General features: G+C 40.2%; 1 long non-coding RNA gene and 1 pseudogene across 1 annotated transcript; one reads left to right on the forward strand and one right to left on the reverse strand.

Annotated features, from left to right (window-relative positions):
- Nucleotides 1-9,137: 9,137 nt before the first annotated feature.
- LOC115943597 (uncharacterized) lies at nucleotides 9,138-35,302 on the reverse strand. Its single transcript, XR_004078195.2, has 3 exons — nucleotides 35,025-35,302; nucleotides 13,170-13,274; nucleotides 9,138-12,443 (listed from the first exon to the last, which is right to left on the reverse strand). It is a non-coding gene; the product is annotated as an uncharacterized LOC115943597 (long non-coding RNA).
- Nucleotides 35,303-48,945: 13,643 nt separating this feature from the next.
- LOC102743843 (programmed cell death protein 6 pseudogene) lies at nucleotides 48,946-49,303 on the forward strand (annotated as a pseudogene).
- The last annotated feature ends 4,485 nt before the right edge of the window (nucleotides 49,304-53,788 follow it).

The following is a 53,788-nucleotide window of genomic DNA, read 5'->3' on the forward strand; positions in this document are numbered from 1 at the left end:
AAAAAAAAAAAAAGAAGAGAAAAAAATCTAAATATTAATTTTATAAACACTGAATATTAATTTAAAATGGGAGCATTCTAAATAAAATAAATAATTCTAAATAATCTTTATATGTACAAAAATATACACCCTTCTCGTGGATGTTAAAAAATGCACATTGATATGAGGAAACAGCATACAAAAGTAGAAAGAGAAATAGAAAAAGGACAGAAACCTAATAATTTTTTCCACAGGAAAAACTCTGGAGTTAGAGCAGCAGGGAAAGATCAGTTTTCTGCCACATACAAGAGGTCATTTGCAGCTTCTAAGAAATACAATAAATGGCTCACACTGATTTCTTCCAGGAAGATGATGACCCCATTCTAATACTGAACAAACATATCTGTTAGTAATTCCACACTGTATAAAACCAGAGTACTTTAGGGCACCTGGGTGGCTAGGTTGGTTGGGCAACTGCCTTCGGCTCAGGTCATGATCCTGGAGTCCCAGGATCGAGTCCCGCATCGGGATCCCTGCTCAGCGGGGAGTCTGCTTCTCCCTCTGACCCTCCCCCCTCTCATGTGCTCTCTCTCTCTCTCTCAAATAAATAAATAAAATCTTTAAAAAAAAAAAAAGCCAGAGTACTTTAGGCTGCAGTTTGGGGCAACTTCCTCTTATTTATTTATGAGTACAAACTAAAAACATCTGGTTATCTGCCTTTTCTCAATATAAAAATATTTGAGCCATTATTTATTCATTTGTTTAGGGAAACCACATACTCTGTATCTAACACAAATATAATATTGGATATGTATGTTCCAGTGTTATGTAAATAAGGATGGAGGAGTAAGAGATTTTAAAAGAGGTTCTGAGAATAGTTCTAACCAGAATTCTAAGAATTATTCCAAATTCAGATGAATTTCTTGAGAGTGGAGACCAAAATGTGAGGCACAATGGATTAAACAAAACTTTATCCTGTATTTTACTATTTTTTGATGACATGATCTCACCTCCTATACTCTTTCAGTATCATTCTTATTTCCTCACCCCATAATCATTTTTACATTTTTCTGGATTAAAAAAAAAAGTTCTCCAAATTCATCTTAAGTTGTGGAACCCCAGACTGAACACTACGGAGCAATCACCAAAGTTTTGAACTTCCACATAAAAGTTAAATTAGGAAAACTTCCGGGTAGTAAAGGAAGAGACAGAACAAAGTGACATGCAAACAAACTCCATTCTGAAATTAGAACCAGTTACAAAACAAAATGTTCAGTGAGGGGGAAGAATTAGAAAGCTTAAGGTGATAGCAAAATTGTAAATAGAATTTTAAGATACGATTACTCTTTTCTAAAAGATTAACCTAATGCTGGAAAGTATAACAGAGAAAAATGTCCCCCAATGCCCAGAGATGAACAGATAGCATGTGAACAACTTTGTCTAAGCTCACTGTGGACACCCGCAGCCTGGAGTTGGGTGTTACCTAGATGTGTGCCTCCCCCTCACTGCGGCTTACTCAACCTCCCCTTCTCAAGGCCATTGGAGTGCAGACGTCAGTCCTGTCCAGGCTGTCCACAGAAACGTAATCTCAGGCAGCATTTCATTTTCATTTCTTTGGACTAAAAGAGGATGGTTGGTGTATAAGAAGGGATCATATCTCACACCATCCAGCACGTGACCTCTGTCCAAGCCCAAATTCCCATGACATTTTCCCACCCCATTTTTTTCCCATCCTTTCCTCACAATGTGCCCTGTTTTTACTGCCACCCATTCTCTTGCATATCCAGCCCTCACAACTCCACTGTGAAGAGCAATCCAGCCCTGTGTTCGTGTCTACCTCCAAATTACTATTAGAAAGTAAGCTCCATGATGGGGGAGTTGGGGGTGTTTACTTCTTGTTGCATCTCTGGCACCCAGGAAGATACAAGGCATATAATAGACACTCAACAAATGATTGTTGAATGAATGAATGACTGAGGAAATGAATCAACGGCCATGTGCCCCCATACAAATGGCGATGTTTTTTTAATCAGCTACTTGGACATCCCCTCAACTCCCCCCCCACCACACACACAGACTCAGAAAGCAGTAAGATTAAGAAATAACACATTTCTCTCTGGTTCACCTGCCCTGAGATAAATACTTGTAATCCTTTCCTGTCTATTTTGCTGATTCCTTCCCTCTTGAGAAGACACAATTTTCTTCCGGGATTTATATTGACACTGGCAATACCCAAATCCACCTTATTGCCTGGCTATAGGGATAGATGCTCACTTTTTCTCTGGAAAACTTTTCTCAGAGCAGCCAAGTTAGCAGAATTCTTGAATGAAGTTAGTAGTGGGTGGGATGGGAGTTTCTGTCCAAGAAAATTTATAACTGGCATTGATCAGATGTGATAGTACATTGTTAGGATTTAACACCCCGCTCCCCAAAAGAATGGAGTTCCCAGGCTGCCTTCTCCCACAGGGTTTCTTCTGGGATGGGGGGGTTGGGGAAAACCATGAGGCAAGCCTTGACTGCTTGCCCCACCTTCTCCTTCCAAGAGGAGACAGGATTTGCATGCCTCTATACGTCTGTTTTTTCAAACTTAATTTTTGGAGGACCAGGATTGGACTCTCCTCATGGGCAAAGTCTATCACACAGTGTCCATCTTCTTCACAACAGTAACAACAAAATCTACAGGCATTTCTGCTCCACAGAGTCCTAGGCAGTATAATACTGGTTTGTTAGATTTTATCTGAATCTTGCCTAAATATACCAAGTTAGGTTCCAGAGGGTGCACTCTTGCAATAACTTACTTCAAATCAAATGTAGCAATTTTTTCTCCTTCTTATCAGTGGAAGTGCTCCATCAAAGAACATAAGCTAAAGCTTTGATATATATGGCAAATTAACTTCTAGAATAATGGTGTTGGTTTTAAATCTCACCTACATTATATAAGTAAACATTTTTTTCCACATCTTTGCCTTTGAAAAATAAACATGGAAAAGACAGAAATAATAGCCATCATGTTAGAATAACACATCAATAACACGTTGTTTTCAAAATTTTCTGGGCTGTTATATTATTTCAGTAAAAATTTTAAAATAAATATAGGTATGTGTTTTACTTCAAAGAGAACATGCTCCTAAGACACTGAGGTTACCTTCAGAAGAGCAGATGGATTAATTCAGAGGAGGAATAATGATGGTGGTGATGGAGGAGTGAGTTATGAGAAATGATTAAAGATAAAGATTATGTCTGGTGTTGCTAAGTAATGGCTGAGGGGGGACCAATAATTGACGACAAAAATCTGACAGGAGAAATACTGAACAGGCAGTAAGAATTATTCAATCAGGTTTAGGACAGTTTAGCTAGAAGTGTAAGGAAGGAAAGAAAAATTTACTCTGAATGGGAGAAAAAACTTTCTGACAGTAAAAATTATTATTTAAGAAAAATATTGCAAGAAAAGTGATGAAAGCCCATCCCTAGGGATATTTAAAATAAGGCTGGATGGAAACCAAGAGAATGTATACGACAGAGAACCACAGGGCTATGATCTGAGGCTAGCTTCCCTCTCTGATTTTATAAGAGCCTTGGGGAAAAAAAATTGGTCAGTCAGTCATGGTGGAGGATTATCACATGGCTGAGGCATGTTTCCACAACTCTGGGTAACATTGTGTTTACACAGTTTTGGGGTGTCCTGCTTCCATGCTTGCCACTAGACTAACCTGAGCCAATGTCTTTGTCTGTAACATGACCTGCTGTGTGTGACTGGGATCTCCCACTAGGGCATGGCTGCTACATATGTGATGGGGATAGGGTGTCAGCAGATTACCTGAGCCAAAATGTCATGCCAGTAACCAGTTCCTGGATCACAGAATACTACAGCTCATGGAGAATGGATCTAACCACTTCCTTTGAAAATAATGAAGAGCTCTACCTACCGGGTATGTGTCATGGACCAAACACCATGTTAGATGTTTTACCAATGTAATCTCATTGGATTCTCCCAACAACCTTGGAGCGTAACTGTTGAGAGCCACATTTAAAAAATGAGCTGAAATGAGGATTTCAATCCAGGGATATGTATTTCTCTACACGCTGCTATCTCAATAGACAAAGAGGGGAGTGACTCACACAAGACTGGACGGTCCAATTTAGAGCCCAGTCTAGATCTTACAATTCTTATTCTTGGTCTGTGTCCTTTACCAAAATTAGTTCTCATCTCCATTTTCTTGGGTGCCCCCTCCACCCTCTTACCCTCTCCTCATGATAAGGAGCAGAGCAAGAAAGAAAACTATATTTTTGATGTTTTAAACTGGAGATTGGTAGGGAAAATGTGCATATGTAAATTTAGTCTTTTGATTCTTTATTTTATATGATTCCAAAATTCATTGTATTATTCAACTGGTTAGTTTGATATTCTACCTTTTTAAATTGTCTGAATCAGATAAGTAATTTAGTCCTGTAATAACAAAGCAATACTCATTGTATATAGGGTTCAAATACATATTTTTCAGTCTAATAATCTAAAATAAGTTGAATAATTAAAATAGGAGTAATATATATCAGTGAGATGCTTCATTTTTTATTTCCTTATATTCATAATATTGCTTCATTATTGTTTGCAAGACAAAAGAAATCTATTAAGAATATAAAAGTTGTGACATAGTATATACACTATGAATTTATTAAGGCCATTATCTACTTTGTTTTAATATTTATCTTAATAGATTGCATTCTTTCTGGTGCATATTCCTCATTCTAATAAAGTTAGTTAATAGACAAACATTGTGAAATGAACGCATTAAGTAACTTTGAGCAATCAGGAGCTAACCAAATAGCAATAAGAATGAAAATCACCTAAGAAACGTTCGGGCTATCCTCAACTCACTAGAAATGACTCATCACATATATTCAAACTTTCCATTTTTGTACTGTCCTCCTATATATGAAGTTAATTATATCTGGAAAAGGAAAGCTGTATGCCTTACAGCCTTCAGACATCCATTCCTCCAACCCTGAGAAACATTTTGAATAAAGCAAAATCTAATGAAACAAGTTAGTTTCTAATAGTGCTTAACGTGTTGAAAGAGGAAATCGAGTGACATTGGGGAGGATGGAGATTGGAGAAAATAGTGTTTTGAATCCTCTTTATGCTGCTCTGTTGCTTGGTTCACCCCTGGAGACAAGGGGAAATGGACATCTGGGTGATGTGCCCACAAAAGGATGCTCTGCTGGGGAAAAAGCCTTTTATTATACAAAGAGGTATTTCTTCTCTGCCACACAGTGGCTGAGGTTCACAGGACTCAACCGTTCCCTCCTTCAAGGGCCACTGGAAGAAACTGTAGAAACAGTAGAACCCTACTCAGAAGAGCTGAATGTGACACATACCTGAATACTTTAAATAATTTAGGAGCACACTGTTGCTTTTCTGACAGCCTTTTACAAATTTTAATTGTGCGCCTAGAGATTGTGACATACGCCACAACCTACGTAGGAAAAGCATTTGGAGGCAAGGATACCTACATTCCCTTCCCTAAGGCTCTGGGTCTGCTGGGCACAGAAAGCCTAACTGAGAAATCCTTCCTGAAAATTGAGTCTGAAATGTTGAATTCTAGACCTGGTGGCTTCCTTTCCTATGTTTGTGTATATTCTCATTTTTCTCATTATTTGCAAAACAGACAAGAAGGCTACCTTTCCTTTGACAAGACAAAAATAAAAAGCAAATAGTTTCCTCAAGAAAGCCACAAATTTCATTATTCTGTTACTCAATAGTCCAATGTAAAACTCAGTTATCCACCGAAATATAAAACCAAAAATATGACATGTTCATATTCTTAAGCCCAATGTTACAGTTTTATGTTCATATTAAATAAAATTTTTAATAATTGACTCTATATCTAAGGTTTCCATAAACACCCTCCCTATATTTTCTACTTCCACAGCATATCTTCTGATAATGAAGTCTCCTAACAATTACGGAAAATATACCTTTTAATAAAATACTTATTGGGCACAGTTTTGTTTCAACATAGCAATCAGAATAAATAAAATTTAAGTTATATCTTGAAGCCCTTTGGTCATCTGTGAAACAGAGTCTGGATCAGTAATTTTTTTAAAAATTATCGTCAAATTTAAGAAATGGAAAGCAAAAACAAGTGTGAAATAATGTAAAATAGCCAAAATACAGGTCTCACTTTGTTCATCTAATTCAGCCCTTAACTGTTCCTGTACATTTTTCAGAGTTTCAAATCCTTTCTGTTTTTGACAGCATCTTACCGGTAATGGTTTACTTTAAACTTGGTTGTCAGAACAACATGTAATGTAAAATTGTGCCCCACCACCACCCACATGCAAATCCATTATTCCAGTAGTCTTGTGAGGGAGTAATTCCTTATGTTAAATAATTTCCCCGTCCTTTCCTGGTAAAAATAATCAATAAGCTAGCAATGAACTCAAACCTGCATTCCTGGGTGTTTGATCCTTAATTCGCTTGTAAGTTGGTAAGAGTTGCTGTAGAGCCAACACTTCCTATATTGTAGAACTGGCGATACTACTATTAACTGGGAAGGAAACCAAGGCCCCCAGAGAAATTACTTGGCCAGAGAATTAGCTAGGAAAGGTTCTGGAGGTGCATTTTCTTCATTTTTTTGTGTAGTGATTTTTTTTTTAGAGAGAGAAATGTGAAACAGAGTGTGTTGCGGGGAGGGAGAGACCCTTAAGCAGACTTCATGCCCAGCACTGAGCCCAGACTCACATCTCGATCTCACCACCCTGAGACCATAGACCTGAGCCAAAATCACGAGTCAGAAGCTTAACCGATTGAGCCATCCAGGCGCCCCTGTATCGTGACTTTTTTTTAATGACCCAATGCTGTTTCCAGGATTCGAATAGACCATAGAACCAAAACTTAGTTCATTTTAAGTATGTTTTCACCTTTTGCCCAAAGCCTGTTAATTAATTTGAACTAGTGTGAATTTTTCTAGCATTCCCTTGTTGCTAGCCAACTCGAGAGGAAATCACCAAACGCTAGGCAGTGGGAGAAAACAGAGAAGGAGCCCCCAGAAACCGACAGCAAAGGTCTCCAGACTCTAGATGTTCAGGGTTGGACTGCATTCACCATGCATGTAGTAGTAAACAAAGTGATTACCCTATAAGTGATTCAAAGGGTTGCTTCTAAGTTTTTGTTAAGAGAGAAAGAAAGAAAGAAAGAGAGAAAGAAATAAGAAAGAAAAGGAAAAAAAAAAGAAAAAGAAAAATACTATGACATAACCACATCTTATTGATTCAAATTTTCATCTTGGTAAAAACAAGACGATTTGATCACACACAGAGAGGTGAGCCTGTTTGGCCTGTTGGCCCAGATCTTGGCTGTGGGGGAGGGGAGGAGGGTCAAAGTGGACCCTCGCAAATGAACCCTTCCTTGGGAATAGCTTTTTGTGAGCGCAAGTTGTGTCTGCCTAATTTTGTGGAACAATGAATTCCCTCTAAATATTGTTCATGGGGAAGTGCTGAACTGTGAAAATATTGGATACTTCTGATATGGCCCAGTTTTCTTTAGCCAATGTTATGCTCGGCAAAAAGCATGAGAAATGCCCCACAAGCAGCTCAACAGAAGTGACCACTGTGAAGTGCTGCCTACATGGGAGTAACCTGTTCTGGAGAAAGCTTTGTCTTCATCCCCACGTTAGATCAAGTTGTCCTAAAGCCCATGTCAATGTGCTTCCGTTGAGCACTCTTCAACAAGTAACCCTATAACATATTCTTGCCCCCTCTGTATTCACACACCAGGAATTTGCCTGCTACATCTTTTATTCAGATCTTATAAAGTAATTAATTAATTATATATATATAATGTGCTTAACATTTGATATGAAAAAAATATACACATAACAACTACAAATTTTAATAGCTAAGCCTTTATTTAGACTTTACTATGTGCAGGCAGGCACTGTGCTAAGCGCTTTACATGCATCATTTCATTTAATCCTCACCAATCCCATGTGGTTGATAGATCCTGAAATTATCCCACATTTATATATAAAGAAGCGAAGCTTAAGCAGGTTAAGTAAATTACAGACGATCACACGGCTTGTAAGTAGCAAAGGCAGGAAAAGGTAGCCGCAGAAGTCAGGTACCAGATCACAGGAATGCAGTGTTCATGGAAAGGGCATTTGGATGTTGTTCATAATGTGATGGGAAGACCATGGCGGTTTCTGAGCAAAAGAACAGCATGATCTGATCCTTGTGTGTGTGTCTACGGCAAAATATACATAATACAAAATACACTGTTTTAATCCTTTTCAAGTGTACAATTCGGTGGCATTAAGAACATTCATACTGTTGTGCAACATCACCACCATCCATCCCCAGAATTTTTCTACTTCCCAAACTGAAACTCTGTACCCATTAAACACTAACTCCCTGTTTCTCCCTCCCCCAGTCTCTGGTAACCATGTTTCTACTTCCTGCCTTGATTTTGACAACACTAGATACCTCATATGGAATCATACAATTTGTATTTTTGCATCTGGCCAATTTCATTCAGGATAATGTTTTCTAGGTCCATCCATGTTACATCATGTATCAGAATTGCATTCCTTTTATGACTAAAAAATATTCTACTATAGGGATATACTACATTTTATTTATCCAATGGATTAAATAAAATCTATTATCAAAATTAATTTCATTTCCTTCTTTTTACTTTTTAAAAATATGGCTCTTTGAAAAGGAGCAGTTACATATGTGACCCACATGTGTAGATTGCCTCATATGTCTCTTGGACAGCTCTGCTTTAGAGTCTTTGTACAATTATGGAGAAAGCATGGAAAAACTACCTTAATAATTTTTTAAGTGTCATGGGGAAGAAAGGAAAGCAGGTTGTTGCTGACTATAAGAGCCCCCAAGAACAGAACTATGCCCTACAAAGGCACAAAATGCCCCAGAAATAGCAGTTTTGTATGAAGGACACATGATTTTATGGCCAAAGAAAGCATTTGTTATAGTGGATTGTTCACCAAAGAGAATTCATTGAAATCAAATCAACAGCTCATTCATTATGGAGGGTGGAGGAATCTAATGGGAAACAGGAACCATTTGCTCACTGCTAGCCTGACGAAGATTAAAATGAGTGTCAAGCAATCAGTAGAACGAAACATGAATGTGTTCTGTAAAATGTTTATTAACCTTTCTAAACAAGACATCATACTATAACAGAAATATTTTGCTGAGAGATTTTTTTTTTAAGTCACAAATCTGGTAGTAAAAAAAATCACAAAAGCTGAACCAAAACACACCAGCAGCTTGAGAAGCACTGGATGTACTGGGTGGCATCGTCATTCACCATCATTCTTGTTCAGAGATGCAGGGACAGAAAAAATGCAGACATTGAGGGTTCAAGTTGGAATCTGACCAAAGAATGCAGTAGCCTCCAAATACCCAATTTAGAGCTGATGTGAGCTCATATGATGACATCCTACACACACAAAACAGTATTCCATGTCTTTGTTCCAAAATCAATAGAGCTATGTTTACCAATAGTGAGTCATCCACTCCCTCTTTTAACATAAGACAGCACTGTCCTCTTGAGAAGTCCAAAGGGGTTGGTGCACAGAGAGCTTGGAAAATTAACATTCATTTATTAGTGTTATCACAAGGTCACTTCAGCCCAGGGGCATGCTTTGGAATGCTGAGTTTTTAGTAGATTGCCTATCTTTTTGCATGCATGTTTTAAAATTTCTGTGTAACCTCTCCTTTCAGCATTGTATCACTCTTCCAAAAAATAAAAATAAAAAGCACTCTTCTTGATTAAAAATTACTCAGTCCATGTTGGAGCTACTGTCCATATTATGACCACAAGCCATCCTCCCTCTGGGTTTCAGAGCTGTTGGGATACGGAGATCTGCACGTCCTCTTACCTGCCGCACCCATGGAGATACAGGGCAAGTGCATAAAGATAAAGCTCTGCTGACAGACCTACGTTTTCAAATTACCACAAGAAACTTTCTCTAAGCAGTCTATTATTTAGGAATGACAGGACACAAAAAGGAGTAATGATATATGGTTGCCCAATTTGCATATGATCAGGTGACACTCCACGCCAGAGAGGACTAGAACAGAATGATCTGAATTGAGGCCAAGCTCTGATGACTAAATTTCATGCTGGATGTACGTCTCCCAACACGCATGTTCCAGTGTAAGCTACTTTAACCTTCTGGCCCCTGCTCTATTTCCCCATACAATCTTTTTCCTTAAGGAAAGGGTTAGACCCATTTGCCTTCCTGACGCATTAGTCCGTGCCAGCAACCGGAGTCCGGGGGAAGACACTGCTACCAAAAGACAGAAATGACCCGTCCTGCCACCCCTCCTTGTGGCCGTGTGGATGAACATGTCAGTTACAGAACCTGTCATCCCCGAGAGCCCGAGGCCAGGATGGAGAATACACACGCGTCCCCTGGGACAGGGCAGTGCGCTCCCACCCGCTCACACCTCTGGGCCCTGCGCTCCACAAGAGCTGTTATTGATGAGAATGCAAAGCCTGCTCACCGAGGGGAGAAGGGGTAAGTAGAGCACAGTGCCCATAAAAGAGCTGTTTGCTACCTATTTTTCTTCTCAGCTCCTAGCACAGCCTCTACCTAGTAGGTGCTCGGTTCATGGTAGATATTTCTTGAATAAATTGAGTCCTCTGCTCCTGGGAGACCACGTATCACTGTGATACATAACAAGTCAGCTACCCTTATGTGAAAAGACAGTCCCTAGGCAAAGTTCTTGCTATTCCTGATTACTCAAAATGTGAGCCCTTTCTCGTAGTTTCTCTGGTTTTGTATACACAGATTCGGGACGAAGCCCTCTGGTTGTGTTTGTAAATCTCTAGAGCAGGACATTAGCATTCAGAAGCACTTATGAGAGGAATAAACCCCTTATGAGAATCCAGGACTCCACAATAAGATATTTCTCAGCTGTCAAACAAATAATTTACAACATGGGTGATGGAGTCAGGGGCAGGATTTGGATTTTAAATGAAGCAAGTATGCAGAACTAGAAGATTATAGTTTCGAGCAGGAAAATCAATGGGATGTTGGAAATTTGAGATCTCCTCACAGGCTTAATAATATAAAACACCAGGATCAGATAACAGATATTGGGTTCTTGGGAAACCACAAGGTTGGGTAAGTCGACTTTTGCTTGAAATGTACATTTCCTAGAGCTTGGGAGGAAGAACAACAGTGGAACTCTGCCAAGGGAGGAGGAGGGAGAGGGAGGGGGAGAGTCCTTTCATTCAGATCCATCATCTTTGACCCGAAATCAGTGCCCTTACCTCTCAAAAGACAGTATTGTATTTTTCTCCCACTACAGGTAAGTTTTACTCAGTCCCCCTCTAGTTTCATGAGCAGTTGGAGCTTTCAAAAATGTTTCCGTTGTGGAGGGGGGTCCAAAACGGAAATTTGTCTGGACTTGCTGACCCCTACAAATCCCATACAATTTGTTCAGGACAAAATAATATATCTGTATTTCATTGACCTTAGGTCCACGGCTTCAAGTTCACAGAAAACTATATTCGATAAACATGCAGAGAAAAGGAAACAGATACCAAACCATCATCAAGGCAGCCTGCTGTGAAAATACATGGTACCAATGACACCGAGACTTCTGAGACTTCGTTTCTTTCCTTCCTTCCTTCCTTCCTTCCTTCCTTCCTTCCTTCCTTCCTTCCTCCTCTTTTCAAGCATGTGTTTATTCAACACACATTTATTGGACACCTAATACCCTTTACATATCTGTTGCCAGCTGATCTTTTCAGGCCAGGCACACATTTGCATTTTATTTTCATATCCAAAAATCTGCCTGAAGTTGAGCAAACTTGGGCCGAAGACACAGGGACCCACTCTCAGCGCTTGGGTGTCCCAGCACCTGCCAGCCGCGCGTCCCCGGAATTGAGGACATCGTGTTTTCAATTTTCTTCAATAAAGCAATGAATCTGGCAATTTGCTGGCCTGCTTCAGCTAAACAGAAAGGACAATTTGAGAAAGATCATAGTTCAGGCCCAGTCAGACGGAAACGATTGAAAACAGAGAGCTGGCCGCTATGTTTCCCCAATGCAGCTTGCTGCCGCAGTTTGACTGACAAACTGACTTTTTTGAGGTGCTCATGCCCATTTCAGTCAGAGTTTATTGAAGGTGATTTTGATCTTCTCCATGAGGCCACAGCAGTGGCCATGCCATCTGTCACCTTGATTGCATCGTGGATTCTCTGGAGAGAGCGCCGTGGCTCCTGATCATTTACAGATTGCGCTGCTTTCCCCTCCATAAGGACCACATGCACAGAGCCAGATGGTGAACATGCACGCTTATTATAAGTCTTTATCTCCGTGCAGGAAGGAGAGGAACCATTAGGTCTCCCTCAGGAGCTCTGCTCCTCTCTACCATCATGCTGCTCCTCAGCAAATACAGTCTTCTTCAGCTGTCATCAGCCTACCTCTGAAAATTAAAAAAATAAACAATAATTCCATCAGCCAAGGCCAGAAAAACCAAGACCAGACCGCAAAGCAATCCCCCCTTGACTCGCCTTCCTTTCTTTTCTTTAACCTCCCACTGGCCTGACTGTCAGCACAAGGTAAAAACAAGTTTGTTTGCAAATGCATCATTCATGTGTTGATTTTTTTTTAAAGAGGTCAGGAGGGCCTGCCGCTTGGAAATCAAGCGACATGATCCTATTTTCTGTTATTGGGCTCATGGCTTCCACTGCATTGGCCTCATTTGGTTCCATTTAAGGAGTCGGGGTTCATTTGACAGATTTTAAAATTCTACGTGGTTTTTCTACAATAATCCCAGGAAGGGGACCACCTGTGAGCCAAACGTAAGGGATGTCGGTGCTGGTGACTGAGCGAGAATGGAAAACCCCAAGTACAGTGGAACTCTAGAAAAAGTCCTTTTAGTAACCTCTCCAACGGGGAAAGAGAGAACGTGGGAGGCTGGGGGTGCGTCTGGAGAGCGGAGCGAGCTCAGCTCAGAGATCCAAGTGACAGCTGGTCAAAATGTGTGTCTTCTCGCAAACCACCACTGTCACTGACTGTTAGGGATTCCGAGAGGGTCCAAAAGAAACCGAAGTGGAACTGAAACACGTGCAAAAATACTGACAAAGTAAGTACACATTAGTTGTAAACGAGATCCTCAACTTTTTTCATTTTTATAGGTGTAACTTACATATGGTAAAGCACAGACTTCTTAAAGGTAGATTTTGGTTTTTGCATATAAATACTCCACCAAGGTCCGGATGTAGGACATGTCCAGAACTCCAGCAGCAGCAGGCTTGTGATAAATAAATAAATAAAATAAATGTTTATAGGCAGATTTAGTAAGAAGCCCACGTCCTCTGTCTGCTCTGCTTTTTCCATAAAAAATACACTCAAGCTGTGAAGTCTCTTCTCGTGTGCTCGCTCTCTCCTGCTCAACCCCCACTCTCTCTTTTTCCCTCCCTTTCTCTCTCTCTCTCTCTCTCTCACACACACACACACAGAGAAGATCGAAGGAAAGAGAGTGGGGCTTGGCCTTTGCCACCGGGAGACCCCAGCTCTGTGGGAAAGCCTCCACCAGTGAGCAGCTGTATGCAGAAACCAGGGAAAGGTTTCCAGTGACCCATAAGCTTGAAGTCTCACCTACATGGGTCATTCATTTCAAATAGCTGCCATGTTAACCCAATGGTTGCAATTACTAAAATCCAATAGCTTTGCTCAGACACTAAATCTAAGCGATCTCGGAGCCCACTAAGACAGTCACATAATCTCTTTTGGTTTAGGTTAAAATGGCATAGGATTTCTCTCTTCATGAAATGCTAAGTCGAGACCATCTCCTACACAATATTTCTCAAGGACCTGGCTCTTCCAAAAGTATCAGCGTTTGGTGGGAATGCAGGATAAGCTACAACAGAGTAAGTGTAAAAAAAGAAAAAAATGACTGAGAAATCCCACTGGAGAGTGGAAGCGTGCACACACGCATACACACACACACACACACACCAAGCTGCTTACACATCCACGTCTCCTCAAAAAGTAATTGAATCCAAATCACTTCCTAAACCAAGTCCAAAAGTTATTTCACATGTTTAGGTGACATATCAGGGACCTTTCCAGTATATATTTGAATAGAAGATAATTATCAAACAGACAATTTCATTTTTGTAAGCCCATCATTTATAAACCCATCAACTTCCATGATGGTACAGCTTTATTTACATTTTCTGTGAAATAAAACAACTGCTCTTAACAGAATAAAGTCACTACAAAATATTTTTAGAGGAAGAAATTTAGTGTGGTTTTAATCCATTGCAAATGTTTTTTCAGAGGAGAGGTTTAAGGTACACTCCTATTCTTAAACCAGCTTTTTTTTTTTTCCACTTTGGGGCATGAGGAAATGTGTGCCCATAACACTCTGTGAGGATGCGGGTGTGTGCAGGAAATGTATGGATTTGATAGGCTTGTGTGCTCACTATACTTGAGATAGTTTGCAAATGGTAGTTAAAAACACGAACAAGAAAAAACTAGTCATGCCTATCTAAAATAATTCCTGGTCCCTGAACATAGCCTCAAATACTTAAGCACACAGATTTTTAAAAAATATCATCGTTCTCCCCAATGTTTATCAATTTTCTACCAAGGATAGATAGGAATAAGTGTGGAATTAGCTCTACCTAGTTAAACAGATGATCTTGATCTTCGTAACATCACACTGTTCTGTACTTTTGGCATAAAAACCATTTATAGAGATGCACATTGAAAACCAAATCACCAAGTACAGTTCACCCTCTCCAAAAGGAAGCAAGATAATCAGAAATAATATGGTGCCTTTGACTAAAAGTAAAAATGTGGTTTCATAAAGTGAAAAAAGATGACTAAGGCCCAGGAAAAGGAAAGGGAAACTGGGTTTGATTACTTAGTGTTAACGAAATGTGCTAAGAGAGAGGAAGACTCCCTGGCCCCCACGTGGGGAGAAGATACTCCTGCAAATCTGAACCATGGACTGTTTCTATTTTGCATTCTGGTTATATCACTTCTAGTAAGGCTAGGATCAGAAGCTCAGTGCACTGCTGCCCTGACTACGTCCTCGTGTTCAGGTGCAGGGAGAGGCCAAGAGGCCATGGAATCAGGCTGGGGTTGAATTGCAGCCTTTTTACTTGGCCTTGCACTTGGACAGGTTGCTCGCTTTCTCCCAGTTGCATATTCTCTCTCTGCCAATGAGCAACATAATTCCAATCTCCCAAGTGAGGATTCACTGAGATGAATGAGAAAACCTCTGACATGTTATCTGGCTTGTACTGAGCCCTGAAAGCACGCTACAACTGAAATGAAACTAGCACAAACGTCACCATTTCTCATAAAAGAGGGGCTGCAAACACATACCCCGTGCAATAATGAAGATTATTAGGTGTCAGCGTAGAAATCATATTTTGTAAAGCAGCCAGAACTGTAAATGCATATTTGATGGCAGGGAAGTGGGCAGGCTGATGAAGAATAGGAGTCCTACATCAAGCTCTAGGCTCCACCTGCCATTTGGTTACCCTGTGACCTTGTGCACCTCACTGGAGTTCTCCGTGTTCCGGTTTCTCCACCTGAAAAAGGGGGTGACAATGAAGAACCTACCGCAAGATTAGATGAGTTCATGGAGGTAACGTGCCTGGCAAATCAGAACCATTATAAAAGTTAGCCAGCGCTCCAAGGGCTCCGAAGGCTGTGAAATAATAGCTCATGATTTCATCCGTTGCTAACTTGGCTGTGGTGCAACCATAAAACCTTATTGCAGCTCAAAAGCCCAGGAAACTGACCAAAATTCATTGTTCAATTTTATTGGCTGCCTTTGGTTTCCAGTGTTCGCTAAGTTGGAACTCTTGTTTATTTTATTTCATTGCTACAAACCATACCTATAAACTTACTAAGCTGTGTCGCATCTCACACACACATGGACACACAGACACACACAGACAAACATATTCTTTGGACAGGGTGGGGGTAGCCCACAGCCAAAGTACAACAGAAGAGTGGCATTATTTTGGACTCACAAGACTTGGATCTTGGTCCTCATTCTATTACTTCACCTTGGATAAAGCACTTATTCTCTCTGTATCTATAAAATAGGTCTTGGAATGCCTTTTTACTTCATGGGGTTGCTGTAATCTGTGAAAGGACTTTGAAACATCTGACGCACCATACAAGCTTAAATATCAGGCATTGGTATTCTGTATGAAAGACAGCATCACCACCAAACATTAATGAGTAGTATATAGATTAATGAAGATTTGGTAATAATTGTATGACTGTCAGAAATAAGATTCTAGTTGAGAAGCAAAAGCATCAAAATCTACTGCCTTCTGAACCACAAGGCCAATATGGAGGTCTATCTAAATTCTGCTCCCAGGGGCCTCAGGGGTTCCCGGATCAAGTGATTTTGATTAATAGAGTGGACGAATAGGGCTCACATTTTAATTTTGCTTCTTCCTATCTTTGAGAATATTTCCAATATTACATTGTCTATCCCCCAAATAGCATAATACCCAAATGAAAGTAAATCCAACAAAATCTGCTTAACTCAGGCTGCTTTAAAATAAGAGTTCCTACAATGGGACAGTTGGTCCCAATCCTGGTTTAATATGTCTGCAGTACAAAGGGTCTTTGCTGCCTCCTGTTACTGCAGGAAAAGGAGCTTATTAAAATAAATGTAGAATAGAATTTAAGCGCCTAATAGGAATGGAAAAACAATAATTATTATTGTAGATTAGTATTAATAATAAACAATAGACCTGTTTTTCAGGATATTTCTTATTCTTGCACTGTAATTTAATTCAGTAATATTCAAATTTCAAGGGTTACTTCATATGAATAAAAAAAATGGAAATAATTATTTTTCCTTAAAAAGTTCCAAAGATTCTTTTAAAGAATGATATGACAATAAAAAGGCAGTTCTAAAAATAAATTCAAACAACCCATAATGAATAAAGTAATTCAAATCAAAATAGCGTTAGAAAACATACAAGCACATAACCTTTTCTTTTTTTCTTTCTGTCATTCTGTAAGCCTCAGAAGCTAATTGATTACGATCTAAAAAATAAGTATTTTTAAATAATAATATCATAATGTGTAAAATAAAAATCAGTGTGCGTATGTCTATGTGTTTGTGTGTACGTGAGTGTATGTGTGTGTGCATGAGTGTGTGTCTGCTCAAGCCAAGTTCAACTAGCAGGCAGTGATCACACGTCTCATCGTGTGAATGGCATTAGATATCTTGTTCAAAATTTCTGATTAATCTGATTAAGCTAGTGAGTGAATAATCCTTTAATCCTCTCAAGAATACAGTTTATGTCTGCTGAGTGTCAAATTTAAGACTAGTAAGCTGTAAATACTGAAATTTAAGTGAAAGAAAGGCAAGAAAGGCAGCCACCCAAAGTCAAACTGTGTCGCCTCTTTTCTGGATTCTGTCTTTTGTGGGTGACCTTCTCGGCTGAAATGAGAATGAGAAACATTAGGAAAAATAATAAATCATCCTGCAGCGGTGGTTCTGCAGCAGGGAGTATATCAGTCACCGAGGACCCATCTCCTAGCATGTGCTTCTCTTTTCCCAACCAGTTTAATTATAAATTAATGGATACTGCCTTTCGCTTCTCATTTCATTCTGAAGCAGAAATGCTTAAAACCAGATATTTATTTTATAGTTGGAAAACTATCTCAGAAGCTAATGGCTAAATATTTGCAGAATCACACAAGCAATTAAAAAAAAAAACAGGAAAAGGAACATCCTTTCATTAAAATCCCAGAGGATGACACTTTAGAAACTGTTACTGCATTTAGAATAACAGAGAGTTTTAGGTCAAATGAATTGAGGCGCCTTAATGCTGCTTTATCATCACGCACCAAATTTAAAAAAGAACAATAAGGTAAGATAGTGTGGTGAGGTGGTTAGAGGAGGATGGTGGTGATTCTTTTGCTGCCCAAGGAAAATAAAAAGTAAACAAAAAAAATTATTTTGAACCAATTGGCTTACTTGCTTCCTTTTTAAGGGCATTTGACCACCTACTTTTTTTTTTCTTAAATATGGTTGAATACTCTTCTCCATTTCTGGGGTTCCTGGGGGGCTCAGTCAGTTAAGTGTCTGCCTTCAGCTCAGGTCATGATCCCAGGACCCTGGAATGGAGCCCAGTGCTCAGCATGGAGTTTGCTTCTCCCTCTGCCCCTCCCACACCCTCCGCGCGTGCGTGTGTGTGTGTGTGTGTGTGTCTCAAATAAATAAATAAAATCTTTTTGAAAAATACTCTTCTCCATTTCTGTACAAAACAACACCAAGATTTTGCTGCTTAAGATCTCTCTGTAGAAGCTATAGAGAATGCACAGGGTACAGTTTCCGACCCGCACCCCACCCACTCTTATTTATGTGTTTGTATGTGTAAGTGTAATACGTTATCAGTAATATTGATACACACATCAATACATAATGCAATATATTGACTGCCTACTTTTAACTGGAATATAGACATATCATCCCAATCAGAAGTTTATTATGTCTGTAGACTGAAATGTGCTGTGAATTTGTTTCCCTGAAACATTTTTTGGGTCAGTTGTTTATGAAAATCATCCCCTGCCCCTAAAAACCTTAACTAATGTCTGCTAGAAGGGCAAAGGGCAAGACTGCTACACGCAATTAATTTGCCCTCAACTACTTTTTGCATTTACTAATTTGACAAGAGTCAAAGGGATCTGATCTAATTAAAGTATTGGCTCACCCTTAAAAGCAGAAAGTCCATATTATCCCTTTATTCCTCATGATGTGAGGGAATGAGGCAAAGGAAGACTCCCTCCCAGCCTCTGTAGCTCCAGAATCAGCGTCGCAGTCTGGGAAGTGAGGCTGAGCTGAGAGCAGCTCATTCTGCTCTTTGCTGTTTGGGCTCTGGTGTAGCCTCTACTTGTCAACTTTTCCAATGAAGACTGGAAAACCTGGAGAAGCTGGGTGCTGAGTAACCAGACAATGGAGGGAAGCAGGTGGAGAAACCTTCTCCTGACTTTCTCTATTTTTGCCTGAATGGAGGTGCTGTACGTCTAGGTTTGCCCCGAATACATGGGGGTAAGACAAGCGGTGAGAAGCATCTGGCCCAGCACAACTAGCCACACGCTTAGCCAACTGTTATCTCTTACCCCAGAATCTGCCAACCTCTGTGAGTAAAGCTTTCAGTGCTGCTAACTTCAGCATCTTTCTGTAATGTCAAACATCTGGCACCATCTAGTAGTTTGGGTCCTTTGTCTTTACAGAAAAATAAGCCCCCCAAAATGTCTATAGGTAAATGTCTCACATCTCTGGCCCATGTGTTTAGCTCTAACTTTCTTCCTGAATACTCAGTGGTAATGACTTCTGTAATTTGACTTGCTACATTATTTGTGATCCCCATGGATATTTAGACTCTTATTAGCTTTAACCAATCTACCTTTGACTGTGAAATTTTCCCCAGCACCCTAAGGTGGATATGAGCTAATGCCTGATTTTGAAGAGTACGACCAGTGCTCAGGCTTTGAGGACCATACACCCCATTACAGCTTCTAGACTGAGACAGACCCAAAGTCAGAAGGGTAGGTTTAGAATTTTCTGCAAACTCTCTTGTAAGGCGTTAAAGAATGGACTGGAAGACTGAGAATAGTTTTCAGCCACCTCTGTCAATGAATTGTGCAGTTGAAGAGTGAGTGCATGAAGATGAATCCCATACTGGTAACAAATTATAGAATGACCTTGTGCTTTTGTTCAGATAGTAAGGGCTTTCTTAAAACTCCAAAGAATAGGGGCGCCTGGGTGGCTCAGTTGGTTGAGTGACTGCCTTCGGCTCAGGTCATGATCCTGGAGTCCCGGGATCGAGTCCCGCATCGGACTCCCTGCTCGGCAGGGAGCCTGCTTCTCCCTCTGACCCTCCCCCTCTCATGTGCTCTCTCTCTCTCTCATTCTGTCTCAAATAAATAAATAAAATCTTTTAAAACTCCAAAGAATAGTGTTTACTAACTATGTAAAATCATTTCTGAAATTATTTTATAACAAACTTAATTATGCATAAATATCTAAGAGAATATGTGTATTAATTGTGCTATATGTATTTTTTTTTTCATTTTCTACAGATCCTCTACTGTCTTTAGATCCTGTTCTCACCTTCTCATAATCACTGTTACTCATATTACAGAATAATAGACATACCCTTTGGCCTTTACATGGCATGCAAATTAATATAGCCCTCTCTTTTGCTGTTCATTCACTCATTTATTCACTCAACAAATGTTTACTGAAAGTTTGTTAAGCGCATGGACATAAGGAAGCTATTTAAAATGATGAATGGGAAGTGGGATTGAAGATGGCAATGAGAAGATTCTGAACTCACTTCCTCCCATGGACACATCCAATCTACAGCTACATACTGATCATTTCCCTCTGAAAACTAGTTGAACTGCTTCTCCACAACAAAGGGTAAAAGGACTACATTGACATGAGTAGGACAGGTAGAGACAAAATCTCACCAAAAATCCCACCCCTCTGCCTCCATACAGAGTAAAGAGGGATCTCACAAGTCTGTCACTTATCCCAGAGAAATGAGGGTTTTCTCCCCCAAATCAGGCACCAGAACCCTAGGGATCGACACCAGAGAAATAAGGCCCCCAAAATGTCTGGCTTAGAAAATCAATGGGGCTGATGTCCAAGACACCCAAAGTGCTCTAAGAAACTGAGATTTTCTTATTAAAATGCTCAGTGGCAGTCTCACTAGCTCTAGGATCTGGTGAAAAAGCACTGACTTGAAAAATGCCTCAACTGTATGTAAAGGAGACTCATTTTGGGGTCTGGAGCAATCTGCTGCAGGGGCAGGGGACAGTTGGAGCACTCTCCAGAGATGGAAGCACAGGCAGATGCCATTTTGTGCTCTCCACCTACCCCACTAGTGCTGGTGGTGTATTCAGGCACAGCACCCTCCTGCAGCCTCGCTGAGTCAGGAAGGGTGAGTGGTCATGACATTGTCTTGCTGCCTTGCCAAGGCCAGAGAGCAGAGGCAGTTGCAGTGATGCCCTGCTCCCGGGCTAAGGCAAGTGAACACCAGTGATCATAGCATTCTCCCAGTGCCTTACCAAAGTCAGTGAGCATGGGCAGTTGCAACACTTACCCTGCATCCTGGCTGGGGCTGGCAAACAGGATCCATCATGGCATTCTTAAGGCTCTGTCCTGAGGCAAGCATACATCCACAGTCAAGGCACTCTACTGCAGCATTGCTGAAGCCCCCAGGCCAGACAGTCAAGACTTTTCCCATGGCCTTTTCTGAAGCTAGTGAGTGTGTCCCACCCCTGCACTTTTCAGCTGCCCTACTAAAGCCAGCAGGTCCACATAAACCACACAAGAGATGCTATTGTTTGCCTGGCCCAGGTGGCCAAGGGGGCTGGAGTTTCTGAGCTCCAAGAGATTTTAACAATCAGAAAGATAGTCTTGGCAGGCCACCACTCCCAGGGCACTGCATAAACAGCAGACTGAAACACAACCTCAATCTTCCTGTGAAAAGACCTATTTATTTATCCTGTACCTTCAGCCTAAGAGGCAGGATTCAGTTTTCCCACACATCTAGAAGCTATGGAGGCACTCCTAGGGAATGTGAATAAAGTGACACCATCTTGGCACACTCCCTTGGCCAATTCCTCCCAGAAAGGAGCTTACACACACATCTGGAGTCCCAGTTTTTGCAACTGTCATCCAGAGGTAACCTCCAGATCTCCTGGTCAGGAGGCCAACAGGGCTTACAATTTGATCCCACAGGACTGTATATATTTGCATATTTTAAATGCTGCTGCCTAAGGGTCTGGCTTCTCATCAGCCTGAAACTAGGTGCTAAATGGGATTCCTCCCCTTGGAACACTGACAGGTCTTGGCACACCCTCAGCAACAGGAACATACCAAGAACAAACCAGGCTGTTGATTAAGAGGTAAAATGTGACATCAAAAACAAAATATGAGGGGGGAGTAAAAATGTAGAGTTTTGGAATGTGTTCAAATTTAAGTTGCTATCAACCTAAATAGACTGTTATATACATACGATGTTATATGTGAACTTCACAGTCACCACAAATCAAAAACTCACAGTAAATACACAAAAGAAAATGAGAAAGAAATGTAAATATAACACTGGAGAAACTCATCATACCACAAGGGAAGAAAGAAAAAGAAGAAAGGAACAGAAAGGAACTACAAAAACAGCCAGAAAACAATTTCTAAAATGTCAGTAAGTACATACCTATCACTACTTTAAATGTAAATGGACTAAATTCTGCAGTCAAAGGCTATGGCTGAATGCATAAAAAAACAAGACTCACCTATAAACTGCCTACAAGAGACTCACTTCAGATGCAAAGACACACACAGGTGGAAAGTGAAAGGATGGAAAAATATATTCCATGCAAAGGAAATGAAAACTAATGTAACCTATACTTAGACAAAATAAACTTTAAAACAAAGACTATAATACAAGACAAAGAATGGCATTACTTAATGATAAAGGCATCAACCAAGCAAGAAGACACACTATTTATAAATATAGATGCACCCAACAAAGGAGCATCAAAATATATAAAGCAAATATTAACAGACCTAAATGGGGAAAGAAGAAAACTGGAAAAAACACAAAAACCTGAGGATTAGGGCGCCTGGGTGGCTCAGATGGTTAAGTGCCTGCCTTCGGCTCAGGTCATGATCCCAGGGTCCTGGGATCGAGTTCCGCATCGGGCTCCCTGCTCCTTGGGGAGCCTGCTTCTCCCTCTGCCTCTCTCTCTCTCTGTCTCTCATGAATAAATAAATAAAATCTTTAAAAAAAAAAACCTGAGGATTAAACAACATGCTATTGCGCAATCACCAGGTCATCAAAGAAATCAAAGGAGAAGTTTAAAAATATTGAGAAACTAGTGAAAATAGAAATATGACATACCAAAATCTATGGGATATAGCAAAAGTGGTTCTAAGAGGGAAGTTCACAGCAGTAAAAGCTTAGCTCAAGAAATAAGAGAAATCTAAAATAATCTAAATTTACACCTAAAGGAATTAGAAAAAGAAGAATAAGTGAAGCCCAAAGTTGGTAGAAGGAAGGAAATGATAAAAAACCAGAATGGAAATAAAGAGACTAAAAAGACAATAGAAAAGATCAGTGAAATGAAAAGCTGGTTCTTTGAAAAGGTAAACTAAATTGACAAACCTTTAGATAGACTCACCAAGAAAGAAAGACAGAAGGCTCAAATAAACAAAATCAAAATGAAAGAGGAGAAATTACAATTGATATCGCAAAAATACAAAGAATCACAAGCAAACAATTATATGCCAACAAATTGGACAATCTAGAAGAAATGGGCAAATTCCTAAAAACACAATTTCCTTACACCGAGTGAGGAAGAAATAAAAAAAAATTGAATAGGCTGATTACTAGTAAGAATATTGAACTGGTAATCAAAAGCCTCCTGACAAACAAAAGTCCAGGATCAGACTAGTGAATTCTACCAAACATTCAAAGATTTAACACCTACCCTTTTCAAAATCTGCCAAAAAAACTGAAGAGGAGGGAACACTTCCAAACTCATTTTATAAGGCCAGCATTACCCTGATACCAAAACCAGACAAAAACACCACAAAAATTACAGGCCAATATCCCTGATGAACCCAAATGCAAAAACCCTTAACAAAATATTAGCAAACTGAATTCAACAATACATTAAAATGATTATATGGCATGATCAAGTGGAACTTAATTCAGGGATCCAAGGATGGTTCAGCATTTGCAAATCAATCAGCATGATACACCACATTAACAAAAGGAAAGACTAAAATCATATGATCATCTCAATAAATGCAGGAAAAAAAACATTTGACAAAATTCAGTATCTATTTATGATTAAAAACTCTCGGGGCACCTGGGTGCCTCAGTCGATAAGCATCTGCCTTCAGCTCAGGTCATGATCCCAGGGTCCTGGGATTGAGCCCCGCATCATCGGGCTCCCTGCTCAGCGGGAAGCCTGCTTCTTCCTCTCCCACTCCCCCTGTTTGTGTTCCCTCTCTCGCTGTGCCTCTCTCTGTCAAATAAATAAATAAAATCTTTAAAAAAAAAAAAGAAATTACAGAAGTTGGTTATTTCATCGTTACGGAGACAGGCAGTTGGGGCTCATGGGTGTTTGAGGTGTACCTCACCATAATAAAGCCCATTTATGACAAACCCACAGCTAATATCATACTCAATGGTGAAAAGCTTAAAGCTTTTCCTCTAAGATCAGGAACAAAACAAGGATGTCCACTCTGCCCACTTTTATTCAACATAGTATTGGAAGTGACTTTATTGCCTCTAGTCCTGTAGCAACCAGCATGTAGTCAAACGTTTTCAAAAGGAATAGAAAACTAGATTTTATCACCTAGCTTTGAGTCCCAATTTTATGTTTTACCATACACTTCGACAAAATAGCATTAAAAAGCTCAAGAAATTCATTAGATTGATTAAAATTGCAAAACTGAATAATGCCATTGTTCCTGGGCATATGGATGTATCAAAACCTTCATACGCCTGCTGGCTTAAGCATAGACTGGTACAGACCTTCTGGAAACAAGTTGGTAGTAGTACTTAGGTAAATTAAATGTTCCCTATGGCAAATAGTACTCTTCTTTGGGTACAATTCTCAAAAATATTCACATACAGTGGAGGGCATCTTCCATGATATTTATCACAGTGTTGTCGGTAGTGGTGGGAGGCAATCATGGAGTTTATCACTGGTGGACAGGTAAAACATAGTAGATACCAATTATAAAGTATTCTGCAGCAATTAGAAACAAATAGCTGGATGTTTACACAGCTATATGGATAGGTCTTAGAAACAATAGGCCATAATGATAAAAAGAAAATAGAATGATCTGTCTAACAATGATATTTGTATAAACTAGAATGCAGGAACAGATGTCTTATAAAAATACATGAAAACAAAAGGATACCATCAAACACATTAATATGACTGCTTGTGATAGGAGGAAGAACAAGAGTGGCAGTGAGAAATCGAGAACTGGGAATTAAATGAGATAGATTGATAAAAAGATGGATGGATAGATGATAGAGAGATAGATGACATATAAGTGAATCAGCCAGTTGGTTGAGAGAAGCCTATGCAAACTAATGATACGGTGTCATGAACTAAGATATATAATTAACAACTTTTTGAACGTGAAATCCAGAAATAAACTAAAACAGTCCAAGAAAGCTGGTAAGTTTCTAGGGCAATAATATAATATTGATGTGGCACACTCCAGATAGAGATTAAGTCTAAACACTGAGTTGTGGTGTTACTCAACCTTCACCCTGCTTATAAGACTTACATTCACCGTGACCATCATGTCTGGCTCCTTGAGATGTCTGTCAGTTACCAGCCAACAGTGAGAGCCTAGAATGGGACCAGTCTACTGGCTTAGCATCTTCGGCAGAAGAGGCATAAGCAGCTGCTAGATAGCAAGCTGGAGTGAGACAGCCACTAGCAGAGAGTAAAGACATCTTAAAATAGTCCAGTCATCCAGGCAGAGCCATAGCACATTGCAAACTGCAGTGTCTGACAGAGTAGCCTTTGCATATAGGAACGGAAAGCAGACTTCCCTACTCTCACTCCTTCTAGCCATTCACCCATATATACTTACAGTTTCAAGTCTCAAGATCAGATAGAAATGACAACACTTTACAGCCTTTGAAATAATTCATCCTTCAAAAGAGTCCCTCTTAGAGAACTCATATGCGGATGGAGGATTCACAGCCCAGGGCTAAATTGTCCAATATGGCAGCCACTACCCACATGCGGCCATTGAACACTTGAACTATGGCTAATTCACATTGAGATGTGGAGACCTAGTCTGATAAAAGAATGTCAAATATCTCGTTAATAATTTTTATATTCATTAAATGTTAAGATGATATTCTGGAAATAATGGGTTAAATAAAATATGTTATTAAATTACTTTCACCTGCTTCCACTTTTTTTGAAGTAGCTAGTAGTAAGTTTTAAATTACATCTGTGGCTCACCTTCTATTTCTATTAGACAGGGTTGATCTGGGGACTTCTATGTTGATTTACAGCTTCTCTTTCAGTTTAGTAATGTGAAATTGAAGCCTAACTATTTTCCCACAAAGGTGTTAGATTCTCTCTTCCAGATGTTACTGTTCAAAATCATGTTTGGTCCCCTAACATTTCTTATCGGTGGTGATTCCCACTAGAAATTTCTGGCCTTTTCTATGTTTTTAATTCTACCTTTTAGTCTAAATAGAGCATGATCAAATCACAATAGAACAAGAGGTCCACGTAGGTTGGGGATAGCCTGCAAATACCCTGATGATCATCTAAATTACATTAGAGTTGCTCAGGTCTTTTGTGCCAAGATATCTTGTAGCATCCAGAAGGTCTCTTCTAGGCTTCTACTTGCAATCTTGGCATGAAATCTCACTGACAATCTAAGATGGAAAAGAAATGAAAACAATTCATACCCAAATATGTCACTTTCCACCATAAGGGAAAGTCGGGAAATGGAATCCATTCACCTCTTATTCCCAAGAGTCAATGTGATAAGAAATCCAAGATTTTTAAAAACAAGATACTTCTTTGAAATTAGGGGGTGGGGGAAGCTTTAGTAAAAATACACCTTGTGGAATTGAAATCTTGAAATGTCACGAAAGACCTTTTATTAACTTGGGAATAGAGCACATTTTCTAGTTTGATTATTACCACATAAATATATCACCACTCTTTTATTATTATTATTTTTTCCTTCATTTAAGCCTGATCCCTGGAGTCAACCCCTAGTTGTCAGGGGACTTGTTGTAAGTAATGGTCATTTGTGTTTCATAATTATCTTGAATCAACACAATTAGTTCCACATTCTGCTGTTTTCTTCCTAAGGCATCTGTAAACATTTTTTATACAATTCTAGCAAATAGCTTTTGGCAAAAATTAAATTTTTCTAATTAAAAAAAAGTAGAGTGATCCAGGATAGCTATTTTAAATGTGCTTTACAGACCCCTCCAAGAGTATTAGAAAATATTCTTCAAGATGCCAGGAGATTTGCTCTTTCAATTATCAACCACAGTTCCACAATTTAGAATGTCTTTGGTCACAGTTTTAACATGGTTAAATCAACCTAAAGCCTGAAAGACATTTAATTTTTTTAAAACTTCTCTATTTGAATAGTGTTTTAAATTTCCTTGGAACATTTTTATTCATTTCACAAAAAAACGTATTGAACACCAACTATGTACAAGACAATAGATGCGATGGTGTCAGATTTTTCACGTGTGTCAGAATTACCTATGTAGTACCTTAGCAGCTCTGATCCAGCGAGTAAAAGCAAATCCCAGTAATGTGCACCTATAACATCTACCCAAGATGATTCTGAAATAGGTGGGACTCAAACCCCCACTTTTGAGAAGTACTGAGACAGAGCTTCAGATTCTGTCCCTTAACCTTGAGAGAGGTGTGGAATACAAATGCTCACCCCTAAAAAATCAGAGGTGGTTATGTGTCTCACATAATTTCAGTAAAACTAAAATGATCTAAATGCAGTGGTCCTGACTCACGGGCAGCTGGGAAAGCATGTTTAAGAAGAAGGTGGAAATGTGGGTGTCATTTCCAGAAAGTCTACTTTGGATTTCTAAGAAGGCTCTCTTCAAGAACTGCTCCAAAAATAATATTTTCTAATAGGTTCTTCATAAATAGGCAAATCTTCTACTGAGTGATAAAATCTATAGACAGGGACTAAGCATGGAAAATGCATTCTCTTCAGGCCACTTACCCGAAAGCATTTAGAGCCATCTGGAGGGTGTGGCCATCAAAACAGGGTCACTGAACACAGCCATTGTGCTGTGCTCTCTCCTAAGCCCCGAGTCCCTTCACCGATGCTATATTCAGATACGTGTTTTGTTTTGTCTTGTCTTTTTGTGCTGTTTCCCCCAAGGAAAAGGTTTGGCAAATTTTAAATAGTGTAATTACAGGCTGACAACGGAGGTATTTCCGGTGTTCTGAGGCCTGAAAACAGAAGTGGTGCTGCCTGCCCATAGTCTATAGGCCCAGGGAGGGAGAGAACCTGGCCTCCTCCCACAGAAGTGAGGGCAAAGGGCTGCAGCATTGAAGGCTCATCCTTGTGACATGAAAGTATGGATTGAAAGTCCTTCTATATTTGTCACTCTGAGTTCTAACAGGATCCTAACCAGAGAGAGATGAAAATCAGAGGGTATCAATAAAATACTAGAGTATAGCAATATCAATAATGGGGTATCATTAAGTATTGTATATCACTAAAATGTATCGACAAAACTTGAAAGATTAAAATTAGCGAGCCCCACCCTTGCCATAATGAAGAACAGCACCAATCCCACCTCAGGAATAGAAATCGGTGGCCTCGGCCTATCAGGATGCATTTCCAACAGTGGATTCAGCATCCTGTTTTAAATTATAGTATTATTTTCTTTACTTTCCCCCAAATTAATTTCCAGTAATAAAAGGTAATTTCCCTATCCACGTTTGACAATTGTGAGAACATTTAGCCACTTTAAAGTCAGGTGTTGGCACTGTACGGAAAAGACATGAGGTAGTTAAAAATTTGAAGAATATGTCAATTGGTAAAATTAGATAAAAAGTTACGCTGTGTTCTGCCCTACATTTGGACTATCGCAAGTGAGGCAAACTTTTCTAGGCAAACTGCTGAGGACTGCCAATTTAACAAGCTGTTCCATGCTGCAAGGGACATATTTATGGACATACTTTCAACAAGACGTACCTAGTGCTACCAAGCTGTGCTGTACTAAAGAGCAGAAAGAATCAGAACGATAGATGAAAAAAAAAATAAAGGATTTCACACATGGGTCCTATTAAAATCAGATCAACTATTCTGAAATTTACAGGCAAAAATATTTAAAATAATGACAGGGTTGTTGCAGGATCTCAGAAGAAAACACCCAGGAAATGTAAAAGATAAGATTGACACAGCATGTTTAGCTCAGGCTGTTGTACAACAAGGCTCTTGGAGAGAGAGAGAGGAAAAGCCAAACTACATTGTGAATCTTCTCATTTTTAATTAGTTGGGTCAACATGACTCTAGCGCTTTTCTCATGGATGGTTTTCAATATAAAAATTACCGTTCACAAAAATCTTTCAAAAAAGATTGATTTCCTGTCTCTTTATCTTTTGACAGTCCAAAAGTCACCTGAAATGACTACTAGTACTACAAGTACTAGCACTTACTTATTTTGAGAAGCCATTGGCTGTTCCCTATGATAGCACTTCCTCATCCTTGGGAGTGTGTTTGGGATAATGATGAATCAGACTGTGCTCTATTTAAAACTTGCTACCTATTTCTATTTCTGGAAGTGAGGCTATCAAATCAACTCAGAGCTCATCTTTGTTCTAGAGGAAACAAATCCTTGCTCTGGGGAAAGAGTACGAAAGAATTGATGGTGGTAGTTTGACAAGAACCTGGCGTGTAGTTGCTTTGATGATTGGCGTTACCCCTCACACATGCATTCACTTACATCCATCCATTTATTTGACTCCAGAACCTTGTAAGAGAAAAATAAACAGGACCAAGAACATTTTACTTAGATAATCAATGTCCCTCTAACATTCTGGACGGTCACAGGTGTCTGAACACATTTTTCCCACAAAGGTCCAGGTAGGCTCTGTAGGCCACAGGGTATCACCGCAGGTTCTCAACTCTGCTGTGTGAAAGCAGCCATAGAAGCTCTGTAAACAAATGAACATGGCTGTGTTCCAATTAAACTTTATTTACAAAAACAGTAGCAGGCTGGATGTGGCCCCATGGGCTGTAGTTTGATGAGCCCTGCACTAAGGTGAATCCAACAATCCAACCCTGCAGGAGAACCAAAAGGACCCCTGAGGAGGAAAGGAGAGTCCAAAACTGGTGACCCAACTCTAGGATCAGGATCGCAGGAGAGGAGGACTGTCTGTCCCGAGGCCCTGAAGCGGTCAAGGCTCAATTCCCTTCTGAGGGTCACTCTGGAACTACTGCATGCCCAGGGCAGGGCTGGGAGTGTGAGAACTGAGATTGCTGCCTGCATTGGGCTTTAACCCTGGAAGCTCTGCAGGAGGCAGGGCCTGGAGTGAGGCCAGGCGTCCCAGCCCAGGCGTTGGGCTCGTAGCACTAACCCACTGCCTCCACCCTCACAGAGGGTGTGCGCGGGGCCCGGGCGCTTGGGACGGACTCCTTGGGCAAGCTGTCCTCCTCCCTTCCCTGATCCTCGTTCTGAGAAACCACCAGTGACCCCATGAGAATCTTAACAGAGCCGCCTGTCTATAGGCAGGACATCAGCTCCGAAACTTGTGGGGCTTGCTGTTGATGGCAGCAACGGCAGCAGAGAAGGGGCTCTTCTGCAATTGGACCAGATGTTCTAATTTCTTCCTTTGTAAAGTGATGTATCTATAGAGACTAAGCTCTTTGGACTGAGCAAGTTCCTAGGGATCTTGGTTTTTTTCATGGAACCCCACAGGGAAAGAGAAAATTGGATGAAATACAGTTAATTTCATTTGAATAACAAAATAAATGTGACCTCATCCTCTCTCTCAACCTGGGGAGGGGGTCACATTGACTATAGTTATCAAATAACGCTACACACCAGGAGAGTGTCTCCTCTTTGTTCTTTGGACAAAGGTGTTAAGCTGGCGAGATGCATGGGTTCAGATTCTCTCCTAAGACAAGGACTGTGATGCAATCATTAAAAGTCTACTTTGGTGGGAGTGAGAATAACTCAATGGATTAAAAAAATCAAGGTGGGTTAAAACAAAGTTGGTGTCCAGCAACCTAATCTGGTTCAGTTATAGAAACAAATTATTTCCACTAGTCACGCTAGACAAGGAGACAAATCAGGATTTTATTTGATATTAAAAATAATTTGCTTCATATTTATATACACTTCAGAGTTTTCGCATTGCATATTCATGCACTGCTTTATTTTATCCTGAGAACAATGTGTGAGGCAGGTAGAAACAAGTGCTCGCTCATATTACTCCCAGTATTTTTTCAGATGTAACAATTATGACCCCCCTCAAAATGTCAACGCTTTGTTTAGGGTTCCAGAAGAGCAAGCGCCCATGGCTGTATTGGTCTTCAGCCCAGTCTGTTTATTTCGAATCCCATGTCCTCCCCACTCTAGCCGCCCCCAGGACGTTTACTTGTGTGGCATCTCAACCAAGTCAAGGTCAAAGGGAGCCCAGAAGGCAGGCAACAGAGCAACTCAGATACTCACTGCCCTTGTCTCTTTGCTGAGGTGAGCTGCCTGGTGTTGCAAACACCTACTGATGACCTGTTCACCTCAGGCTGGTTTTTACTCTTATTGGAATAAGGTAGAAGGATCACAGAAGAGAAACTGGAGGTCACAGAGCACACAACCAGGAGATGCATGATTTCATGGGAACAGTACCAAGCAGAGGTCCAGCACATGCTCTGAAACCTAGGGCAAGTTACTTACCTTCTCTGTCCTCAATTCCTTTATCTGTAGGATAACGAAAGGACCTACTTCAAAGACATGCAGTACAGATGAATTGACTTAAAATGTATAATGTGCTTAAAGCGATGCCTAGTAGACTGTTAAGTGCTAGGCAAAAGACCATAGAATGGTCTCAAGGAAAGAAGTCTTGAGCAAGAATCAGAAAAAGGAAGGAATCTGGTCTGGCTAGATGGGACCAAAAACAAGTTATTTTACCTCCTGGCCTCCTATCTTCTCCTCTGTGAATAGGAGACAACACTATCTAAACTATTGTAGAGAAGGGCTGAGAGTGCTTTGTAAAGTTCTGGTCAAATGGTAAACTGTCTTGGTAATTACCTTCTTTTCAAGGGACTCGTACCACACAGTGCAATTTTAGGACTATGAAGCAGAAAATGTCAGAAAGTGATTTATATAAAATGTAAATACAACCTGCTTACCCCTTCTTAAAATTCCTTCCATCACACTTAGAAAAAAAAAAAGAAAAGAAAAGAAAAGAAAGAAATGTCATCATCTGCCCCATCTCGAGCTGTCAAAATCCTAAGCATGCAGAGAGTATTCCAATAATTGCCACCATTTATTGAGTCCTTGCTCTGTGCTCGGCCCAGGGAGTTGCATGGACTACCTCGTTTAATCCCCATGGAAATGCGGTAAGTATAATAAACCTAGTTTTACAGATGAGGAATCTAAAATTTACAGAGGTTAAATAATCTGTCCCATGTCAACAGCCAGCAAATAGTGAAGCTGATTCAGTCCAGGTCCCTGTGGTACCAAGGACCATGACTTTAACCAACCACTCTACATGTTCCCTCCATTAAAAGGAATCTCTCCCTACTCAGAGATGATATAGTACTCTGCTCATATTCTTTTCAGAGGAATACAATTCTATCTTGAATTACGATTTTTTGCATACATATCACAGCTTAACTGCTGGTTTACAGGCTTCCCAGAAACAGAGGATAAGCTTTGTGCACCTGTAAACATACCCTAGTTGCCAAGCAGGTGCCTGGGTACGGTGGGCCAGCAGCATGACCAAGGGCCAAGGGCAAGGTCTGAACTTGTGTGAGCTTTAGCTGCCTTACCTGAGAATGAGGTGGAGAATCCCTACTTCACAGGATTGCTGTAAAGGTTGTCAAATGACAAAAGCAATGAGATTTAATAACAAGTCTGATACCTTTATTCAAGGAAAGACAACGCACCATCGACTGGAGGAGTCCATTGCTTCACAACCAGCGGGGCACTCTTCTTGAGAGATTTTGGGCAAGAGCAACTTTCATAGAGCGTTAAAAGTAGCAATAAGGATGCAAGGCATGACTGACGAGAAGGCCAGGGATTTCCTTATATATAGGGCTAGCAGGGCCTATTTTCTAGGGTAAGTTAAGCCAACTAGAGCTGAGTTGGAGGATTGCGATTGGTGGGTGGTAGGTTTCCCTGACAGTGAAATGTTTCCCTTAAATGCAGGCCGACTTGGGTTTAGATTTGTGACATGCGATGGGCTACTGGGGTGGCCTCCATTTTGTGGGTCGGATATACAAATTACCTTTGTCAGGGCCTATTAAGAGAACCATGTTAAAAGCACTGTGCAAACCACAGAACGCTACCAGTGTGGTCACAATTCAAGTTGATTAAGTCGTACTAAAATCAGAGTAGTTTGTGGGATAGATTGGCTCTTAACCAAGAAGAGGTAGTCAATAGGGATATAAACACAGATGGAGAATGACCCGGGACTACCTGCCCAGTTTCCCTGGCAGGCAGAATTTTAAGGAAAGTAATGAACAAATAAGTAATAGTGAAGAGAAAAATGTGTAAAAGGAAGACAAAAGTACGAAGAAGGGGTTACATGCTATCAGTACTTGAAACCCTCAGGGGGCAGCAGTGGGCGGTCTACCTATAACTTCCTGTGCCCCACCTGATCTGCACATGCTGCTGGGTTATGGGGGAGCGAGGTTGGTAGTTCATCTGAAGGCTCTCAAACCAGAAAGTGCTACACAGGTGTGGGGTGCTGGTGGTCTTGTTTTTACTGCAGAGCAGTACAGTGGCCTCCTCGGTGGAAAAGCCCAGCCTGGGTCGTCAGCCCCTTCCACCAGGCCTGTCAGAACACCAAGGTCATTCAGGGGAGCTGGGATTCACTCTCAGGGATTCAGGCTCTCCTGTGGCATATTTTAGCTCTAGGAACAACTCCAGGTGACTTCTGTGAGAGACTGACTATATCCATCAATTCTTAATAAAGTTTCCACCAGGTTTACCAAGGGAGCCTTAAACGGGGAGAACAGCTTGTTTCCTTGACAGCAAAAATCGACAGTTTTTTTTTTAAATCTTTTGTTGTCTGTCAAGAATTCCATAGAAATAATAGATGCCTAAAAACACAAGGAAACAGCATGCGGGTTTTTTTTTTTTCTTCCAACTTCGGGGTTTGCTTCCAAGGAGACTGACAAGAGGAAAGAGGAGGGTTTCTGAAATGTGAGCAGTGGGCTACAAAGACCTTCAGAGCCAGTGGGGGGGTGGGGGTGGGGAACAAGTTGCGACTCAAAACTTGCCTTTCCCCAAGTCAAGGAAGTCTTTGCAGCCTTAGGACCAGCAGGCTGCTGGGGAAGCAGGAAGGCAGCATTTCAAAACAAAAACAAACAACAAACAAACACTGCAGAAAGGGACGACGCCGTTTGCATAGCTAAACCCGGGCCCAGGCGGCAGCTCGGGACCCGGCCTTGCTTCCAGCGGGTCTGCGGGGCTCCGCGCAGCCTCCAGAGCAGCGCACCGCCGCGCGGGCCTTGGGCCCAGGGGCTTCCTCCGGGCCGGGGTTTCTATCCTGGGGGCCGGCTCTGCGGCTGCCTCGCCCCGGAGCTGTGAACCCCTGCGTTTGCCAGGCCCATCGATTATTAATGAGCCATCGTTAAAAGACTTGCTGGGGGAGGCTCCGATTGACTAGCCCACTCTATAGAGAAAACAAAAAGGATAGAGGGGGGAGGGGGAAGAGGTGGGGGGCACTGGGGAACTAGGCGAAAATGCAGCTTTCAAGTTCAAAAAGCTTACTTTGCATGAGAAAACACATGGGGACGTGGGGATTGGTGGTAGGCATCCCCCCTCCCCCATCTTTAATATCTGCTCAGCAAAAAGTCAGGATTAAAACCATCGGCCTCTGGGACACCTTAAAAAACAAAAACCCTTTCTTCTGTGTCCTTATGTACAAGGGTAAAGACCAGCTTTCTCTGTCCAAGTCGGGAGTGCTGAAGGGAGAGCTAGCAGTGGGGCGCCCAGCCGGAGCCTCTGTCCTCTGCCTGTTCCCGATTCCATGGCCTGAGGCGATGGTTTGCATTTTTAGGACAACAGCCGGCTATCGGCAAGCAGGAGACCTCTCGTCAGGCTTCGTTACTGCCCACAAAATGACACGAGCGAGCCTGTGGTCACAACTGCGCTTATGAAGTGCTGCGAAGCCATTGCCTCTCCCTGCAAACCCAACCCTCTTCTGCCCGCCCACACCCCGACTGCCCCAAACCTGAGCTCTGTTTCTGTGAGCGGCGCCTTACCTTGGGACCCATTGCTCCCGCTGGAAATCAGGCTCTACCACCTTGCTTGCTGGTTGGCTTATACATTTCCAGAGGGACAGAGAAGAGCTGTAACTGCCCACTGAACTCTGTAGTTCAACCCGCTCTCTCCCTTCCTTCCCCTCTGCTACGCTTCCCGAGGCAGAGGCTCTGTGGCACCATCTCCTGATCTAGACGGGACGCTTTAGCCAGCATTGGGAGCACAGCTGGGCATACAGACCCCTCTCTTTACAAGGTCATTTAAGGCTTTTTAGTTACCTGCCTAACTGCAATAGTCTTATGTGTCTGGCCTAAATCATAACTGCCCTCCTAAAAAGAAATCCCACAGCCGACAGCTGCAGATATCACCATTAAATCCTATCTATTAAGAGTTAACGCCACTCCCTGTATTTTTTCCAACAAGGGTGAATCTGTTTGCATCAGCCAGAGGAGGGGTCATGACGGTTTGTTCACTGCTGACACACCAAGCATTCTAAACCAATATGTCAGAATAAGGATATGTAAGTACACGATTGCTGATTATGAGGTTACTGATTATTCTGAAGAAATGATTTCAGCAGAAAACTTTTGTGTCCTCCGCCAGGTAGATTGAACTTGACCCTGAATTTTTCTGAAGCCTCTGGGACTCCAGTTATATGGAAGATTGCTAGGTGAACCCAACATCTGAACCCTTAAAGAGAGCCACCAGGAGAGATGTGATGTGGGACACGAACAGCAAATAGCAGACCCACTGGCTAACAGTGAGGTGTGGAAAGGGAGATCATCACATTACCTAGCAGCTTCTCCTTACCTATTCCATTAGTTAGGGTATGGGCTCAGCCACTGTAGCAATGAGACCCCACATACATATGGCTTACGTATGATGGAGCTTATTTTTCCTTTGCTGAGCAGTCCTGAGATGAGCTAGCCAAACTGACAGAGTAAGTGTGCGCCACAAAGTTAGTCAAATCCAAGTTTCTTCTATCTCATTGATTTAGCAGGCCCTGCGGCAAGAGTTCTCAAACTTCAATGCCGAGGTTGGTTAAGTTTTTCTGTAAAGGACCAGATAATAAATATCTTCCTCTTTGTGGCCCAGAGAATGTCAATTAAATATTCTTTGTTTTTATTTGTTGTGGCGGTGGTGCCAACTCCTTAAAAACATGGAAACCATTCTTAGCTCACCAGCTGTACAAAATCAGGCCTCCCAGTGATTTTGGTCCGTGGCCATAGTTTGTCAGTCCCTGCTTTAGGGCATCAGAATCACCTGGAGGGCTTTCTGAGCCCACTCCAGAGTTTCTGATTCATTAGGTCAGTGTGGGATCCAAGAATCTGCATTTCTACCAAGTTCTTATGAGATATTGATGCTGACGTTTTAGAGACCACACATTGGGAACCACAGCCCTACAGGGTTGCCTTTGCCTTTAAGGACAAAGCTGAATCTCTTGCACATGCGGGTTCCAGCACAAAAGAAAAGGAAAAAAGAGTCAAGAAAAAGTCTCTTTAAGTATGTAACCAGGAAACTGTACAGATCACTTTCACTCACATCTCACTGGCCTAATCTTAGTCATATGGCCATGACTGGCTGCAAAGGAAGTTGGGAAATGTGGACTATAACTGGATGTTCATGAGTCCTGCTACAACGCAAGAGGTTTTATTATTAAGAGGAAGAAGGGGAGAGTTTGCTTTGCAGAACAGTTAGCAGATTCTGGCACACTAGGAAAGGAGGGACCAGTGGAAGTTCTTCCACACTTTGTCACGTTGACCTCACAGTGTTTACCCTGGGATTTATTGCAGCATCTCTCTGCTACGTTCACAGACAAAAAGTAAACTCATGGTGTACCAGAGGGACCTTAAAGTATATATATAGCAGACAGCTACCACAAGGAGTAATTTAAGCTCCCATTTTCTAAATAAATATCTGTTCTAGGTGCCTCTCAGGATGCTAAAAATTCTTTAAGCTTAAGGTCCTTCAGGATTTTTAGTCTTAATGAGTTTCTAGAAATTTACCAACCACTTGTGGTAAATAATAATAATAATAGTAACAAATCTATTTCATATTATACAACAAACCAATATCAGATGAATTTAACATAATGAAAAATAATCATGAGATTACCTTATTAAATGTTTTAAAAAATATTTTTAGAATATTTATGTAATCCTGATGCAGGAAAACAGTCTTCATGGTGGTAATGAGAATACCAAGAAGGTAAAGAATATCTGACTTGACTATAATAAGATAAAATAAGTCATATTCCTAAATATTCCTTCCAAAAAAATAAAATAGCACCAAGATCAACAGACATAGGGAGAAAAATGCTTGAAACAAGTGTAACAATAAATAATGCTAATACTCTACCCAGGGGACATGGAAGGCAATTCTCAAAAGAGAAATGTACACATAACCAAGGAACATGGGAATATACACTTACTTTCAATTATAAACAAATATATTCAAATAAAAATGTATCATTCTCTATCAAATTGGTAATTTATTTTTTCAAATTGGTCAATGTTATAGGAAAAAGGTCATACTAATTCTGTGCTAATACAGATATATTTGCAGTTTGGTTATATTCATCAAAAGTTTTAAACATGTATTATAGTGGACAGATAGGATGGCCCCCATGACCCTGCTTCTGGGTGTTCATGCCCTTATGTCATGCCCTCCCCTGCAGTACCATGGGACCTGTAACTTATGCCAGCCAATAGAATGAATACAGGGGAAAAAAAAAAAAGGTTACATGTAATTACATGATTATGTTACATAAGATTTTAACACTTGTCTTGCTGAAGTATGTTTTTCTTGTTGGCTTAAAGAAGCAAACTGCCATGTTGGGCGCTGCCTCTGTTAGGAGGCCACATGGCAGTGAACTTTCAGCTATCTCCGGGAGCTGAAGACATCCTCTAGCCTATAGCAAACAAGGGCTTTTGGTCCTACAGCAGCAAGGAAATGGATTCTTCCAACAACCTGAGTGAGTTTGCAAGTGGATGCTTCCCAGTACAGCCTCAAGTGAGACCACAACCCCCATTGATGACTGACACCTTGATTGGTGCCTTCAAGAGGGACCAGCTAAGTCGCATCCATACTCTTGACCTACAGCAGTTGCAATCATAAAAGTGTGTTGTTTTAAACTAAGTTTGAGATAATTTGTTATGCAGCAATAGATACTAATATGTGTGTATTAACCCAAAAATCCTACTTCTAAGAATTTATCTAAAGAAACTTAACCACAAGGATACTACTCATGATGGTATCTTATATTTATGAAAAATTAGAAAACAACCAATATATGCAAAAATAGAAAATTTGTCAAATTATGGAAAATCCACACATAGAAATATGATTTAGCTAACAAAGACTGTGATGAAAATACATACATATTTTTAAAGAAAACTTTTAAATACAACTATAAATGAAAATGTAGTTTCTAAACCAGCTTGCATAATCAATTCCCACTTTAACTTTTTAAAGATTTATGCATGTATAGAATATAGTGCTTAAAGTTACATACCCATGTTAATAATAGTTTTCTCTGAGAGGTAGAATTACAGATTTTTTATTATAAGACATATGTTTTTACAGTTTTCTATACTAAACATTTCACGTCTTTGCAAAACAACCAGAACCTAAAAATGAATTTTAAATGCAAAATGAAGGGAAGAATAAAGTCCCAGCCCCATGAAAAAGAAAAGGTTAAAGTCCAATGCAAATGTTAGTTATTTATGGTTATTAAATATAAGATGCAAATGTTCCCAGAGGCTAATAAACTGCTAACAATAATGACTACCATTTTTTGAGCATTTACAATGAGCTAGGCACATGCTAAAACTTTGGAGTGCGTTTGTTTGTTAAATCATGGATTAAAGGTTAGATTTGTCCCCTGTGTTCACAGAGAAGGGCAGCCCATACCCCTGGGCATTCTGCTCGTCATACCTCCACTTTACCCCTTGCTGTAAGGCAGTTAACTAGTGAGGCACATCATGACCAAGAGCAAAGGGATCACTGGTCACCCAGGACCTGGGTCAACTCCCTTAAATGTGGTCTGGGCACTGGTCCCAAATCAATCAACTAGTTTTGCCATTGCACAGCAGTTCTCAAAACCTTGCAGTTTGGGTTCCAAGGAGCCAGAGAGACGTTCTTTATTTGTTGTGGAGTCTACCACAAAAATAGAAGAGGCCCTTACCGCACACTTTCCCGTTGAATGACTGAAAACAACAGTTGCTCTTACAGATGCATGGAAAGAGCAAAGATATTTCAGTAGGCTTGAGGACAAGCTAAAAATTACCAGCTCCTCAGGAATTACTCATTCTGCTAGAGAACAATTGAAGGTTAGATCTTCCCAAAAATCTATCTCACTTTGCAAACTGAGGTCAATCTTGGTTTAATGGACCTAGGCAAATCATGTAATGTCTAGGACCTCAGTTGTCCTCTCTGTAAAATGAATCTCTGTTACTTTCCCCAATTAGAGGCTAGTCAGGGTGATCTCTTGGTTCCTATCAAATTGATGGTGTGTGATTCTGAAACAGATTCCCTCATCCAGGTGTTTTATTAGTCAAAACTTTTTTAAAAAAGACGTCTACAAGACGTATCTGTAACACTGACTCAATGAATGAGTAAAGCTTTCAGAAAGATTAATATATAGTGACTTTGGGCTTACCAAAAACCCTTATACAGGATTTCCTCTTAATGAACTCTACACGCTTCTAGTATAGTGCCTTCAACTGACCTTCTAGTAGAGTTCTATTGTCCTGCGGCTTGAAGGCAAGTTCCCTGCTCTTCCGTGAGAGCAAGAGAACCAAAAACACCTGCTCTTTGATAGATTGACCACAGACAATCACTTCTTAGAAGGTCACTTTTATTGCTTTAAGTCAGTCTAAAGATTTTCTGTCTGAGAAAGTACAGCAATGACATCTGTTCATTCTTCAACATAGACCAGCCTTTTACCCACGATTTTTCAATATTTAAACAAACAGCGAAAACAAAGCTGTGCATCAGTGTTAACCTTGTAAACTTAAAAGTCTGCACCTGTACAATTACTAATTAGCATGTTCAGTAACAAAGCTGGTAGGTAACGGGTGACATTCACACTTCTTAATTGGTGCGATTAGCGGTCCTTTTGTTGTCAACCATTAGCCGCTCTCCTCGAGTGTAAAATGCCACAGGTAAAGGGACATTGGCAATGGCTGGAGTGAAGGGGGGAAGGTGAGAGTGAATAAAAGTTTGCAAAACAGATTAGGCTGATTTAGAGGGAAGAAAAAATATGGTCACTACAAGAAACTGGCTAAAACTGCCAAATGAATAGGAGCATCAGCGATTGTATATCTCCTTTTATTCTTTATTGATGATGTAAATCCTGACTTTGTAAAAAAATCAACTCCCCCATTACTTTGCAAAATGGGAAGGCCCCACTTTCAGTAAATTTAATCATGAACAGGAAAATCAAATCAATTTTGTTTTTAAATGAAAGCAGGTATGTCTAGGGAGCTTTTGCTCTCCTAGCAATACACTATAATATTTACTAGGAGATTCTTGACAACAAATATCCGTAGGTTTTTTAAAGCAGAGCCCAATTATACAAGACTCTTCAGGAATACAGGAAGCAAAATATATTTCTGCATTTCTTGTTTAATCCTCTTTTCTCTTTTTCAAAATAATAATAGCAGGCTCCTCTCCAGCTCCTTGAGTAACTTCTTTATCTATCCAGTGTTGAACCCTCATCATCCACGACCAACAAACTTTTACTTAGGTTTCCTAGAAGGCATGGCCCTGTATTAGCATCAGGCCTGTTTTCAGGTTTTAGCTTCCAGGCTTGGCTTTTCTATAGTTTCCTCATAGGTTTGTCTTCTTTTCTTCAGGATATGGCTTCATATGAACCATGCAGAAATGTTACGTTCTCCTATGGACTAGAGTTTCCAATATTTCTTCAAAATAGGAGGGGTTACCGTGTTGTCATTCTGGGACCAAAATTTGATGTAATATGTTTGTGTGCTCCATGAGGGCAAGAATTATGTCTCCTCCACCTATAAACCACCAACTTCTAGCCCGTATACACCTTCAATAAATAGACATTTATTTGACATTAATGTCAATGAGATTTTTCTTTCTCCTAGCTTCCCTTTCACATTACACAATTTTGGTTTTCACACATTTCTTTTCTTCTGGGGTGAGTATGAGCAGATTATTTACAATGCAAGTCGGATTTAACCCAAATATGTACTTCATCCTTATTTATAGACTCATCTTCCTTAGTTATAGACTCTCCAATTATTAGTCTTCCTTAGTTACAAACTCTTTCCTTAGTTATACACTCTCCAGTTATTACTCAGCATAATGTGATCTGGGGTAATGATTATATTTTTCAGCTACCTTGCTGCCATGTAAATATATTCTGTCTGATTGTATGTAAGCAGGAGTGTCGTGCATGAAATCTGAGAAGTCCCTAAATAAGTACAACTGTCTGCATTCTTTCCTCTTTCCTACTGGCAAAGGGAAAAATGATGCTTGGAGCTCTAGCAGCCGTCTTGAATCATGTAGTGGACATCATGGACTAAGGATGGCAAAGCAATAAGATAGAAAGGGCCTCAGATTCTGATGACTGCTCTACCTACTCCTAGCTCTGTGCTACATATCATATTTATTTATCCATGAGACAAACTTCTACCTTTTTTAGACCTTGTTACTTGAATTTTCTGTCACTTGTAGTGAAACCTGGTTCTAATACATCCTTCTGCTGGTAAGGTCAGTTGGGTAATTTAGTCAGGTTAAAACAACAACTCAATTTAAACTGTTCTTCCAACAGACACAGTATATAAGCTTGCAAAGGCTGATTAAATTTCACTAGGGCAGATCTTTATAAAAAGAATAAGTAACATATGTAAATATCACATCCGAATTTAAATACAGTATTTAACTGCCCTAGATTTCACAATGTATTCATAGCCTTGAGAGGGGATAAGAAACCACTTTATAATTCATTGATCCTTGTAAATTCTGTTTACATGTGTTTTTTTAAATATGACATGTCTGTGCTGTGTTGATGTCAAGAGCTCTGTATTGTTAAATATCCTTCTTGAACACTCTGGAGAATAAACCAAAGTGGTCTGTGACCTGGAATCCCCTGCTGGGGTAGAGGGCAGTGCTTTGGGAAAGAAAACCCATTTATAAAAGCCAATGGATTCTTTTTCTGAAGTGGCTGCCAGACACCACCACTCTGATTCAATGTTCACTAGCTCTTGAAGCTTCCTCTCCCCTTTCCTTCTACAAAGCCTTCCACACTTCTAATACCTGCTAGAATTAACCTTTTAAAAATAACATCTGATCATGTCATTTCACCATGAAGACACTTGTGATTCCTTGTTGCCTATAGCTTGGTTATAAAATGGCTTGCACTTTTTCTGTCTTATCTTCCATGAACTTGCCCAGTCCTTTATCACACTTGCTCTATATTTAAACATGATGAAAATTTCACCTTGTTCCAAATATGCCATGCCTTTCACACCCCTGCATTTGGAATTGGCCATTTTCTGTGCCTGAAATAACACCCCAACCCCCAAACTTGCTTTTTAGTACGTTCAGGATGCATCTCATGGATCTAAATGACTTTGCTCAAAAAGATTCAAAAGCCTTGTCACTACTACAGACGAGGTGAACCACTTCTTCCCTTGCCCATATTCTGCCTTTTGTTCTACCCCCTGTCAGAGCACTTACTGGGTGATATTATAATTGATCAGTCTTCAAATCTGATTCCTCCTGTGTGAGATGCTGGAGCTTTTCTAGTATGCAGCTCAATGTCCATAATAGAGTAGCAACTTGCTATGTCTTGCAGAATAGGCTAGATCCATGGCTGAGACAAGGTCATCCCAACAAAAAGGCATTTGTGTCTAAATGTAGATTTTAGGTTTGTATGATAAGGGGAGAAATTAGGTAAATTATAGGACTTACGCAGATGTTTTCAACGTCTTGGAAAAGATATTCATAGGAGTATACAGGAGCATGCATGGATATACTACAACCTACAGTATCTTTCTTCCCACCTTGAAAAGAAATTCAGCATTCCTTAGAGCTGAATTCTCCTAGAATTAAAATTATGGAGTCATAGAATTCTATAGCTTAAAAGGACCTTAAAAATTATTGACTCCAACTTTATAATTTATAAATGAGAAAACTAAGGCCCAGAGAGATTAAAAGATTTGTCAAAGGACACCCAGCTAGTTAGTGTCAATCAGATCTGAAATCCTGGTCTCTTGACTCCAGTGTTCTTCAAACATTTCAGTTGTAAGTCCCTGGTTAAGGGCAGCCAGCAGCTGTGAAGCACACGGACTTTAATTTCAAGTTAAATCAGAGCTAAAGCACAGATAAACCCAAGGGTTTCAGCTACAAATTAAACAGGTGAGAGAAGATAAGTGAAATTATTTGATGAAAATTTTTAAATCATACACTGTTAGAGTGTAAAAGTCCAAGCCCCCAGTTTTCATAAATGAAAATAAGAAGGAAATGAATTGACTTCCTCCACCTCAATCATAAAGCCAGAGACAGAGACAAAACAAGAACTTTGAATGCAATTGTGATATGCACTTCACAAAACTCCTGTAGATAAAAGGAGATACTACATAGAATAATAGTCCTCTCTTCCAAAAAATTGCAGCCTGTAGTTGGTCAATTAATTAAAAGTTAGGTAAATTGGAAATTGGTAAAAAAAAAAAAATGATACATACATACCACAATAATGACAATAATTTTATTTTAATTTTAAGCATGAATGTACACTTATTCTCCATATGTGGATAAACAAACTTCAAAAAATATGTGAATTAATTTCTTATTGCGGCTGTAACAAGTTACCGCAAGCACAGTGGCTTAAAATGATACAACATTATTATCCTATAATTCTGGAGGTCAGAAGTCCAAAATGGATCTCACTGGGCTAAAGCAAGGTGTCTGTAGGGCTGCAGGGCTACAGGGCAGCCTCCCATGGAGGCTCCAGGGAAGAATCTGTTCCTTGCCTTCTCCAGCTTCTAGACTTCCCCCACATTCCTTGGCTTATGGTTCCTTCCCATCTTCAAAGCCAGCAATTACCCCTCCAGCCTCTGTGTCTCTCATTACATCTCCTCCTCTCACTGTGACTCTACTACCTTTCTTTCAGTTGGGATTACATTGGATCCAACTGGATAAACCAGGATAATCTCTCCATCTCAAGATCCTTAATTTAATCACATCTTTAAGGGCCCTTTGGCCATATGAGGTAACATACTCACAGGGTCTGAGGACTGGGATGTGATATCTTTGAGGATGGGGATGGGGGCATTATTCTGCCAAACACAACATGGCTGTGTGATTGACGATGAGTTTTCTTTCCTTCGTCAGTCATTCATTAAGTGTATTGTCTACGATTTCTAGTGTGTCTTCATGTTTTTTTAAGATTTATTTATTTATTTGAGAGAGAGAAAGAGAGAGAGCGCATGAGCAGAGGGAGTGGCAGTGGAGAGGGAGAAGGATGGAGAGAAGCCCAAGCAGATTCCCCGCTGAGCACAGAGCCCAACACAGGGGCTCCGATCCCACAACCCAGAGATCATGACCTGAGCCAAAATCAAGAGGCAGACACTCAACCAACTGAGCCACCTAGGCAACCCTCTACTGTGTATCTTTAAAGTTAAAGTAATAATTTAGGGCATTTGGAAAGAAACCTGGTTAGAATTCTTCAAGTTGTCTCTCAATTTTTTTTATGATGTCTGTCCCACAACCAATTTCAAATTAATTTTTGAGGTGATTTGTCTTTTTTGGTCCTTCTGAAGTATTGATTTAGATGTTATAGACACAATTGTCTTTTTTGCACTCCTGTGTCACTGGTTTATATACTAATATACACACAATTACAGTAACAAGTACTCCTCACTTAAACAGTTTTGAAGACAAACAGAACTTGGTACAAATTGCTTCACTGTGGGGCACAAAGGTAACCAGGTTGTTGACAAGGGGCCAACTAGTTCCTGGTCCTCAGTGTGCCCAGAAATAAATGAAAAGTTTTCTTCACCTAGTAGATTGTATACATGAAATTGGTTTAAGAAAGCTTCTGTTATATAAAGTGCCTTGTACATTATAAGGCATTCTATAGATATAAACTATCATTATTATTTCTGCTCTTAATTCAAGATCTGGTATTAAAAATTATACAAATAAACATTTATGATTGAATATGGATGATGTATGCCAGGTGGAAAAAAGCAGTCTAGGGAGACCTGAGTGGCTCAGTCGGGTAGGTGTCTGCCTTCAGCTCAGGTTGTGATTCAGGGTCTTAGGATCTAGTCCCACATCTGGCTCCTTGCTCAGTGGGGGGCCCGCTTCTCCCTCTGCCTGCTTGTGCACGCTCTCTCTCTCTCTGACAAATAAATAAATAAAATCTTTAAAGAAGAAAAAAGCAGGCTAGAAATTAGCCTGATGACTAGGGTAAGTCAGAACTTGAAAAAAACATTCTGCTCAAGCCAGGATAAAATCTAGAATTAAATTAAGTTAGTTAACAATATAGTCAAGTTTCAATCAATAAAGTCTTTAATTATAATTAATGGTTTATATCCTTTATTAATCTGCTTTTAAGCCTACCCACTATCTCTCTGAAAATTTAGGTTTAATTGCCTAACTAAAGAGCTATTTTCAAAAATATTTAATTGGTTGGAAAGAGTGTATTGAACTCTTCTTTCAGTTGACCTATCTTTAAAAAACTGAGCTATTTGGCTCATTAAACTATAAATATATCCAGGCATCCTCGTGAAAGCATATTTTAACTCAGACTAAGTACTGCAGGGTAAAGTGACACGTACTAATATCTTGAGACAGTAAATACAGATAGTAAAATGTGACAGTATATGGATCAAAAAATCAATGCTAAATCTAGAGCTGAAGGGTTTCCCATAGTTCTTTTGCCCTCAAACTCTATTATTTTTGACTGCTGAGTCAGGAACTGTCTCCATCTACTAGGTTGCTGAGGAGGACAAGAGAGATTCTAAGTGACCGTAAGAGGGTCGGCTCCTAAGCACGAGGTATACTCACCCAAAGACATGGGTCTCTTTATCCCTACCCAAAGCACAAGCAAAGCACACCTTCTGTATCAGTTTCCTGAAGCTGCCACAACAAAGAACCAGAAACTAGATGACTTAAACAATAGAAACTTATTGTCTCACAGTTTGAGAAGCTAGACTTCTGAGATCACGGTGTTGGCAGGGTCATGCTCTCTCTGAAAGTTCTAGCAAAGGCCTCTCTCCCAGCTTCTGATAGTTCCTTGCTTGTGTTACCATAACTCCAACCATTTTGTGAGATTCTCCCGTGTGTATTATCTGTGTCCAAATTTCCCCTTTTTATGAGGGCATCAGTCACATTGTAGTAGGGGCCCATCCTATTCCAGTATAACCTCATCTTAACTAATTACATCTGCAATAACCCTATTTCCAAATAAGTTAATATTCTGAGGAACTGGGGGTTGGAATTTCAGCATGTGAAATTTTGGTGGACACAGTTCCACCCATAACACTCTCAATGGAGGAAGCCATCATAATCATACGCTTCATACTAATTCTCCAAATAATTTTTAACTTATTAAAACAGTACCCGGTCAAATTTAACCAGCTACTTCAGTAACAATCATAATCATAAAAATTATAGTGAGAGCCAGTAGAAACAATAAACAAATAAACAGATTAATAAAATAAAAGTTGATAAAAATTGGTGGGATCTGGGGGCGCCTGGGTGGTTCAGTCGGTTAAGCGACTGCCTTCGGCTCAGGTCATGATCCTGGAGTCCTGGGATCGAGTCCCGCGTCGGGCTCCCTGCTCGGCAGGGAGTCTGCTTCTCCCTCTGACCCTCCTCCCTCTCATGCTCTCTGTCTCTCATTCTCTCTCTCTCAAATAAATAAATAAAATCTTTAAAAAAAAAAAATTGGTGGGATCTGTTATTAGCTAGGAATAAGAACAACATCACCAGTAAGAAAAAAGAAACTAACTGAGAACATGGAAATATGAGAAGCAGAGAAAAGATTTTAAAAAAGAAAAAGCAGGGGGAATAGATCAAGTATAAGGGATGTCAGGAACTAGAAAAGGATGTCCACTCTCACCACTGCTACTCAACATAGTATTAGAAGTTCTATCCACAGCAATCAGAAAAGAAAAAGAAATAAAAGTCATCCTAATTGGTAAGGAAGAAGTAAAACACTCACTATTTGCAGATGACATGATACTATACATAGAAAACCCTAAAGACTCCACCAAAAAACTGGTAGAACTGATAAATGAATTCAGTAATGTTGCAAGATACAAAATCAATATACAGAAACCCGCTGCATTGTTTTTAAGATTTTATATACTTAATTTATAAAGAGAGCATGAAGGGGGGGGAGGAGCGAAGGGGGGGGAGAGGGAGGTGGAAAGAATCCCTTAGAGCAGACTCACACTGAGCATGGAGCCTGACATGAGGTTCAATCTCAGGACCCCAAGATAATGACCTGAGCCAAAACCAAGAGTCAGAGGCTTAATTGACTGAGCCACCCAGCCACCCCAAATGCACTGCATTCCTATACACTAAAAATGAAGTAGCAGAAAGAGAAATTAAGAAAATAATCCCATTTATAATTGCACAAAAATACCTAGGAATAAACTTAACCAAGGAAATGAAAGACCTATACTTTGAAAACTATAAAACAATAATGAAAGAAATTGAAGATAACACAAACAAATGGGAAGATATTCCATGCTCATGGATTGGGAGAACAAATATTGCTAAAATGTCCATAATACCTAAAGAAATCTACAGATTTAATGCAATCCTTATCAAAATACCAACAGCAGTTTTCATAGAACTAGAACAAATAATCCTAAAATTTGTATGGAACCACAAAGACCCCAAAGAGCCAAGCAGTCTTGAAAAAGAAGAACAAAACTAGAGTTATCACAATCCCAGTTTCAAGATATACTTCAAAGCTGTAGTAATCAAAATAGCATGGTACGGGGCGCGTGGGTGGCTCAGTTGTTAAGCGTCTGCCTTCAGCTCAGGTCATGAGTCCAGGGTCCTGGGATCGAGACCCACATCAGGCTCCCGGCTCGGCGGGAAGCCTGCTTCTCCCTCTCCCACTCCCCCTGCTTGTGTTCCCTCTCTCGCTGTGTCTCTCTCTGTCAAATAAATAAATAAAATCTTTTTAAAAAAAAAATAGCATGGTACTGGCACAAAACAGACACATAGGTCAATGGAACAGAATAGGGACCCCAGAAATAAACCCATAATTATATGGTCAATCTTCAACAAAGGAGGAAAGAATGTGCAATGGGAAAAAGACAGTCTCTTCAACATGGTGTTGGGAAAACTACACACAGAAGAATGAAACCAGACCACTTTCTTGCAACCTACACAAAAATAAACTCAAAATGGATCAAGGACTTAAATGTGAGACCTGAAACCATAAAAAATCCCAGAAGAGGACACAGGCAGTAATTTCTCTGACGTTGGCAGTGGAAACATTTTTCTAGATATGTCTCCTGAGGCAAGGGAAACAAAAGCAAAAATAAAGTATTGGGACTACATCAAATAAAAAGCTTCTGCACAGCAAAGGAAACAATCAACAAAACAAAATGACAGCCTACTGAATGGGAGAAGATATTTGCATATGACATGTCCAATACAGGGTTAGTATTTAAAATATATAAAGATTCTCCTCTGCGCCTCAGCCCAGCCTTGCCTGGGTCCATGGCCACCTACCCCTATGGTCCTCCCTGCCAGTCCTGCCAGACGTATGGTGCTGTCATACCAGAGCTTTTGGGTAGCATTTTCCAGAGGGATGATAAAGACGGGAGCCAAGTGAGAGCGGACAATGAGCTTCAGCAAGCACTGTCCAATGGCACATGGACTCCATTGAATCCAATGACTGTCAGGTCAATCATATCTATGTTTGACTGACAGAACAAGGCTGGAATGAACTTCAGCAAGTTCAATGGCACCTGGAAGTACATCACAGACTGCAGAACCTCTTCTACACTTATGACAGGGACAACTCTGAGATGATTGACAAGAGCAAGCTAAAGCAAGCTCTCTCAGGGTACTGGCTCTCTGACCAGTTTCAGGACATCCTCATTAGAAAGTATGACAGACAAGTACGGGGCCAGGTTGCATTTGATGACTTCATCCGGGATGCATCCTCTTGCAGAGGTTGACAGATATATGCAGGCATCATGATAGGGATCAGGATGGCTGAATTCAGGTGTCATATGAACAGTATCTGTCCATGGTCTTCAGCATCATATAACACTGGCCTTTGCAAATAGCTATGTGACTTAGGGGAGGAAGACTAAAAATGCCAAATCTCTCTTTAAAGAAATGGAATGCATATGCAGCTAGATACTGTTCTTCCTTTAGATTTTATATAATTAATATTTGGGGAACTGACTGCACATATGTGGATAAGCTGATTAAGGTTTTTGCAAATGTAAAAATAGTGATAATCATAATTCACATATGAACATTTGATCTCAAACTGTTCAGCTGTGCCATGACATAAGATATAATAATATTTCAGGTATCCTTCTTGCAAAAAATTCATCTTGTGCATTTCTAGATAGCTCCAGTTCTATAATGGAAAGCCACTTTTATTAGCCAATAGGAATTTAAAAATAATACAGAATTTGCACAGAAGCTTTTACATGTCTCACATTTTTAAAATGGGGTTTACTGTATTTGTTTGAATATGCAACATAAGCAATGAAGCTAATGCACCCTCCTGTCAAAAAAAAGAAAAATATATATATATGTATATATATATGTATACATATATATATAAAGAATTAATACAACTCAACACCAAAAAAAATTTTTTTAAATGGGCAGAAGACATGAACAGACATATCTCCAAAGAAAATATCCAGATGACCAACAGACACATGAAAAGATGCTCATCATCACTCATCATCAGGAAAATGCAAATCAAAACCACAATGAGATATCCCCTCACACCAGTCAGAAGAGCTAAAATCAAAAACACAAGAAACAACAAGTGTTGCTAAGGATGTGGAGAAAAAGGAACCCTCGTGCACTGTTGATGGGAATGCAAACTGGTACAGTCACTACAGAAAACCATATGGAGGTTCTTCAAAAAGTTAAAAATAGAACTACCATATGATCCAGCAATTCTACTACTGGATATTTACTTAAAGAATACAAAAACACTAATTCAAAGGAATTATGCATCCCTATGCTTATTGCAGCATTATTTACAATAGCGAAAATTATGGAAACAACCTATGTATCCATTGATAGATGAATGGATAAAGAAGATGTTGTATGTATATACAATGGAATATTATTCAGCCATAAAAAAAGAATGAAATCTTGCCATTTTCAACAACATGGATAGGTCTAAAGGATAAAATTCAAAGTGAAATAAGTCAGAGAAAGACAAATATGATTCACTCATATGTGGAACTTCAGAAACAAAACAAATACAACAACAACAAAAAGAGACAAACAAAAACCATACTCTTAACTATAGAGAACCAACTGATGGTCACGGAAGGGAGGTGGGCAGAGGGATTCGTGAAAGAGGTGAAGGGGATGAAGAGTACACATCGTGATGAGCTGTGAGTAATGTATAGAATTGCTGAATCACTGTATTGTACACCTGAAACTAATATAACATGGATGTTAATTATACTGACATGTAAAAAGAAAAAAAAATCAGAAGAAAAAGGTCAAAAAGAACATGAAGTCTCACAGGAAAGCACGCTTATCAGGTAAGAAGAAACTGTCCAAAGACTGAGTGCTGGGATTCACAGGTGGCTCCCTATCCTATCTCAAACATCAGAGCACCTTTTATTTTATCATTGATGCCATGGATAAATCTATGGTGGTGATGGTTTAGAAATGAAGGTTTAGAGGTGAAGTTGGCTATGGAAAACAAAATCCATTTATCCAGTAAGGTACAAAGTAGTATGTGTCATTTATAGTAAACATTTAAATGAAGTACAGTACAAACTTTGCTTTTAATTAATTTATTTATTTGAGAGAGGGAGAATGCATGAGCAAAAGAAGGGGCAGAGGGAAAGGGAGAGAGAGAATTCTCAAGCATACCTCCCTGCTGAGCGTGGAGCCCAATACAGGGCTCTATCCCAGGACCCTGAGATCGTGACCTGAGCTGAAACCAAAGTCGGCTGCTTAACCAACAGAGCCACCCAGGCGCACCCCAACACCTTTTTTTTTTTTTAATACAAACTTTGATTCAATGAGACAGGTGTCAGGAAACAAACACTGGACTAAAATGTTGAATGCATTTGCCTCAAGGATGCAATAGACACTAAACCAGAAGAAAACATGTCTTTCAAAACTTCCAGGGTTCTACAAGCCTTCTTACATACCAAGTGTCTTTTTCTTGCTTAAGAATCATTAAAATCTGTCATCTTTCTACAAGGTCTCAGTTATCTAGGATCATTCAATAATTTTATGGATAGTTTACTGCTCACAATTTTTAAATTTCCTTCTTTTTCTAGCAACATTCCCCAGATGTATAATATATAGTTCTATGTGTTAGTAAACGGAACTTACTGAACTTACGGGCATCTGTGTTAGAGAGGCAGATGGTTTGGGACATCAGGTTGACTCTTTTAAACACAATAAACCATAATACATCTTAGAGTGAATTCTCCTCATTTGTCTTTTTCTTCTAAAAGGATTTGCAGAATGTGCTGGGGCAGAGCCTCCTATACCGTGTAATTCCAAAGTAATTATTAAATTAAAGGCATAAAAACTTTATCTTTGTTATTTTGCCTTCAATAAAACTGTTATCAGCTCTAACCCACTTTGTAACTGAGTATCTTTCAATTTATAAGGAAATATCATTTTATCAAAACTTACAATATTTGCGGGGCACCTGGGTGGCTCAGTCGTTAAGCATCTGCCTTCGGTTCGGGTCATGATCCTGGGATCCTGGGATCCAGCCCTGCTCTGCGGGAAGCCTGCTTCTCCTTCTCCCACTCCCCCTGCTTGTGTTCCCTCTCTTGCTGTGTCTCTCTCTGTCAAATAAATAAATAAAATCTTAAAAAAAAACATAATATTTGCTACTAAAGATCATGACTGTACAATAAATAACATTGGGTTCTATTTTCACTCTGTCGTAACTGTCATAACCACAAATAGAACTTTGCACTATTTTTTTCAACACCTGATATATTAGTTGGGACTTTTGGCTACAATTGCCAGAAACCAAATACAATGTAACATAAGTTTTAAAGAAGAAATGTATTGGCTCATAAATGTGGAAAGTCTGAAGTTGCATGTAGCATGGCTGGATCTAGGAATTCAAATGATGTCGTCAGGTCTCTGTGTCTCCATCCTGTCATTATGTCTTCTTTTGCTCCTTGTCTATCCTCTCCTGCCTGACAAATAGCACACCATCTGAAACCCTGAAATACCCAGGACTCGTAAGTGGACAATCATTTTGGTTTTGTTTTTTTTTACTTTTTTCCCATGGATTTCCCATAAGCATTGCATCTTATTATGCTGATACTGCAACCTCTGAGCCAAATATTAATCAGACAAAAGATAGTTATGTAATTGCCCACAAGTATACTGATTATAGTCATCTTTATCTACTCTATGTAATAAGGAAGAGAAAGATGTTCATTTACTTAAGAATGGATTTTCCGTGGCTATATCTTCATGCCATAAAACATCTGGAAGAAAATCAAACAAATCAAACCAACAGCAACAACAACAGCATCATCAACAAAAGCCCCAGCAGTATCAGTATTTCCAAATGCCGAGGCTATAAAATTAAAATACTGATTTGTTGATTGCATTTTTAATTTTCCTGAAGATAGTTCAGTTTTACAACTGAGGCAAAACTCAAAGCATACTTATGAAAAACTAGCAACTAATGGCCAATGGGATCTTTCTCCAAAGACACAAAATCAGTCTAGTGACAAGCATTTTAGAATGAGCAGGGATCTTGAGTTATATTTTCAAGATGCCAGGAAATCGGGAGTGCCCTGAGTCCTCCTCCTCCTCCTGCCGCCCAGGCTCCGCTGCTGCCCATCAGACTCATCCTTCTGCCGCTGGTGGCGGGGAGCTTCCCAGACGACAAGGGCCAAGCTCTCTCCAGCCAAAGCCAGCTCCGCCGAGGCTTCCAGAGCCCACGGGGCGGCAGACTGGCTTGCAGTACAGTTCTCTGTCGTTGCCATTCTCCAAATTGCTGACCAAAGATTGTTGCCTCTTTGTTCCCTTTCACATTGACCAAATGACACTGTGTGACTTTCAAGACTAGGTCATAAGAGACATTTTGGCGAGGGGCGGAGCAAGACGGTGGAGGAGTAGGAGACCTGGATTTCGTCTGGTCCCAGGAATTCAGCTGGATAGGAATCAAACCATTCTGAACACCTACAAACTCAACAGGAGATCGAACAAAAGAAGAGCAGCAATTCTATGAACAGAAAAGCGACCACTTTCTGGAAGGTAGGACGTGCAGAGAAGTGAATCCGAGGCGATATTCCGGAGGATAGACGGCGGGGGAGGGGCCTCCGTCGGCCGCTTCTGGCAAGTGATAGAACCATGGAGCACAAAACCGGAACTTTTAGAAGTGCGCTCCGCTGAGGGACGTCCCTCCAGTGGCTGAGCGGCGGGGGTGGGGGGGGTGGGGGGGGGAGACTCTCGCTGGGACAGTGTGGTCTCAAGACCCTCGGAGTCACAGAAAGACCGAGGGTGCCTGAGTGCCACAGAGCTCCCATGTATCGGAGCGGGGAAGCCG

Source organism: Leptonychotes weddellii, chromosome 4 (assembly GCF_054177405.1).
Source record: "Leptonychotes weddellii isolate Sample4059 chromosome 4, ASM5417740v2, whole genome shotgun sequence".
In the NCBI taxonomy this organism is placed as follows: domain Eukaryota; kingdom Metazoa; phylum Chordata; class Mammalia; order Carnivora; family Phocidae; genus Leptonychotes; species Leptonychotes weddellii.